This window comes from Vicugna pacos, chromosome 14, assembly GCF_048564905.1.
Source record: "Vicugna pacos chromosome 14, VicPac4, whole genome shotgun sequence".
NCBI lineage: Eukaryota > Metazoa > Chordata > Mammalia > Artiodactyla > Camelidae > Vicugna > Vicugna pacos.
In genome coordinates this window covers 39,145,919-39,218,007 of record NC_133000.1, presented here as the reverse complement: position 1 = coordinate 39,218,007, position 72,089 = coordinate 39,145,919, and the positions used below count along the sequence as shown (strand labels likewise).

The 72,089-nt window shown below is 33.0% G+C and overlaps 1 long non-coding RNA gene across 1 annotated transcript; it reads right to left on the bottom strand.

Moving 5' to 3' along the window:
- Positions 1–32,558: 32,558 nt before the first annotated feature.
- On the bottom strand, positions 32,559–66,837 carry LOC140685514 (uncharacterized). Its single transcript, XR_012058763.1, has 4 exons — positions 66,793–66,837; positions 66,580–66,640; positions 42,605–42,657; positions 32,559–32,827 (listed from the first exon to the last, which is right to left on the bottom strand). It is a non-coding gene; the product is annotated as an uncharacterized lncRNA (long non-coding RNA).
- Positions 66,838–72,089: the final 5,252 nt, after the last annotated feature.

Below are 72,089 nucleotides of genomic sequence, written 5' to 3'. Positions count from 1 at the left end.
ATAGTTTTCTGTGTATAATTCTTTCACCTCCTTGGTTAGATTTATTTCCAGATATTTTATTACTTTGGGTGCTATTTTAAAGGGGATTGTTTCTTTACTTTCTTTTTCTGTTGATTTATCATTAGTGTAAAGAAATGCAACTGATTTTTAACATTAATTTTGTAACCTGCTACCTTGCTGAATTCTTCAATCAACTCTAGTAGCTTTTGTGTGGACCTTTTAGGGTTTTCTATATATATTAACATGTCATCAGCATATAATGACACTTTTACCTCTTCTTTTCCAATTTGGATCCCTTTTATTTCTTTCTCTTGCCTGATTGCTGTGGCTAGGACTTCCAGGACTATGTTGAATAGGACTGTGATAGTGGGCATCCTTGTCTTGTCCCAGATTTTAGTGGGAAGCTTTTGAGTTTTTCACCATTGAGAACTATGTTGGCTGTAGGTTTGTCATATATAGCTTTTATTATGTTGAGATATGTTCCCTCTATAACCACTTTGGCGAGAGTTTTTTATCATAAATGAGTGTTGAATTTTATCAAACGCTTTTTCTGCATCAATTGAGATGATCATGTGGTTTTTGTCCTTTCTCTTGTTGATGTGATGTATTACATTGATTGATTTGCGTGTGTTGAACCAGCCTTGTGTCCCTGGGATGAACCCCACTTGGTCATGATGTATAATCTTTTTTATGTGTTGTTGGATTCTATTTGCTAATATTTTGGTGAGGATTTTGGCGTCTATGTTCATCAGTGATATTGGCCTATAATTCTCTTTTTTTAATAGTGTCTTTGTCTGGTTTCGGTATCAGGGTGATGGTGGTTTCATAGAATGAGTTTGGGAGTATTCCCTCCTTTTCAATCGTCTGGAAGAGTTTGAGAAGGACTGGTATGAGTTCTTCTTTGTATGTTTGGTAAAATTCCCCGGTGAAGCCGTCCGGTCCTGGACTTTTTTTGGAGGGAGGTTTTTAATTGCTATTTCTATTTCATTTCTAGTGATCGGATTGTTCAAGGGTTCAGTTTCTTCTTGATTCAGTTTTGGTGGACAGTATTTTTCCAGAAACTTGTCCATCTGCTCTAGGTTATCCAGTTTGGTTCCATATAGTTTTTCATAATACTCTTGTATGATATTCTGTATTTCTATTTTGCTTGTTGTAATTTCTCCATTTTCCTTTCTTATTTTGCTAATCTGTGCTCTCTCTTTTTTCTTCTTTGTGAGTTTGGCCACAGGTTTGTCGATTTTATTTACTTTTTCATAAAGCCAGCTTTTGGTTTGGTTGATTTTTTCTATGGTCTTGTTAATCTCTATTGTATTTAATTCCTCTCTGATCTTTATTATTTCCTTCCTTCTGCTGCTTTTTGGGGCTTTTTGTTCTTCTTTTTCTAATTGATTAAGGTGGTGGTTAACTTGTTTATGTGAGATTTTTCTTCTTTTTTGAGGAAGGCCTGTATTGCTATAAACTTCCCTCTTAGCACTGCCTTTGTTGTGTCCCATAGGTTTTGAGTGGTTGTGCTTTCATTATCATTTGTCTCAAGGTATTTTTTTAATTTCAGCTTTGATTTCCTCATTGATCCATTGTTTTTTCAATAACATATTGTTTAATCTCCATGCTTTTCTTTTTTTCTCCTTTGTTTCTCTGTTGTTGATTTCCAGTTTCATGGCATTGTGGTCAGTAAAGATGCTTGAGATAATTTCTATCTTCTTAAATTTGTTGAGGTTTCTTTTTTGTCCAAGTACATGATTGATCCTGGAAAATGTTCCATGTGCACTTGAAAAGAATGTATATTCTATTTTTTGGGGGTGTAATGCTCTGAAAATATCCACCAAATCTAGTTTTTCTATTGTAGTATTTAATTTCTCTGTTGCCTTGTTTATTTTCTGTCTGGAAGATCTGTCTAGTGATGTTAATGCAGTGTTAAAATCTCTAACTATGATTGTATTCCCATCAATATCGCCCATTATCTGTTAGTAATTCTTGTATGTACTTAGGTGCTCGTATATTGGGTGCATATATATTAACGAGTGTAATGTCTTCATCTTGTATCACTCCTTTAATCATTATAAAATGTCCCTCTTTATCTTTCTTTATGGCCTTTGTTTTAAAGTCTATTTTGTCTGAAATCAGTACTGCAACACCTGCTTTTTTCCATCCTTTCACTCTCAATCTATATGTGTCTTTCTCCCTAAAGTGGGTCTCTTATATGCAGCATATTGAAGGTTCTTGCTTTATTATCCAGTCTGCCACCCTATGTCTTTTGACTGGAGCATTTAGTCCATTAACATTTACAGTAATTAATGATAGATGTGTGTTTATTGCCATTTTGAACTTATCTTTGCAGATGAATTGGTATATCCTCTTTGTTCCTTTCTTCTTCCTTTTGTAGTTAGGTAATTTTCCTTTGTATTATCATGAATTTTATTTAATTTTTGTGACTCCCTTGTAAATTTTTGACTTGTGGTTACCCTTTTTTGTAAATCTATTTACCTATACCTGTTTTTATTAAGCTGATAATAACATGATCTCAAAACCATCCTACTGTTAAAAAAAATTAAAAAAGAAAGAAAAAAAATTCTATATTTCCCTGCCTCCCTCTCCCTCTCTCAGTGATTTGTATGTCTTCTTTTATAATTTCTTGTTTTCTTTATTTGTAATTCATGAGTTATCACCTTTCCAGTTGTGAGTTTCTCATTTCTGTAGCAGCCTGCTGCTTTTCTATTTAGAATAGCCCTTTCAATATTTCTTTTAACATGGGTTTAGTGTTGCCAACTCCTGCAGCTTTTTTTTTTGTATGTGAAACTCTTTATTTCTCCTTCTATCCTAAAGGATAGCCTTGCTGGATAAAGTATCCTAGGCTGCATCTTTTTTTCATTCAGGGCTTTGAATATATCTTGCCACTCCCTTCTGGCCTGTAGTGTTTGTGTAGAGAAATCAGCTGAGAGCCTTATGGGGGTTCCCTTGTAATTCACTCTTTGCTTTTCTCTTGCTGCCTTTAGAATCATTTCTTTATCCTTGACTCTGGCCATCTTGATTATGATATGTCTTGGTGTGGGTCTATTTGTGTTCTTCCTGTTTGGGACCCTCTGAGCTTCCTGTACTTGGATATCTGATTCCTTCTTTAAGTTTGGGAAGTTTTCAGTCATGATTTCTTCAAAAACCTTTTCAATCCCCTTTGATCCTTCTTCCCCTTCTGGGACCCCTATTATGTGAAGATTGGGATGCTTTATATTATCCCATAGGTCCCTTATGCTATTATCATTATTTTTTATTTGCTTCTCTTGTAGTTCTTCTGAATGGGTGCTTTCTATTGCCCTGTCTTCTAGATCACTAATTCGTTCCTCTGCATTAACTAGTTGGCTTTGCACAGCTATTAGATCATTCCTCATCTCTGTCAGTGAGTTTACCCATTCTGCTTGGCTCTTCTTTATAGCTTCAATTTCATTTTTGACATATTTTATCTCTCTAGGTACTATCTCTTTTAATTCCTTCAGCAATTTGATCACTCCTTTTTTGAAATCTTGATCTAGTAGGCTATCGATGTCTATTTCATTGATCTTTCTTTCAGGGGATTCCTCTTGTTCTTTTAATTGGGAAAGGTTTCTCTGCTTCTTCATCTTGCTCATACCTCTCTGGCACTGTGGTTTATGGAGTATCAGTTGTCTATTTTGGATCTTAAGGATTTTATCTATCTAATGCCTATTTATGAATAGAACTTAGGAAAAAAAAGAAAGAAATAATAAGAGAGAGAGAGAGAAAGATTTTTAAAAGAAGGGAGAAAGAGGGTTTGAAAACAGTGTATAATGAATAATAGAAGAGCGAGTTGAAGCAGAGTATTAATCGGGTTGAGATGTCCTTTTAAAACCTTAAAGAAAAAGAAAAAAAAAGTGGTGGGGAGATGAATAGATGTATTTGAAGCCTGTGTCTAATCAATAACAGGACATCAAAACCCAAGAGAAATAGAAATGAATTAAGAAGTAAAAATTAAGAGAATAATTGAAAATAGAACAGGTAAAAACAGATTTAAGAACAAAACAAAAAACAAACAAACAAACAAAAAACAAAAACAAAAAACAAAACAAAACAATAAAAAGGGGTTGTCGGTGTTCTCCTGGAGTCTGTGTGCTTTTAATGTGAAGTCCTTCTGTCTTCGTCCTGTTTTGGAAGCTCAGCTTGTTTTCATAGGCGCCCTCTTCTGTGCTGCTCCCAGCACCTGTAGACAAGCAGATCGCGCCTCCTCCTAACACGGGGTCAGATGCAGCTCTCCTCTGCTGTGGGCGGGCGGGTCACTGCCCCTCCGGTTGCCGCAGTCAGGTGTTACAGACTGGCCAGGCAGGAGGGCGGGTCGTGCCCCCTCCCAGCACCTCAGTCAGGGGCTGTGTTCCTGTCCGACAGACGGGGGGCTGCTCTCCCTCTGCCTGCACCGCCGGTAGCTCCGCTGCTCTGTGCGGGTGCGCGCTCCACCCTGGTCGCGCTCCGCCCTGGCCAGCGCTCCACCCTGGCCGCGCGCGGTGGGCTTGGGGAAGACCGAGGGGCAGCCTTGTCCCTGCTCCGAGCCAAGACCCAGCTCCTTGTTTGTCTTTGTGGAGCAAGTTCTCTGAGGGACCAGGGTGGAAGGATTCCACCTGCCCCGGCTGTAGGCCCATCTCAGTCTGGCCCTTGAGGCTGCTGAGCCCTTCGGTGCGGATGCAGGTTTCACCCCTGACCCCGCCTGGGTGCTCAGCGCTGGAGAATATGGCAGCTGTGCCTGGGCCCCGCCTCTCTTCCCCTGAAAAGTTTCCGCGGGTTTTCAGAGATGGGGGTATGCACCCTTCCCCCGAGAGCACATCAACCTTGCTGTTTTATGGAGGGCCCGGGTTGTTCTGTCCTGTACACCCACAGCCACGACGCCCAGCCCCTTGCAGTCCCCCGGAGCTGCCTCCGTGCAGCCGCCCCCATCCTCCGCCCGGCTTGTGCAGCCTGGTCCTGCCTGCCGCTGCCGGCCCGCGTCTCAGGCTGGGTGTCGGGGAGACGCTCTGTGCCCGTTTAACTTAGTTCTGTCCGACAAGGGCTGCTCTCTACAGATCCGAGCCTCGGAGGCTCCCCCTCCGTCCCGCTGGCCTCTCAGTTGGAGAGGGGAGACCCAGCGAGCAAGCGCCAGTCCTCCTTTGCCGCTCCCTCCCCATGGGACCCGTCCCACTCTGCTTTGCCTTTTGTTCTTTCTTTTTTCCTTTTCTCCTACCAGATTTTTGGTATCTTTATATTTTGAAGAGGGCGATGTTCTGTCGGAGTTCCACAGGTGCTCTGGTTGGCTGAGTGAGTCTGTAGATGTGGATCTTGGTGTATTTGTGGGAGAGGGTGACTTACAAGCGTCCTTCTACTCCGCCATCTTGCCTCTTCTGTATAATTTCTTTTTTGACCAGAAAACAATTAAGATCTTATATCTTAAAAACTTTCAAGTGTATAATACAGTTTTGTTAACTATAATCCCAATGCTTTGCATTCGATCTCCAGGATTATTCATCTTCTAACTAGAAATTTGTACCCTTTGACCACCACTCCACATGTTCTATCCTCCGGCCCCTGGGAATTATCATTCTACTCTGTGTTTCTACAAGTTCAGAGTTTTTAGATTCTACATGTAAGTGATATCATACAATATTTGTCTTCATCTGTCTGAATTGTCTCATTCAGCATAGTGCCCTCAACCATGTCACAAATGGCAGGATTTTTTTCTCCCTCATGGCTGAACAATATTCTGTTGTACATTTATACCACATCTTCTTTATCCATTCATCCACTGACAAACACTTAAGCTGTTCCCATATTTTGGCTATTGTGAATAATGCTGACATAATCATGAAAGTGCAGACATATCTTTGATATCTTGTTTTTATTTTCTTTGGATATTAACACACCCAGAAGTGGGATTGCTGGATCATATGGTAGTTTTATTTTTAATTTTTTGAGGAACTTCCAGATGGAATAATAATCTTCATCTTACATAAAAGGTGATCTGAAATTGTTGTTTTTTAATGCCATATGAATTCAGTGTTGAAACTTACAATCAAATTTAAGTTGTCTGATTTAAAAAAAACTTTTTTTTGTCATTCTATCTCACTTTATCTTGTGCATCTGTCTATTCCCCAGTGAAGTCTGCTCTACTCTAGTCCCCAGAGAGGTCTGCAGGAGAAAGATTTTAGTTGAAGTTGTTTTAACTGGAAGTTGAGGAGAGAAGCTCTCATACAGCCATGCTGCTCAAAATGTGGCATGTGAAACAGCAACATTGTCATCACCTGGGAGCTTGTTAGAAATGCAGCACAGGGCTCACCCCAGGTCTACTGAATCCAATTCTCCCTTTCAGCAAGGTCCCTGGTTATACATAAGCAGCTTGAAGTTTCAGAAACTTCAAACTTTCAAAGGAAACAAAAATCAGTTGTAGGAAAAATGCCTTTGGAGAAAGATAGAAAATAAATTCAGTAAGATAGAAGCAAATTTCAGCAAGATCGAAAAATGTGAACCAGCACTCAAGTGAGACTTTTTTCCCACACACACAATTTTTGAAGTTCCCTAATATTTATGATATCTCTTCCACCCATTCATTTTTAGCAGTACTTTTGCTCTAGGTGTCTGGAAAGGACATAAGTGATGTGTCTAAAGAAGTTTATGAATTGTGAGAAACCGACTAGAAAATGAAAATTTGAACAATAGAAATTGTGCTTATTATGAAATCTGTGTAGCAGAAGTCAGACTGCTTCAATAGTTTCAAGATTATGACAAGCAAACATATAATGATGCCAAATATTTCCTCCAATCTGTTTCCTGCCTATAAGGAAGTAAAATATAAGGAAGTGACTACTCCAATGTATAGTTATATCAAAATTGCTTAGCTGATTAAACTAAATGGAATTTATTTCATAATTGATGCTTAATCACTTTAAGGTAGCCCCTTTGTTGTTCTTATAAACACATCAACCAATAATTTTCCACTGTTGCTGAAGATAAGTACCAGGAATTTTATTGTCCTAATTGTTACTCTTAGTCTCTAATTTATGTGCATGGGATGCAGGTCCAATCAGTAGACCTTACAAAATTGTAACTAAGCAGGCAACTTGCAAAGATATGGCAAAAAGTATGTGATTAGACTGTGAACATGAAATGTATTATGTTTGTTGATATGATTAACTATGTTACTCTGCTAACAGAATCAGTGTTGAGGCCCATGGAACTTTTTAGTTGACCCTAAGGAAGAGCCATTTTATTTGCAATTAAACTGGTAAATATTAGACTGAGATGGATAGATAGATAGATTTTATCCTATGTGTGTTCTTACCTGTTACCTCATGTTACATGAATTGATATACCTTGAATTCTGGCCTACCTTATCCACTCTTTTTTTTTTCTTTTTTGTAATTGAATGTTAGTTTGATTTTGAATTGAAGTCTGAGCTTTGCATTTTTTTACTGACCTCTAGAATATTCACAAAACTGCTTAAACAAAATCATCAGCCTATTCTTACTCATATAATGCTGCCTGATTTAACTTGAACTATATATCTTGAAACCCTATTGTTCCATGGAACAATAGATAGTGTGTAACTATTAATAATAATTACAAATTATCACTCTGAAATATATTTTCAGAGGCCTACCCATTCTGTTTTGTGAAAATGTTATCCAAGCTTTTGTATTTCCTTAATTCAATAAACCAAAGGGGAAAAAAAATCACAGCTTTTAAAATTTCCCACTTTTCAAGGAAAATATTTTTAGTAATATTGTTAGCTGAAAAGTACATATTATTGTATGTTTGGGCAGGAAATTTTTTTTAGATACATTTGAAAACTTAGAGGCAAACTTGTTACATATGGAATCACAAAGCTTGAATATCTCAAGGAGAACCAGTTTAAATCCCCCTTTCACAGATGTCACTGTCAATACTGTTTGAATGATTTTTTATAACGCTAATAGAAAGTTTTCTAATTGAATAATAATATTAAAATGCCACATTTTGTCCAACACTGAGACTGCTCTTGAGTTTCTATTATAGTGAATATTTCTTGCTCTCACCTTCATTTGTCTGGAGAATAATGCATATGATTCGTTGACAATCAATCAGGAGGCAACTAGAATCCTGGAAATATACTAGATAGTTGACTAATTTCCACCTGAGCACTAGTAGCTAGTCTACCTTTTGTGTTACTTAAATTACTTACAGGATTTACATAAATTATGTATTGCTTATTACCCTTATCCATATGATGGAAGTAGTGATATTTGTTCTCTCTGACATGCACATCTCAAGCTCAAATGAAATCCACTTCTGAATGAAGGATACATTCTGTGAAGAAACTGACATGGCCACAAGAGTTGAAGAAGAGTAATAACTTCCATAGCAATTGTGACAGATGTTCAGATAGACTACCAAATGTTTAACAGAAAGGAAAACAGAAAAAAAGTAAAACTCATAATAACCTTAGCTTTTCCCCTTCTCTAGTATTTTTCTAGGGTTCTACTAAATCTAATCTGTATCCTTTGCTGCTACCCAAAAAATTGTTTATGTTCTCTTGACTTTGTCTCCTTCTTTTTTTTCTTCACTTCATAAATCATGAATACATATTCTTAAATTTTTCAAGTAAACACCCAATTTAACAAAGAGTAAATATTAAGAGTTAAGAAAAGTCCAGAATAAGATGAGAAACTTTGGATGATTTACCTCATCGCACCATTTATATTATCATCATCTGTTATTTTAGTTCTTCCTTGTTTTCTAAACCACATTAGTTAATATAATTATTTGAATAGTTGTTATACTAGCAACATTTATTTTGATTTGCTTATTTTTATTAGTCTCTGTTCACCATTCCTCCTTTCATCCATCCAAGTCAGTCTGTTAAATTTCCTATTCCATTTCTAAAAATAAACTTGAATCATACAACTGAGAATCAGCAGAGGCTATTCAGAGATTACTATTGCAAGTGATTCAACAACTGACATTTTCTTTGGCAGAGAATCAAAGTCTCAAAGATTTTAGGTGTGTTCTGATTGGACATTGTTGGCATGGGGAAACTGGAGGAAGACTAAGAAGCAAGGAATCTCATGGGACTGATTTAGGAATTATCTTTGGTTGTGTACGTCTTGTACTATGTTAGAGAAGTACACACAAATTGTAGGGAAGTCACTAGCTGGTGACCAGGTCTTGATCATTCTAGGCAAATTATTCTGGAGCTTTTTGTTTGGTTTCCAGAAATGGATGTTGCAGAGTTTTTCTGAGTCAGGGTTTCATTCTCATATATGATCTGGGCAATGTTCATTGCATATTCACTCCCACACCTTGTTCCTAAAGTTGCTGTAATTATTACTCCAAAATCTTTTGAGTGGTCAAATTTCCCAATCGTTGCATTTAAATATATTTTTAGTTTGTTCCTAGTCTTGAATAACAACTTTTTCCAGTCTAGAATTCCAGTCATCTAGTACAATGATTTTATTAGATCGCTTCTCCACAAAATTTTGAAGATATCTCAATGTCTGCTAATGGTAAACGTCCATTAATGAAGAAGAGATGTTTTTAAATTCTTATTTCTAAAATATGCATATTGCCTTTTTCATTAACTAGCTACTTCTCTAAATATTTACATAAATCTATATCTATATCGTATATCTTTGGATTTCAGCCAAATTGTTGCCTAACTAGAAAACTTCTCACCATCCTGTGAAAAGTAAGTCCTTCACTGACTGATTTTTTATTTTTGGTTACATTTCATATTTGTTATAGTATCTGTTACAACTTACAACAATTTCTAATTACCTATTTTTTCTTCCTCTAGAATGTAAGTTACTTGAGATACAGTACTCTGGGCATTGATATTGGGCTTTCTGGGCTTATTGCAAAGCCAGAATGTTTTTGTAAGTACAATTTTCTTACTTCTATACCCTTGTTATTCTCCAGAAGCTTTGTTTATATGAATTTTTATGTTTATGTAAACTTTTAAATAAAGATTAGGTAATCTAATACTTTGTAAATTAAGAGAACATGTGTGTTATTCTTTTTCTTTTCCAGCAAATATGTTTAAATCAGATTTGAATTAGTATAAAGATAGGAAATATGAAAAATATTGTGATCTACTCTTATGAATCATGAAGAATGTTATAGGGTATAGAAAACATGTAGAGTTTTAAAAATTTAATTTCACATATTAAATTTAGAGGAGGGAAAGTATTATTTCATAATGAGATGTTGTTTGGGACATTTCTTAGAAGTTTGCATGCATAATAGATATGTGCAATGTACCTTAATATTTTATAGACACAAACTGATTAAAAAGAGACACAGTGTGGCAGTAGAGATAAGATGTAGTCATTTCAAAAAAGACATTCTCCTTTTCCCAAGTAGGATTTGAGGTAAGAGAAATGACATGAGGCATAAGTCACCTTAGGAGAGGGTTGTAATAGATCACCACTTGTCAGTTTCACAGCAAGCAGGAACTTTAGGAAATAAGAATGTTTTATTCTTTGAGAAAGCCATCACCAAAATAGTCAAAGCCTTTTATACCCTTGGGGGATTTCTCTTAAAGGACTTGATTAGTTCTGGATACCTCATTTTAAGATGGACATCTACAAACAAATTGAATCCAGACATTGTAAGAATAGGGCATAAAGATGTCATGTGGAATGATACAAAGAACCGAAGAACTATAGCCTGGAAGAGACAACACTTAAAGCAGCATATCAAGTTGTAGACTTATGTAGATATAGGTATAGGTATAGATATACGTATAGATAGTTTTATATATTATATATATATATATGTTTTTATATATAAATATTGTTTTATAAAATAGAAATTTGCCTTAATCTGTATGTGCAGAATTCTTATGTAGAATCAGCAAAGGAATATGTTCAGGGAGACTGCTTTCAAATACAGAACAAATGTAAGGATGTATTTTCTGACAATGAGAAATGTTAAAAATAAAAGGGACTAATGTGGTGGAGTAATAGGCTGCACTTGAGGATTGCTATTCAAATAAAAGATGGCTGATGCCTTTCCAGAAATATTATACATAAATGTATAAATGCATACATTATTTCAATTAGTGTTTCAAGTACTAGACTGTAAATATATCTGCAAAATTTCCATGATAAGCAAAGACATCTTACTCACTAGCCATAGTAAGACATCACTTAAAGTCTTTTAATCAATAATTTTATCATTTTTAGAAAAGCAAAAATAATCATATTTTGATGTACAAATTCTGCTTATTCAGTTGTATAGAAATTCTTCAGTGCCCAAGTAGCTATTATCTACAATTTTGTTAGAAAACAAAAGTCATCCTAACATATTATTTACTAATAATACTAATTTAACTGGTTCCCACTTCATATTTCTTCCTGCTCTCCAGCAATATTTATCTCACTACACCGAGTAACATCTTTTTCAGGCATTTTACTTTTGGTTTTGGGATATTGTATACACCTGACAAAGCTATGCAGTGTAGCACAAAGTAGAATTGCAATCTTGCAGAAACAACATGATTTCATGAAGCCAATGAAGTTAGAATGACTTGAGTCACAAGTAAAGAAAGCCTTTGACAAATGAGGCTATAGCAGAGTTAGACTGGTTAAGAATTGAAGAAAAATATTGGAAAGAATGACGATAGAATATGTGCTTCAAAAAAGAGCAATTTGAATATCAAAGAATTTGAGAAAGGTCCTTGGGAAAATTGATGAAGTCCTAAAATAGTTTGGCAAAAATGGCCTTCTGTGTGATTGTTCTCTGAAGCAATCACAGTCTAACATGCTATTAAATTTTGGCAAAAATTACAAACTCATACAAATACACAAACAAAAGTTTAGCTTAATATATTTTTGAAGTTTTCAAAGAATTAATGGATTGTTAAAATAATCTAATTGTGTTGTACCTTATTAGGTAAATTGAATTATTTTAAATATTTATATTATTTCAGATGCATTTTCCAGATAAAATCATAATCACATCTTTTTTTAACCATTTTACTATGAAATTATGGTGAACATTTTAGCTATTTTAAAGTGGTTTTTCTTTAGAACTAATTATGTTTACATAATGGTCACCTCCCATGTGTTCTTTAGCAAGTCTCATAAGATATCTTTTTTGTGCCAATGATAATGAGTGTTATTACAATTTGTGACTGTGAAAAGTGATTTGTAAACATTAAACTGCTATACCACTGATTTTTAAAAATCTCTTCATCAGCAGTACACCAAAATTACAACTAATATCATGTCCCTAGCTACACAACACCTGTACCTTTCTTAGAAACTACAGAAGCAACCCCCATACATTATCTACATTATACATTACCCAACAAATACTGATTTTTCATAAAAAAGATGAATTTTTAGAAAATTGAAATAATACACTTGAAAGAATGATTTTGGAGTTGGCATCACACATAGGTGAAAAATAAATTGACATAATATCCTGTGGGTAAACTTTCAGCCATTTAAGAACCTGCAAAAAATTGTAAATATAACTTACAGGAGGAGAAAGTAATTAACAGTGAGTCTCAGTGTTTGGCAACATTATATCCTGCGTGTATTAGGATTTGTGCATCTGTGACGCAGCAGGTTGTTAAATTGCTCAGCTATCAGAGATAGCATCTGCCATTTGTTCAGATGAGGTAGCTTGCTAGAAACTACATGAATCTGCTTCAAAAAAAGCCTAGCAATATTTGTTTTTCAAACTTCTGCTGTATTGAAGGTGTAATCATCATGAATAGGTATTTATTTCAAAATCTAAAGGCCTCTGTTAACATTTGCTAGGCATTACTCAAAGTGTGTTATAAATTCATTGGCTTATGAGTCTATTTTATGTTTATTTTTACACATTATTTTTTGTGCTCCACATTCCTCACATAGTTGAAAAATTATTTACACTTGTGAAATTGATGGAAGGTTTATGAGATTATTGAAATAGTTTACTGTGGTGGTGCTGTTCTTTTTGCTCCGGTATGATTTACATTATCATTTAAATAAGAGAGCTGGAATTCTTCAGATAATTAATTAAATGTTCTATTTTTTAAACTTGCTATGGATAGGCATATTAATAGGAATTTCTTCACTTGAAAGCCAGAATAGATTTGTCATCCTAAACATTTTGACAATATTTTAAGAATACCCTCCAGTGTAAATTCAGGATATATTATAACTGCTAACAGTTTTTAGCTTTGTATGTGCTCTCTTAAGTGTTCTGCATATGTTTTGTCATGATATCTTCAAAAAATATTGTATGGAAAAATATTAAACTTTATTTTACAGATGAAGAAACTGAGAAAAAAACAATACAAGTAATCTGCCTAAGTATGTCCACCAAGTAAGGCATAGTTCCAAGATTTTAACATGGCATTAGCAGTCTGACCCTTGAGCTTACACATTTTAATGACAAGCTGTTCTTTCTCTACTATTGTACCTTATAGAAAATACCACATGAACACCTGCAAACATGCATTTCATAGAAATTTAACACCAGGTTCTATTGTAGCCCCCTATACAAATTTGGACATAATTTAAAAAAAATTAATGTGGCAAAATATATATTCAATGTAGGTTCCATTTCATCCACTTTTAAAGGTACAAATCAATAGCATTGATTACGTTGCAATATTGTGTAATCCATTACCGTTACTGATTTCCAAAAGTTTTTTATTACTTTAAACAGAAACTGTTATTACCATTAAGCAGTAACCTACCATTCTCTGCTACTCTCATCCCTTGGTAACCACTAATCTGTTTTTTGTCACTATTTGTCTATTCTAGGTATGTCATGTAAATGGAAACATACAATGTTTTTCTTTTGTTTTTAGCTTATTTCACTTAGCATAATGTTTCCAAGATTCATCTATGTTGTATCAGATATTAGAACTTCACTCCTCTTTATGGCTCAATAATATTCCCCTGTATGTATACATCACATTTTATTTATGAGTTCATCTGTTGATGGACATAAGTGGTTTTCATCTTTGGGTATTGTATTAATGAATACTGACATACGAGTATCTGGCTGAGTCCCCATTTTCAACCCTTGGAGGATATATCTACAGATGAAATTGCTGAGATACATGGTAATTTCATGATGAGCTTTTTGAGGAATACTAAAATGATTTCCACAGCAGGTACATGAAACATTTACATGTACATCAATGATGTACAAGTGTTCCAAATTATCCACATCCTTGTCAATACTTGTTATTTTCTATTACTCATTTTGTTGCTTTTTCAAAAATAGCCATACTAGTAGACATGATATGATATCTCATTGTGGTTTGGATTTGCATTTTCCTAATGGCTAATAATTATAAGCACCTTTTCATGTGCCTATTGGCCACTCCTATCTATTCTTTGTCTATTTAGGTCCATTGATGATTTTTTAACTAAGTTGTTTGCCTTTTTGTTGTTACGTTGTAGGTCTTTATATATTCTAAATACTAAACCATTATTAAATATAGTATTTGCAAATATTTTCTATAACTCTTTAGTATTTTCACTTTTTTGATGGTGTCCCTTAATACTCACAAGTTTTTAATTTTTATAAAGTCCAATTTGCCTATTTTTTTCTCTTGTTGTTCATGCTTTTGGTGATATATCTCAATTACATTCTATTTGAGCATATGTCTATTGTTATATCAGTAATCACTGTAGCTTTGTGTTAGGTTTTGAAGTTAAATGGTACTACTTTCTCATTTTCCTTCTCAGTGTTCTTTGCTGGTCCATAGAGACACGACTGATTTTGATATTTTGATCTTGTACCTGTGGGTTTGATGTATTTGTTTATTGCTCTAGTTGCTTTCTTGTGAATTCTTTGGGGAAGAAAAAAGAAAAACAAGATAAACAAACACCTCTTCCAATTTTTTCAGATAGACTATGTGCTGAAGTACTCATTTGACTCTTGCACTGAACCGAGGAATCAGCCCAAAGTGAAAGCTTAGGGTTTTCTCAGGTCTTTTGATGGGGATGTCTGTGGCCTTCTAATTTCTCTGATATGTGGATGCATTTGGATGTCCTAATTGCCCAAAGAAACTCTCACCAGATTTGTGTCCCAGGTGGTCTCTTGTTGTTTCCATTGTAAACTTCCTTTTTTTAATGCCAGTGACCTGTGTGTCCTAAGCTCTGTTTGCAGTGTTTTAAACCAATGCACCCTTTCCAGTTTGAGATCCACCTTAGGCAAAACAGAGCCAAACACTAAGTCTTTCCGACAGATAGAACAGACATGCACAAAATTTTGCAACTAAAATCCACTCTGTGCTCTCTGAAACCATGGACCAGAGTCCCACACTGGGAACTCACACTTCCCACTTTAAGTACACTGCAACAATAGGAAAGTGATGAGGTAAGGACAAATAAAAATGCTGCCAAGCTTTCCTATCATTGAGTTGCCTTTTCCTTGACCTAGCCTTTGCCTGATTGCTGTAAGTCTTTGACTCTTTCAGAGTTCTAACAAAGTTGATTCTGATAATTTCTGCTTGTTTTTGATGTTTGTGCAGAGGGACAAGATCTTGGGGCCATCTACTGGGCCACTTAGTTGATGTCCTCAACTGGCATTTTTCTGAAAATAAGTTATTGTTATTTATGTTTAAGCGTCTAAAAAGAAATGTAATTGTCTATAAAACTAAGGTTAAAGTATAGGAGAAAAAGTTGATAATATGAATACTTATAAACTGAAGAACTTGTGACTGGAAAAATGTCATAGGACCCACATTTTTTTTTAATCTATAAAAAGATTTTTAAAATCTATAATGAAGCATGAGAAACAAACTAATTATTCAACAAAAGGAAATGGCTAAATAAATTATAAACTATTTCTGTATTAAGGAATACCAGGACAGCATTAAAATCAAGATTCCCTACAAGAATTAGAGCTCTGGAGAAACTCTGACAATGTAATGTACATCAAAAAAGCATATCACCCAATTAAGAAGGAATTTGATTACATTTGTTTACTCCTGTTATATCCTGAAAACCCATTATAGTAATAGTAAAGAAAGGCAAAGATTTACTTATAGATTTATTTTTTTATGATACAATAAGCACCCAGAAAGAAGGAGAATAGTAAATGGCACATTATCAACAACTATTGATGTTGGAAATCTAATGGATCTGTTCTAAAACTAGAAAATCTACCCAAATTGAATCCTTTGTGAGGAAAGCTGAGAAATGACTGAGTTTATACCTCAAAATTTTACCAAAGTACTCACCTTCCACTGGAAATGGGGAGTAGAGCAAAAACTGGGTTAATATAAAGGGATTTAATTGATAGACTGTATAGGATATTTTAAGTTCCTTGATGCCTCACAGTATCAAAGAAAGCAGATATCTGCCATCTTTTATTGTTGAGAATTATTTCCTAAAAAGGGTCTTTTTGCAGTCATTTTTAAAGTCATTTTTGTCATATTTCATTTTCTTTGTTCCCTTCAAGCTTGCTTTTTTCCTTCTTTTTTGATCTCTTCAATCCTTAACAAAGTTTTATTCTTTGAATATCTTATCCTCTGTTCATATTTTAAAGTGTATGACTATTTGATTAGCCGTTCTGAGTAAAGTGCCCTGTTAGTAAGCAATTCTCTGAGCTATAGAGGAAATAACATTTTAAAACAAACTTTTAATCTAACAAATGAACTCTATTTAATAAAAGGGAATGGTACAATAAAGTCAACTCCAGGAAAAAAAAACAGAACGTTAAAAAAAAGGAAGATATTGCATTCATGAAGCAAACAGGATGATTATATACATGTGTGTATACCCATATATGTATTTGTGTACCTACATATGTATATTTATGCATGAACAAAGGGATGTTGTTTTGCAATCAGAAATTTACCATGGTTGAAAGTTAAAGTTGATAAAATTACACAGAAAGAAGAAACAAACAACAAAGAAAAAGACAAAAATGAAGAGGATAAGAAGTGTAAGAAAATGAGAGACATACTCTACTAATTCAAATTTCCAAATAGCAGGAACTTGGAAAGGAAGCTACATGAGAAATTAAAAAGAAGAAAATATTAAATAAACAATTTGAGAAGTTTTCATAGTTTTAAGGACATACTTTTTATATTTCAATGCTCCATTAAATGTCTATAACTAGTTGAATAAATTAGACCAATGCCAAGTCATATCATTGTGAAATTTCAGAATATTAGGTTAAATAAAAAGATCCTATGATAATCCAGATGAGGAAAAAGAATTCTACATACTGAGACTCAGTCATTAGTATGGCCTCAGGCTTTTTATGAGAAACAATTGAAGCTAAAATGAAATGGAAAATGCCTTATAAATTCTGAAGAAAAGTGAAAACTAACCTAAATCCATAATCAGCTGATTGCTCAACTATCGGTCTAATATGGACATTCTTTACTTATTGCAAGGACTCAAAAAATTAAAGTTTATTACTTAGATCTGAATCATATACATACAGTAATCATGAAATAAATGCAAATATTGGTTTAACCAAAATTATTATAAACCATAATGAGAAGATGAAGTGGTATGTGGAAAGTGATGAGTGTATACTGTAGTTACAGAAAAACAAAAGCAAATTAATTTCTTATTCTTCATTGAAGGAAGAGAATAAACATGTTTAAGAAATAAATTTAGCAATACTAGCTTATTTAGATAAATAACAAGTTTATACTCTATAGCACAGGGAACTATATTCAGTATCTTATAGTAACTTATAATGAAAAAGAATATGAAAACAAATATATGTATGTTCATGTATGACTGAAACATCATGCTGTTCACCAGAAACTGATACATTGTAAACTGACTATATGTCAAAAATTTTTTAAAAAATCAAACAATTCCTAAATTAATGCCTCAAATATGTGAATGTAGCTGTTTCAGCTTCATAGCAAATACAAGGAGATAAAATGTAAGATGACACAGAAATATTTTTTAAAGAAATTCTGTAAAAAGTTGATTTTTTAAATTTTTTTTATTTACACACATACCACTGGGATACAAAATGTAAGCATATACAAAACTATGGTAAGAGATTTTGGGGGACTATATGTGATCATAATTGTCTCCTTTATGTTTCTCTTCAATTTTGAAAAATGTCTACAGTTTCAATGTATTTTATAATAAGCTTAATTGAAGGAAATGACATGGAAGTATAAAGTTCTTTTGAGGTCTTTTGTGTTGGACATTATGTGTACCTGAGTGAGCTAGGCCAAGTTACAAAGGCTCATTATCCAAGTCCAATGTGTGTTGACAAAAAGTAACTCCCATTACACTAATAAGGACAAGCTAGGTTATTTCACTGTAACAGATAAGCTTTACACCACAGTCACCTAAAGGTAAAGACTTACTCCTACTCACTGAAACATCCTCTGCAGGTCAGCAGCCATCCCTGTTCATGCATCATTGTTCATGAATCTGACTTAGGGATCCATACAAGATTCTGCGACAAGAGTAGGAGTCAACAGACAATTTGTTCTGGATCATGAATAATTTGAGTGAAAGGGACACGTGTCAATTTTGCTTACTTTTAATTGGCCAAACTAAGTCATGTGATCATAATTAAACTGAGGGAATGAAGCAGTGCATTCTTCCTAAGAGCTCAGAATGGGAGGTGAATTGGCACAAATCCACAAGGTCCAAGCCAACGTTAATTTTTTTCTTAATTATTTTCCTCACTGAGCTCACAGTGAAAATCTGATTTCCCTACACCCTTACAGGTGTGGGAAATAGAAAATAAAAGTTACTCCTGTTACCAGACAGTTTTGTGACTTAAAATTGAATCCCTCTTTTATTAAAAAGCAAAACAACAAAAACAATGAAAAACTCACCCTGTTATCTGTACCCCAAACACATTTATAGTATTTATATTTACAATACTTTTCTCTACTTCTATCTGTCTGATTTTTAACACTTCAACTTTGTTATCTATAAAATGAGGATAATAATAGCACCTACTGTATAGAATTTTTGTAAGGATTAAGTAAGTGAATATATGCAAAGTTTTCAAAATTGTGCTTGGAAGATTGTAAGCTTATTAACTGCTTTGTACTATTACTACTAGTAATAGTTTTTGTGTGTGTGTGTCTCAGAGTGATAATAGAGGCATAAAATGGGGGTAATGGGGTAATGTAGACAACAACAAAATATCTCCTTTGATGCCTTGTGTTTAAGTTCTAAGTATGCCCTAGAAGGACTAAAGCTACAACCAAGTCTCTAAGCAGCAATGTGACATATAATCAAGAAAAATATCAGACAAAAGAAAGAGATACACTAATGATCCAGATGTTGCAGTTGGTGTTAAAGACAGGAATCAAAAAAGAAAAATTTGGGGAGTTTCCTATGTTTAATGCAAGATGTTTTAACCAAAAAAATGGGAAAGGTATTCATAATAGAATAATAGTAAATTGAATTGTTCTGAATTATCAAATTAAATATTGTAATATTAACTATTAACATTTACTAATTAAAATGACATGAAACATGGAATGATATTAAATACAGGAATATGTTAAAAATGAAAGATCAAATGATATATCCATTATGATTTCTAGAGAAAAACAAGAAACATAAGTTGAAAGAAAATGTAAAAAAAAATAATAGTATTTAATTTGTATTATGGCATTATGAATAATTTTTCTCTTTTCTATTTTTTAATGAATTTATACAAAGTTTATAATAAACATATTTAAGTTGCTAAAATGTTATATTTTTCTTTGTTAGAATACTGATGAGTGAGAAATGAAAAAATAATATGACTGAGGCTAATAGAGGAAATTCTGGAAAATTTAGAGTTTCAGATGTTCATTTTGGAGTATGTATAAAATGGTTGTAAAATTTTTTATGCTAGTCATGAGTTGGATTAAGCATTAGAATTTGTCCTTCTTCCACAAAACATCCTAAATGAGATATATGTGTGTGTGTTTATAAGTATATACATGAAACAATGAAAAGTATAAAATATAAAATGTGAAAGTGGAAACTCACTTTTTTATTTCTAATTTTCTTTTGGGTCTTAGATGCCTGATGATAACATTAAAGTTTCAAATATTTCTGAAAACTCATCTTTGTTCTGAACAGGTCACATGGAATGGACACCTGAAACACCAAAATGCAAAGCTTCTATGAAATTTTGGAAAATTTGGTGGTCAGTAGAAATTCTTAACAGAATTTTCCTCAGCAATGATTGTTTGATTCTCTCATAGTAACATCAAAAATCAACACCCTTAAATAAGAAATAGCTATCATGTTAATACTGATACTATCATAAAATCTAAGATCCATCGGTGATACAATGCAGTTCAAAATCAGAGATTTTGAAATTTGAAAAAATGTGCATTTTCATTAAATATAGTACTACAAATTGCAAAGATTTATTGAATATCCACTACATATCAGAAATTATATACATAAAAATTTCTTATATGTATTCTATAACAATTGTATATAATTTCTATATATAGTATCCATAATTATATTTGTAATAATTACATTGTATATAATTTCTAATATTCACCATACTTTTGTCAAGGAGATTATGATATTTCTGTTTCACATATTAGAAAATTGATTCTCAACTGTATTAAGAATTTTCACTTCTGAAGCCATGATTAAATTCCAATTCAATATGACATTTTTTCATCAGTCTATATTTTCAAAAGTTTTGTAAAATCTCTCCCTATAAAATAATGCAATGAGTTATTCTAGTGCAATATTTGTAGGGTCCTTATAAAAATCAGATCTCAAGGAAATAGTTTTAGGTCATGGTACTGAAAGAATCAGCTTATATATCCTTAAACATTTTCAAAATTTATTAGATCTAAGAAATACCCATCAACAGTTCTTAATACAACCAAAAGGGAGGCAATTGGGCATCATTTGCTTCCTAAGGTATACACTCCACATATGAAGTATACAAAACAAAATCAATTAAAACAAATCTCAATCCTCAAAATTAGGAGTCAGAAAATATTTTTCTGTAAGGCGCCAGATAGTAAATATTTTAGGTTTTATGGGCAATAAGGTCTCTTTTCGTGATGACTACTCAATTCTGACTTTTTAAGTAAATAAAACCATACACAGTACATAACATAAATGAATGATTGTGGCTGTGTTTCAACAAATTTTTATTTACAAATATAAGCTGCAGGCTGGATTTGGCCACAGTCTGTAATTTGCCAATCCCTATGCCTAATCTAATTAACAACTTCAGGAAATACACAGGGCAGAAAAATCATGTCTAAAATTGCCTTGAGGAAAAAATCAACAAAATCCAGACTTCAGGGGATAATACAGGACAAATGTCACAACGTTTTGCAAAAAATCAATTGCAAGAAAGAAATAAGAAAGATGAAGTTGTAAGCTACATCATAAAAGAGAGTAATGAGACATAAGACTCAATTTATTTGAATATAAATTCATATAAGGAAACTAAAAACATTATAAGACAAACAAAAAGAAAGTTGTCTGTTTTTAAATGTGATAGTGGTATTCTTGTTAAGGTATATGATTTTTTTTTTTAATGGAGCTACTGAGATTGAACCCAGGACCTTGTGCTTGCTAAGCATAGCACTCAAAGACTGAGCTGTACCCTCCCCAACTGTTTGTATTATGAAGGTACAGAGTACAATAATTTTAGATGAAATAATCCTGATGCCTGTGATTTGATTCAAAATAATCCAGGATAGGATAAATGAGTATGGGAGGTAGGTAGGTTGGGGTACAGATGAGACAATTTAGGCCAACAGGTGACAATTGACAAAGATGAGTGACAGGACATGGGGTTCATTATAGCATTCTACTTTGCATATATTTAGAATTGTCTAATAATAAAAAGTTTTTTTCAATTTAGAGATGCACTCATCAACACCGTAACAGGGATGCCACTAGCTTAGCTATATGGATACAGCAAAAAATATTGTTAAGTAGAGTTGTGTAGAATTATGATGGGGTGAATTGGCCAAATAACAAAACTGACAGTATTTTTGATGCTGTATTTTTCTTTTTTTTTAATTTATAGCTAGTTTACAATGTTGTATCAATTTCTGTCATTTTTTTCAGTCATACATGAATATACATATATTCATGTTCACATTCTTTTTCACCATGAGCTACCACAAGATCTTGTATATATTTCCCTGTGCTATACAGTGTAAACTTGTTCATCTTTTGATGCTTTATTTTTCTCTTCTTTCATCTACTCCCTACCTATTTCCCCTACCTTAACTTACTTATTTTTTCCTCTTCTTTCCTTCCCAACCAGGTTCACCTTACCCAAACAATATATTATCCTACAGAACAGACCCTCAAGATTTCTATTGTTAAATTAATCTGATTTTTGGTTAACTGACGTGTTGGAAAGGATTCTAACCTGATGTTAACTGGCTATGGCAATTTTGACCAAGAAGATTGTGATACAACTTCTATGCATATTTTTACTTAAACCTAGGAGAAATTTTTACCTTGAATAAATGGATTTTAGAAATTTGGGCACCAGTGGTATTTGCAGGAGAGAAAAGGGAGATTTTTGGTGTGATGACTTTTTGTGTGCATGTGAAGGCATGTAGTTCATCATTTATAACAAGGGATCAAGTACACCCATGCTAAGAAAGTGTATTTAATGAAGTTTCATGTGAGTTTCTGATGCTCTCACCCTCTTGTGAGGATGAGAAAATCATCAGGCTGCTGGTTTGGGTAAGTAGTCTTGCTCACTATGAGGATGAAAAATCCAAGAACTGTAGTATTACACTGTAAACCTAAATAAAAAAAAAAGAAGAAAAGAAAAGAAAGGACAGAGGAAGTACTCACAAAAATGAAAACAAGATCAGAAGCTAGAAGAGGACAATTTGTTTTGATAGAAAAAAAGCCATTTTCTTTCATTTCTGTGATTCAGACCTGCATCTTTCTTTTTACTGGTCTTTTTTGTTTTTTCCTCCACTTAAAATAAATAATATGTGGAAACCTAAGCTGTTAGTTAAGTTTAAACTCAGAACATTCCTGTCACATAAAGTTCTGCAAGTTTAATTTAAGATGGACTAGAAATAGTTATAACTAGGTTTCCTTTAACTACAGAGTTGCTGATTTACCTAATTTTTTTTTAAATTTCTGTACATTTATTTGTAGTATTTGATTTTGAACAACTTTCTAACTAGAATAAATAATTACATAAGAGAAAAATTAGATCGTTCCACACTTCAAAAACCTACTACAAATTTAATTGCTGCAAGATACCACAAACAATCAATGCATTCCAGAATAGTACAGCATCTACTAATAAATGAGGTGCGGATGCTGAATTTATTGTAAATCTACAGATACATTGTGACTTGGCAGGTGGTGTTTTTAACAGCCCTGAGAAATATAGTGAAAAATTAGATGAAACAAATTGTCAATGGCAGGGGCATTATTACTACTACAATATGGATAGGGGATAAAAGTTCTCCCCAACTCCAAATAGTTAATGAGCAAATATATGTACAAGGCACTGTGAAAAGGGTAGATCATTTTATTCCCTTGGAACTTAGTTTGGTGCCAGAAAAGGAATTTTATTTGCTGAGTTGACTGGTACAATCTTTCAGGTTAGGTACTTTCTGCATACTACAGAAAAACATCAGACAGTTTATTTTCAGGAAGACTTCCAAATGCTGCAGCATTAGCAAAGATTGAACAAGGGGCTGTGTGATCTTCAGTAAACCTCCCATCTCTCTAAAGATGTTTGTGTTGGGAAAAATGATCTTTAAAATTGTTTGCTTGGAAATGTCATGAGCACCAGGCATGGTGGCACTACACATTGGAAAAGGCATCAAAAAATGCAACTGAGCAAACTCTGAAGACAGGGTGGTGAGAGGGCTGCTTAAGTGTTAACAGAAAACTGATGAGTTAAGTTTCAGATATGATATAATTTGAATTGAAATGATTTGTTATGACATCATGTGTCATGGTAGAAATATAATTGGCGTTTGCTGTTATGGAATAAAATTTAAGATAAACCCCTTATATAGGGGCTCTAGTTCTTTTAGATATTAATTTTAAAGTATTTAATTTGAGGTAATCAGAAGAGTATATTAGTGTCTTTATTTTCTGTTTCAAATTGTAAAAGGTATATTTTTCCCACTGTATACTTTAGCAAGTAGTTAGAGATCTCTGTGCTCTGTTATTAAAAATTCTGACTTAAATTTGGAACTTTGAAACTCATGACATTTTAATTAGATAGTTTCTTAAAAGAGGAAAATATCTAAAGAAAAAATGACCTAAGGTTATTTTTTATTGAGTGTAAGTGCCTTGATTGCATGACATTCTTTTCGCAGTGCTTGGTGCTGTTGGATCTAATTAACATTAAATATGGAAAACATACAAAATTTAAGTTAGAACCTCTTAATTAGAGGATATCTTTCATTTTGTCACTTTATCAAGTGGATTTATTTATTTGTTTTTAATGGTAATCCCCAGATGATACTTTGAGGAAAGAATTAAGACAAAAATAGTATACTTACTAAAGTTCAATCGGTAAAATTGTGAGTGACAGAACTTAGAATAAGCACCAGCAGTTCTGACTAGTAGGAAGCAATTCATTTTTAAATATCCAGAACAAAGCCATTAATCATTACTACATGTATTATTTGCCAGTTTCTATATAAAAGTTTCAGTTAGCAAAAGCATTTCTTGAGTTCACCTGGCACAGTTACTATTTTGGAAAATTGCAACTCTGTTTTTCTTCTTCTAATTAGTGTTCCTGTATGAGTCATTCAGCAAAAATTTTAATAATCTGTTCTCTGAATATTTAAACACTGTTATCCACTAAATGGAAAACTATCATTAAAGCACAATTAGCAAAGGAGAATCAGGCTTAGTGAAACTACTGTCTGAAATGCTTTAGCAGCCTTTCTTTAGACAGGTAGATGTATGTGATTACTAAAACAATATTAAAGAAACAATACTGGCTTTATAAAAGTTCTGTGCAAAGAGGAGGGTTTGGTTGGCTACTTACTTTAACAGATGGGTGCATTAATGTAAGCCTTTGTATGAAAATGCTAGGAAAGCAACTTGCATAAGAAATGGAAAGATTATGTGTGTTCAGATATAAAGGAAATATTTTAAAATAACCTATAAGTTTATGATCAAAGCCTTTTCAGAATACATACAATCTCAAGCAACCAGTTGAAAGTATGTCATTATATTCTTTCCAGTGATTTCTTTCTACCATCATTTTCTGTGGTACCCTTCGCTTGGCCACACAGGATGGCTTGGATGTTAGCAAAAGTCAGATTGAAAAAAGGCTCTGTGTTAACCTCAGCTGAACAGGCATACTAAAGTTTAATTACTTTCTTCTCTTAACAAAGAATTGAATTTCAGAAATGACTGGTGATTTAATGGAAAAGTACTAATTCTTGACCCTTTTCATCCATAAAATGTTAGTTTTAATGCAAGCTTTAAACTATATCTAAAACTTAAATCCTTTCTCAAGAGAAACGATTCATTTAAAAAAAAACAATTTGAAATGGCAGTGCAATGATATTCATATATTATGTAAATTTTAAATGGTAATAATAGTTATTTCTATTCCATTTAGAATGTTAAGAATGAGTATGTTTTCCAATTTATTCAAGAAATTGTGGTCTTGACTATTTCCTTCAATGATTAGCAGTGGGGGGACGAGAGAAAGAGAGAAGATTATCCATCACATTGTAGAGATGGAGCAGCTACACCTCAACTCACACTATGATATCAAGAGACATTTGAATAAACATAGTTAAATGTGTTTAGTTTGCATTGCCCTAATCGAGAAAGTGGTTAAGGCATCTTGCAGTCAGATGGAGAGATAACTTGGAGAAAGAACTAAGTTAGGCAATGAAGCAAGGAGAAACAGGAATGAATGAGAATTTTAAATGAAGCCAAGACTGAAATAGGCATATTTAATGAATACCCCATAATCTTGCAATGCTTGCAAAAAATTTCAGAGGTGGTGGAAGTTTATTTATTTATTTATTTATTTTAAAGCTTCAGTTTTATTCAGGTTCTTGTCTCTGCCTAGATCGTGAGGGTTTTAAATCTTTCTTGTGTGTGTGTGAGTGTATTTATTTTATTTTTTAACATTTTTTATTGATTTATAATCATTTTACAATGTTGTGTCAAATTCCAGTGTAGAGCACAATTTTTCAATTATACATGAACATATATATATTCATTGTCACATTTCTTTCTCTGTGAGCTACCATAAGATCTTGTATATATTTCCCTGTGCTATACAGTATAATCTTGTTTATCTATTCTACACTTTTGCAATCCCAGTCTATCTCTTCCCACCTCCCACCCTCTTGGCAACCACAAGTCTGTATTCTATGTCTATGAGTCTATTTCTGTTCTGTATTTATGCTTTGGTTTTTTTTTTTTTTTTTTGTTCCACATATGAGCGATCTCATATGGTATTTTTCTTTCTCTTTCTGGCTTACTTCACTTAGAATGACATTCTCCAGGAGCATCCATGTTGCTGCAAATGGCATTATGTTGTCGGGTTTTATGGCTGAGTAGTATTTGATTGTATAAATATACCACCTCTTCTTTATCCAGTCATCTGTTGATGGACATTTAGGCTGTTTCCATGTCTTGGTTATTGTAAATAATGCTGCTATGAACATTTGGGTGCAGGTGTCATCCTGAAGTAGGGTTCCTTTTGGATATAAGCCCAGGAGCAGGATTCCTGGGTCATATGGTAAGTCTATTCCTAGTCTTTTGAGGAATCTCCATACTGTTTTCCACAGTGGCTGTGCCAAACTGCATTCCCACCAGCAGTGTAGGAGGGTTCCCTTTTCTCCACAGCCTCTCCAGTATTTGTTATTTGTGGACTTTTGAATGATGGCCATTCTGACTGGTGTGAGGTGATACCTCATTGTAGTTTTGATTTGCATTTCTCTGATAATTAGTGATATTGAGCATTTTTTCATATGCCTATTGACAATTTGTATGTCTTCCTTGGAGAACTGCCTGTTTAGGTCTTCTGCCCATTTTTGGATTGGGTTGTTTATTTTTTTTTATTGAGTCATATGAGCTGCTTATATATTCTGGAGATCAAGCCTTTGTCGGTTTCATTTGCAAAATATTTTTCCCATTCAGTAGGTTGTCTTTTTGTTTTACTTATGGTTTCCTTTGCTGTGCAGAAACTTATAAGTTTCATTAGGTCCCATTTGTTTATTCTGGCTTTTATTTCTTCTAGGAGAAAATTTTTGAGTTGTATGCCAGATAATGTTTTGCCTATATTTTCCTCTAGGTGGTTTATTGTATCTTGTCTTATGTTTAAGTCTTTGATCCATTTTGAGTTGGTATAAGAGAGTGTTCTAGCTTCATTGTTTTACATGCTGCTGTCCAGTTTTCCCAACACCATTTGCTGAAGAGACTGTCTGTATTCCATTGTATATTCTTGCCTCCTTTGTCAAAGATTGGTTGACCCAAAGTTTGTGGGTTCATTTCTGGGCTCTCTACTCTGTTCCATTGGTCTATATGTCTGTTTTGGTACCAATACCATGCTGTCTTGATGACTGTAGCTCTGTAGTATTGTCTGAAGTCTGGGAGAGTTATTCCTTCAGACTCTTTCTTTCTCTTCAGTAATACTTTGGCAATTCTAGGTCTTTGATGGTTTCATGTAAATTTTGTTATGATTTATTTCAGTTCTGTGAAATATGTCCTGGGTAATTTGATAGAGATTGCATTCAATCTATAGATTGCCTTGGGCAGTGTGACCACTTTAACAATATTGATTCTTCCAATCCAAGAGCATGGGATATCTTTCCACTTTTTAAATTCTTCTTTAATTTCCTTCATCAATGGTTTATAGTTTTCTGTGTATAATTCTTTCACCTCCTTGGTTAGATTTATTCCCAGATATTTTATTACTTTGGGTGCTATTTTAAAGGGGATTGTTTCTTTACTTTCTTTTTCTGTTGATTTATCATTAGTGTAAAGAAATGCAACTGATTTTTGAACATTAATCTTGTAACCTGCTACCTTGCTGAATTCTTCAATCAGCTCTAGTAGTTTTTGTGTGGACCTTTTAGGGTTTTCTATATATAGCAACATGTTGTTGGCATATGGTTACACTGTTACCTGTTCTTTTCCAATTTGTATTCCCTTGATTTCTCTCTGTTGTCTGATTGCTGTGGCTAGGACTTCCAGGACTATGTTGAATAGGAGTGGTGATAGTGGGCATCCTTGTCTTGTCCCAGATTTTAGTGGGAAGCTTTTGAGTTTTTCACCTTTGAGTATTATGTTGGCTGTAGGTTTGTCATATATAGCTTTTATTTTGTTGAGATATGTTCCCTCTAAACCCACTTTGGCGAGAGTTTTTATCATAAATGGATGTTGAATTTTATCAAATGCCTTTTCTGCATCTATTGAGATGATCATGTGGTTTTTGCCCTTTCTCCTTTTGGTGTGATGTATTACATTGATTGATTTGTGAATGTTGAACCACTCTTGTGTCCCTGGGATGAACCCCACTTGGTCATGATGTATAATCTTTTTTATGTGTTGTTGGATTCTATTTGCTAATATTTTGGTGAGGATTTTGGCGTCTATGTTCATCAATGATATTGGCCTATAATTCTCTTTTTTGGTAATGTCCTTGCCTGATTTTGGTATCAGGGTGATTGTGGCTTCATAGGATGAGTTTGGGAGTATTCCTTCCTTTTCAATCTTCTGGAAGAGTTTGAGGACTAGTATGAGTTCTTCTTTGTTTGGTAGAATCCCCCAGTGAAGCTGTCTGGTTCTGGAATTTTATTTGTAGTGAGGTATTTATTTGCTATTTCTATTTCCTTTCTAGTGATCGGTTTGTTCAAGTGGTCAGTTTCTTCTTGATTCAGTCTTGGTGGCCAGTATGTTTCCAGAATCTTGTCCATCTCCCCTAGGTTATCCACTTTGATTCCATATAGTTTTTCATAATATTCTCGTATGATATTCTGTAGTTCTATTTTATTTGTTGTAATTTCTCCATTATCTTTTCTTATTTTGCTAATTTGTGCTCTCTCTTTTTTCTTCTTTGTGAGTTTTGCCAGAGGTTTCTCAAAAAACCAACTTTTGTTATGGTTGATTTTTTCTATGGTCTTGTTAATCTCTGTTGTATTTATTTCCTCCCTAATCTTTATAATATCCTTTATCTGCTGCCTTTTGGGGATTTTTGTTCTTCTTTTTCTTATTCATTCAGCTGGTGGGTTAAATTGTTTATTTGAGATTGTTCTTCTTTCTTGAGGAAGGCCTGTATCACTATAAACTTCCCTCTTAACACTGCCTTTGTTGTGTCCCATAAATTTTGTGTGTTTGTGCTTTCATTTTCATTTGTCTCAAGATATTTTTTAATTTCAGCTTTGATTTCCTCATTGTCCGATTGGTTTTTTAATAACATATTGTTAAATCTACATGCCTTCCTTTTGTTCTCCTTTGTTTCTCTGTTGTTGATTTGTAGTTTCATGGCATTGTGGTTCATAAAGATGCTTGAGATCATTTCTACCTTCTTTTTTTTAACCATTTTTTATTGATTTATAATCATTTTACAATGTTGTGTCAAATTCCAGTGTTCAGCACAATTTTTCAGTCATTCATGGACATATACACACTCATTGTCACATTTTTTGTATATATTTCCTTGTGCTATACAGTCTAATCTTGTTTATCTATTCTACAATTTTGAAATCCCAGTCTATCCCTTCCCACCCTCCACCCCCTTGGCAACCACAAGTCTGTATTCTCTGTCTGTGAGTCTATTTCTGTCCTGTATTTACACTTTGTTTTGTTTGTTTGTTTTTGTTTTTATTTTTTAGATTCCACATATGAGCGATCTCATATGGTATTTTTCTTTCTCTTTCTGGCTTACTTCACTTAGAATGGCATTTTCCTGGAGCATCCATGTGGCTGCAAATGGCATTATGTTGTCGGGTTTTATGGCTGAGTAGTATTTGATTGTATAAATATACCACCTCTTCTTTATCCAGTCACCTGTGGATGGACATTTAGGCTGTTTCCATGTTTTGGCTGTTGTAAATAGTGCTGCTATGAACATTGGAGTGAAGGTGTCATTTCCTTCTGGATACAAGCCCAGAAGCGGGATTCCTGGGTCATATGGTAAGTCTATTCCTAGTCTTTTGAGGAATCTCCACACTCTTCCATAGTGGCTGCACCAAACTGCATTCCCACCAGCAGTGTAGGAGGGTTCCCCTTTCTCCACAGCCTCTCCAGCATTTGTCATTTGTGGATTTTTGAATGATGGCCATTCTGACTGGTGTGAGGTGATACCTCATTGTAGTTTTGACTTGCATTTCTCTGATAATTGATGATATTGAGCATTTTTTCATGTGCTTTTTGATCATTTGTATTTCTATCTTCTTAAAATTGCTGAGATTTCTTTTGTGCCCAAGTACATGATCAATCCTGGAAAATGTTCCATATGCACTTGAAAAGAATGTATATCCTATTTTTTGGGGTTGTAATGCTCTGAAAATATCCACCAAATCTAATTTTTGTTTTGTATTGTTTAATTTCTCTGTTGCCTTGTCTATTTTCTGTCTGGAAGATCTGTATCTTGTATCACTCCTTTAATCATTATAAAATGTCCTTGTTTATCTTTCTTTATGGCCTTTGTTTTAAAGTCTATTTTGTCTGAAATCAGTACTGCAACACTTGCTTTTTTGGCTTTTCCATGTGCATGGAATATCCTTTCCATCCTTTCACTCTCAATCTATATGTGTCTGTCTCCCTAAAGTGGGTCTCTTGTATGTAGCATATTGAAGTTTCTTGCTTTATTATCCAATCTGCCACTCTATGTCTTTTGACTGGAGCATTTAGTCCATTAACATTTACAGTAATTAATGATAGTTGTGTGTTTATTGCCATTTTGAACTTATCTTTGCAGTTGAATTGATATATCTTCTTTCTTCCTTTCTTCTTCCTTTTGTAGTTTGGTAATTTTCCTTTGTGTTATCATGGATTTTATTTAATTTTTGTGACTCCCTTGTAAGTTTTTGGCTTGTGGTTACCCTCTTTTGTAAATTTATTAACCCATTACTATAACTGTTTTTATTAAACTGATAGTAACATGATCTCAAACCCATCCTACCGAGAACAAAAAATTTAAAAAAGGAAGAAAAAATATTTTATATTTCCTTGCCTCCCTCTCCCACTCTCAATGATTTGTATGTCTTCTTTCATAATTTTGTGTTTATTTTATTTATAATTCATGAGTTATCACCTTTCCAGTTATGAGTTTCTCATTTCTGTAGCATCCTGCTGCTTTTCTAATTAGATTAGCCCTTTCAATATTTCTTTTAGCATGGGTTTAATGTTGCTAAACTCCTGCAGCTTTTTTTTGTCTGTGAAATTCTTTATCTCTCCTTATATCCTAAAGATAGCTTTGCTGGATAAAGTATCCTCGGCTGCATCTTTTTTTCATTCAGGGCTTTGAATATATCTTGCCACTCCCTTCTGGCCTGTAGTGTTTGTGTAGAGAAATCAGCTGAGAGCCTTATGGGGGTTCCCTTGTAACTCACTCTTTGCTTTTCTCTCCCTGCCTTTAGGATCATTTCTTTATCCTTGACTTTGGCCATCTTGATTATGATATATCTTGGTGTGGGTCTATTTGTGTTCTTCCTGTTTGGGACCCTCTGAGCTTCCTGTACTTGGATATCTGATTCTTTCTTTGAGTTTCGGAAGTTTTCAGTCATGATTTCTTCAAAAACCTTTTCAATCCCCTTTGATATTTCTTCCCTTCTGGGACCCCTATTATGCAAAGATTGTCACGCTTTTTATTATCTTATAGGTCCCTTATGCTATTATCATTATTTTTTATTTGCTTCTCTTGTAATTCTTCTGATTGGGTGCTTTCTGTTGTCCTGCCTTCTAGGTGACTAATTCCTTCCTCTGCATTATCTAGCTGGCTTTGCACAGCTATTAGATCATTCCTCATCTCAGTCAATGAGTTTACCCTTTCTACTTGGCTCTTCTTTATAGCCTCAATTTCATTTTTGACATATTTTACATCTCTAAACACTATCTCTTTTAATTCCTTCAGCACTTTGTTCACTCTTTTTTTGAAATCTTGATCTAGTAGGCTATCAATGTCTATTTCATTGATCATTCTTTCAGGGGATTTCTTTCGTTCTTTTAATTGGGAATGGTTTCTCTCCTTCTTCATCTTGCTCATACCTCTCTGGCACTGTGGTTTATGGAGTATCAGTTATCTATTGTGGTCCCTAAGGAGTTTATCTAATGCCTATATAGGAATAAGACTTAGGAAAAAAAAGCAAAAAATAAAAAAAAAGAGAGAGAGAAAGAATTTTAAAAGAAGGGAGAAAAAAGAGGTTTGAAAACAGTGTATAATGAATACTAGAAGAGCAAGTTGAAGCAGAATAGCAATTGGGTTGAGATGTGCTTTTAAAACCTTTAAAAAAAAAGGAGAAACGATGTATTTGAAACCTGTGTATAATCAATAACAGGACATCAAAACCCAAGAGAAATAAAAATAAATTAAGAAGTAAAAATTAAGAGGGTAATAGAAAATAGAACAGGTAAGAACAGATTAAAAAAAATGGAGGGGAATGGGCGTCGGTGTTCTCCCAGAGACTGCGTGCTTTCAGTGTGAAGTTTTTCTGTCTTCATCCTGTTTTGGAAGCTCCGCTTGCTGTTTCCAGAGGCCTTCTATTGGTGCCCTCATCTGTGCTGCTCCCAGTGCCTGTCGGCAAGCAGATCACGCCTCCTCCCAGCACTGGGTCATGTGTAGCTCTCCTTTGCTGTTGGGGGGCGGGTCACTGCCCCTCCTGATGCCGCAGTCAGATGTTGCAGACTGTCCAGGTAGGAAGGCGTGTGGAAGTTTAATCTCATCACCACCACAGGACCTGAAACAAGTTATTTGTAGGATAAGCCTCCATTTTGCCAACTTTTTATTTTACTAGAAGTAATATATACACAGTGTAAGCGCTAACAGATAGAAGGACTTTCAATAAGAATCAGTTAAAGAAAATAATCAATAGTTATTTTTTCATAACTTTCTCTACCTTGTTCAATTACTCATAATCAATTTTAAACACTTATTTTTGGTGAGGAGGGATTCTTTTTGTGATCTATTATCATTTTAGATAACACAATTGTTTATATCTTTTGATTTATCAGCCAGAGTGTCCTCCAATACGTATATACCATGCAAGATGAGTATTCAGCTCAATTCACTACTTCAATTTTCCTCAACATTTACTGTTTTTAAAAATAGTTTAAAATTCTTCTGTAAGTGATCTTTTTTTAATTCGAATAATATACTTAACACTTTATTACTTATTCTGTCAGATTTCTATAGGATATCTTGCCTCCACACAGTAAGAGTTGAAACCAAATTCACTTTGCTCCCATTGACAATTTGTTACTAGTATTACATTTATTTTTGCACAGCCAAAAGAAAAATATAATACTAATGTAATACATTGTAATAAAGTAATAATAATCATGAAATAGTAGCATAATAATGAATAGCATTAACAATAGTGCGATACTATAATATATAATAATAATAAGAGTTCTTAATCTTCTTCTTAATCTCATTTAAGTCTTCAGATTTTGTCTTTGCTGCACTCTGAATGTCTTCAGAACTCAACATATAACATGTACATTGGTTGAATACAGTTTCTGGCAAAGACAATGAAGATGTAAAGATCATATGTAGGCATACCTTGGTGATATTGTGGGTTCAATTTAAGACCATCACAATAAAGCAAATATCTCAATTAAGCAAGTCATGCAATTTTTTTCCCCCAGTGCATGTAAAAGTTGAAGGGTTGCTTTAGACCTTCAATTTGTAAATAAAACAGCATCTGCAAAGCCCAGTAAAGCAAAGTTTAATAAAATGAGATATGCCTGAATCTATTCCTCAATGATATAATGAAAAAATTTCCTTGTCAATTAAAGAAGGTATTTTTTTCCCTTAATGTTATCAGTTGTTTAAAATCATTTACACTATATTTATATCATATTTGACTACAACTTCTTGTATAAAACTTTGGGATTGCATTTTTTTCTGTTATTTTTCCTTATTTGTTATTGTATACTTTCTTCCATTTGAAAAATAAAAATATACCTTAACAGTATCTAGAAGACCTTTCAGGTTTTTATTCACTTATATTATTGACTTACATCCAAACCCCACTTCATTTAGAAAACAATTCTTTGAAATTTGTACCAATTGCAAATAAAGTTCTCCTCTCATATCCCCAGTTGGCTAACAGTTCTTAGCTGAATCTTTCTCCAGAAATCATCTTCTGCTGAAAAGAGTCACCTCACCCAGAAGAGTTATGCACCCTGCCTCTGGGCAGCCCACATCTAATATCTATTTGATTGAAAAGATATAAAAGTTTGGTCTTCCTGCCTCAATTTGGGATATCTCTGAAGGTCCTTCATCGAATACCTATGGGATTAGCTAGACCTTTGTTTCACCTCTGTTGTAGTTCAGTTTCTTCTTCTGTCCAATCCTGCTACATTCTTATGTGAGTACATATGTTGACCCTGGCAGCACTTTCCCACAAACTTCTATATAAGACTCTGTGTTTGTTTCCTATGGAACAAAATCTGAGAGTCAAAAACAGGAGAGGTCTGAAGAAGCAACTGTCTAATTTGAATTGGAGCTGTATCATCTACTGTCTAGCTGGTAATAAAGACCAAGTACTAATAATAGGTGGAGAAGTAGTAACCCTCGACTTGTGGTAGTAATCCAAGTCTTGAAAAGTTCATCTGTGGTGCACTAGAACAGGGTATCAGAGGGAATTCACTGATGAATGTAAGGAATCTGGAGTATAATGACTAGCATGAAAAACTCTAATTATGAAGATTATGGGATTAAATGGTATTTGGCAGAGAAATTTGATTCACTGGTAAAAGATAATAAAAGGTTGAGGATGATTAATCACCAATTAAAGGCTAAGAATAAAAGTGAGAAAGCTTTATTGGTATCATAAAGAGATTATTATTTCCTATAGCTCTATGGGAAAACAAAAACAAAAGCAAAAACTAAAACAAAATGACATTCAAGTCCAGGATTTATATAACTGAATATATAAAGAAGTTTGAGTTTTCAGTTTTGGTAAGTCCCCTGAGGTCTGATTTGGAAGGACCAAGATTCTGAATTTGCGTTTGTGTGCAGTTGGATTTGTGCACATGAAATTATTGAATGCTCAGAATTCTTGTACCTGTGGTACGTAATGCAGGTGGCCAGCTCACCCATCCCCTCTCTGAAGTCTTACATTATGTCCAAGTTTGAAGATGATACAGAGGGCTCTGCTTGCAAGACAACATGTGTTTTCTTCAAGGTAAAAGACACCTCTTTTCCTGGCCACCAAAGTAAAATTGTTGTGAAGTCACATAACTACTCAGGTCAGAAGACATGACATAATCTAATCCACTCTACGTCTAGTAAAAGAGAAAAGTAACTGTATCATGGAGGAAGTTCAGGATCTAACCAACATATAACAGCATGAACCTAGGAATTATATTTAACACTGGATATGAAAATGCTAGATCAACCAGGCTAAACATAAGCTTAGGTAATATTTTATCAGTATTAAAGAAGTTTTTCATGATATAGGATTAATTATTTTTTATTTTATTTATTATTGATTGATTGCATTATTTAATTATTTTATTTGTGGGCGAGGTAATTAGATTTATTTATTTTTAGAAGAGGTACAGGGGATTGAACTCAAAGCCTCATGCATGCTAAGCATGCACTCTACCACTTGAGCTATACCCTCCTGCTAGGATTAATTCTACCAGAGTACATGCTAACACATCCTAAGAATGGGGAAACTTGGAGAAAGCAAAACTCTATATTAAAAAGAGATAGAGAATCATGAAATATCAGAGGCCCAACTATCAAAGTTTAACTGTCAAAAGCATGGTGGGACAAATTACAATAATGAATGATGACATTAAAATTGTAGCCGAAGATGTTGACCTGCAGCATGCTGTGGAAATGATTATTGCAACATGGTGAGCAATACAGATTATCCAACAATGGTGTAGCTAATAAATGAATGAATGGATGACAGGCTGAGGGGAAGTTGCTCAAGCCAAATTACTGGACTTTAACTAGTTTTCTTCAAAGGACAGAATGACCAAAAGAGAGGTTGGATCCTCAGTAGTAATGGTCCTGCAATATCATGGCAAATGTATATGGTAATAATACATCCAGTCCTTCTATGCAAAGACATTTTTTCATTTACTCAGAAAGCTACACTGGAGAAAGGAAAAATCAAAATCTGTTGAAGATTGTTGGACACATGTTCCAACTTGACACTGATCTCTAGAAATCTGAAGCATCACCATGTCCCCTTTACTGGATTCTTTCTTACCTGCTACAGTGTTCCTTGCCCAAGCCTTGACTGCCCACCTTGGATTCAGACAAATGATCCCAGGGGAGGGATCTCCTGTTAGTAGCTCTCTTGTAAATATTCTTTCTCTGTATATCACTCCATATTTTCCCTTATTACTTTCACAGAAAAGATATCTAAAATTATGATATTTTAAAAATGTATGCACCTTTATAGTTCCTATTAATGCAAATTTTATTCTGTTATGACTCCTTACTTAAAGGTTGAATTTTTTTTAACTTAACCCTGAGCCAGATCCACTCTTTCTTGAAGTTTAAATTCCATCCAGGTTTTCACTTTCATTTTATTGGGATACATTCCCATGTAACTTTTCCAGAAAAGGTAGATATAGATGTGGATATGGATATAAATATATATATATTTATATATATAAAATATGAGGGAATATATATATATATAATCACTTGTGTTTTAATTTTATAATTCATAAGTAATCCATATGTCCATATATATGTTAACTTGTGTTTTCATAAGTGTCTAAGAATATATTTATTTTTCCTTACTTTTAGTTGATAATTTGGCCTGTAAAGGTATAAAAATATTTTCCCTCAGAACTTCTAATGTATTTTTTTTTCTTTTTCATTTATTGTCTAGAGATTTGAAACCTGTTTCTCACTTATACTGCAGTGTTTATTTTGTATTGTTAACCACTCACTCTCACCCTGAATTTTCAAGATTAATCTTAATTCTCTCTTTATTTACTCTGTTTTATTTTCAGTGAATCCTTTCATTCTTAAGATTCAGGAACATCATCTTTGGAGACTACTTTGTCAAATTTTGCCTTCATAGTTTTGTCATTCCATTTTCTTTTTTTTTATTGCACTCATTATTAATTGGCTGTTATACATTCTGAATAGTTCTTATATTTTTCATCTTATTTCACATTTTCAACTCTGTGTTTTTGCTCTGTGTTCTATGAAATACTGTCAAGTCAAATCTCTAACAAAATGATTGACATATTATTTCTAAAATTAAAAATTCTATAGGGCACTGTCTTTTTTTCTGTTAATTCCTATCAATTTGACAGATAGCAATGTGCTCTTGATTTTCTGAATTATTCCAGGTTTTTGTCCTTTGGAATTCATTTTACTATTTATTTCAATTTTTTAAAATTTATTTTTTATTTCATGACTCTTCTTCATATGCCCATTAATCTTAAGTGGTCTTTCTTTCTTTCTTTTTTTTTTTTTTGATGAAGGTTCAGTTTGATTTCTCTGTTGTATAAGTGAATCTTTTTTCCAGCTATCATTTTTACAGAATAAGAAAGATGACTGAACCCTAAATATGCCTGGGTCACGTTGATTACCTGAAGGGCTTCTAACTTACTGTGATAAAAGAAGATTTTCCTGTAAGGTAAACTAAGAGGACTTCCAAATTTTAGAATCAGGAAGGTTTTTCTTTAGGGAAGCTTTCTACCAATATTTGTCCACCAACCACCAAGGATATTCATTCAATTTATTTTTTGATCATTATTTTAATTTGATTTAGCGTAAATGTTAACCTTAGATGTTTTATAATTGCATGTTTTCTCATGCCCCTCTTTCATACCTCCTGTCACTAAGCTCAAAAACTTTGTAAACATTCCTTCCAGAGACCATGTTAAATGCTTTTTAGATACTATCTTAAGCTTCAAATTAATTATTATTCTGATACATGGATAAAGTAACTGAGGCTTACTAAAAGTAAGTAAATTTCCCATGAGTACATAAGTTTCAATTTAGACATAGGCAGTGGGAATCCAAAGTGATTTTTTTTTTAACCACTGGTATATAACATCATCCATTCCCCATTGTAGGTCTTTCCTGCTTCCACTTTTCATGACAGTTATTTCTATAATTATTCACCCATCATCCTTCAAAACTAGCTATGCTAATATTGAATTGAGATTTGACTTTGCTAGAGAATTGGTCATTTTTATCACTATTGCCTAAAACAAAATTATGCCAAAATAGTTTTGTTCATATTACCTACAGTTAAATAATAAGGAATTTTAATAGTTTCATCAATGTGTCTGTGGGTAAAGATTAATTTTTAAAGAAAATCCTTTATCTATATTCAGACACTCTCTACCTCAATTCAGAATGGAGATAGTGAAATGATAATATACATGCTATTTTGTTCTATGCTCTTGCTAGCTCCCTCAGTTTTCATAAAAAGGTGCTTAAGTTTTCAGAATCAGGAAAACTGGTCAGGCACATGAGACAGATTTCAACCCACAAACAGTAGAGAAGAGTTTCTTATACTCCAGGCATTAGCCAGGGGGGATAATTTCAGGCTTACAAACATTCAGTGTTTATCAAAAGCTTAGTTCAAAGAAATGATATGTATGAAGGGTTGCCTGAAAGATATAAAAATTTATGTGTTTCTCTGAATTTTTTTGCTATGAAATATAACTCTAGGTTTCCCCAGTCCTTCAAAGTGGTTTATCATATTGTTCTTATAAGAAATATCCATGAATTAATCATCCTTTTATTAGATGTCATAAACTCATGTTGAGAAACCATCTAAGAAATGAATCTTAAGAAATAATCATGTTCTCAAAAAAGATAATGTTGTCTACAATATTGTTCTCTTTTTTAATATTTTAAGTCACATTTTAAGTTGTTTAAAGACCAAGAAAGTTAGCACTATGACTGAGAAATTATCTGATTTTAAATTGATGTCTATAGTGAGTTGTGCAACATTGGAAGTTGGCTGCCCTAGAATTATCTTTCGAGAACCATTTGCCACCATGGCTTCATATTCAACTTTATGTTCATACTACTAACAAACTTTGGTTTTTTTCCTCTTTTTCCTTCTGTTAATTATACTACTTGATCTAATTTTTGAGTCCTGATATGACATCTGAGAAAAAGAAATAAAAGAAAATAATTAAATTAATCAATTGAGGAAATCAGAGAACAATTTTGGTAAAAATTTAACTTTGTTTTCTGGAAGTCAATAGCAAAGCTAAGACATAGTTTTGAGTTCACCATGACCTTAAGAAAAAAGAAAATACACCCTTTAAGAATATAACTATTTCTAATAAAAAGAAAAAATTCTACTGGACATCTCTTAATAAGAAAATTGTGTAATATAATAAAATCCTCCCCAATACAGTATGAATTTGAAAGGACTTTTAAACTAATTTTCTAAATATTGCTGATAGAATGTCACCTAAGCCTAATTCAGTAAAAATCAACATTTTTGCAGGAGCTGCAATGTGGTTAGTGAGAACATAAAAACATTCAGTTAATAATTCTTTTGAAGCCCACTTATATCTGTCCATACTACAATACAGCATTTTACTTATATTATTTAACTTGTAACCCAATGAAGATTATGGCAACAGAGTTGTTTTGCATACAGATAGTTTTGTAAACAATCTTATGAAGTCTGGTGGGTAAATTCAAACTAACAAGTAAGAAACTGCATGTTCCAAGCATAGATTAACATCATGCTGGATATATAGCAAGTACATTTAGTTCTTATTGATTATTTATGATTTCAATAACCTGTAGAGTAAATAGATTTAATAATATTGAATATAGCTTGAGTTGCTTTAAATACTTTTTCTCAGAAAGTACCCCATGGCTAATTAAGAAGATATAAATATAATACTATACATGGCTAACTAAGAGGATATACATATCATGAAGCTACACAGGGCCATCACTAGTATACTGATATGCATACACTTATCTATCTAAAATATGCACATCTATAATAGATGTATGCACATATATTTGTAAAGTTTTCCAATTCATAGTCTTAATGGATTCTTTTTTGCTTCTCACTTTCTTTGAATTAATAAAGCACTGCACAGAATCTCCCTACTTGCTGTTCAATTAGCCAATTGCTGGGCAAGAGAAAGGGATAATGAAGGTATGGGCCAAAACTGTTGCCTTAATGTATCTTATTCAAATTTAGAAAACTAGCCCTCTGTGAATAATTTAGTTTTAATATAATTTTATGCATATTTGCTAAACATGCTTAATATTAAAACCCGTTTATTGAATGTTGTTCGCAGTCACTAATGTAGTACAATTTAATTGAACATTACACACATTTTTCTAGTAGTGCTTAGATGTAGAAAACCTGCAAATTTAATCTCAGAGGAAGGCAAAGAAAGGAAAAAGAACCAAGAATTTTATTCTCATATATTTAGACTATGTGCTTTAAAGAACTGCAGGAAAAAAATTGACTATTTTTAGCTCCACTTTTAGTGTATAACTTTATTAATATTTATAAGTTGGATTAGTTCTCTTTTTCTAATAAAAAAGTGAAACAGTTCTGAAAACCCACATTGAACCGAGTCTTCCGCAATATATCTTTCTAGGACTAGGCAAACTTTGTAATGGCTTGGGATGTAAGTATTTAAATGAACTGCATATATTTTCTCTTAATATTTTTCTTGACAATTTAATTATTTGACAAAATTAAAATACAAAAAAATATAGAAGTATGAATAATTCTATATTTTATTGTTCTATGAAACTGTATTATATTTTTAACGTGATACATTTTAAAGCATTTTAATCTAATTCTTGGGAAAGTAAACATGACAGAATTATTCAGTTTCATGTATAGAATCAAATTCAAGTCTGTGAACTAAACTAATCTCTACCTAGGATCAATAATTACATTCTGTACTGGAGATGGATGAGAGATTATAATAATTTAAATTTTATGTAAACATAAAATATAACTTAATGATAAATTGTCTCACCAGTTATATTCAGTTACATTACATATTAAATTACAATTCTTGGATCTTCAGTATCTGTTTTTCAATAAACATATGAACTGTATAATACAAGTAGTGTTATTGCGACCAGACAACAGTATCAGTGGATCTACCTGTATTTTTAGTTAACAGTATATACTTTTTGATGTTAGAATTTTGGTTGTTTTGTTCCCATTGACCAAAACTTCAACTTTTTAATCTGGAATGCCATATGACAAAGTAACTAAAAGAAGTCTATATAACATAACTGATAAAAGCTTAAAATTGAAAAAGAAAAAAATATTCAAAATGATCAGGCAAAATAGTATGCTGGAAGGAGTAGAAACACTTTATGATGGATTATAACAATTTAGAGAAAATACAAAAAAGAGTTACAAAAATGGCCTAATTCGCACTTTAAAATTATTTATTTGTTAGAATAATATATATTAAGAACACCTATTATACAATTGCTGGAAATCTCCTTTATAACTCTATCATTTGAGAATGTTGGTGCCACCATACTGAATAATAAGTAAGGTTGTACATATAAGTGTACAAAATGTACATTTAGAAGGTATGCTTAATAGGATGCTTGTGGTAAGCCATTAACTTGCCATTAGACAAAATTCTAGCCCAATAAAAATAATTTCAAGTTTGAGCATTAAATGTAAAAATATCTATTTCCATAAATTCTGGATGTATGAAACTACCTTGGTGTTTATTTGACATGAAGATGTCAATGGTAATTATATGATTATAATTTATTAACAGGGCTAACTAAAAAGATACTAAAGCATATTTAAATTGTTTAGTAAATTTACTGACTAGAAAATTAAATGTAAGAGTGGATTAACAAGGAAGACATAGCATCTTGTACCCGACCTTGGAAAGTCTTAATGTAGAGATGGTCTACTTTTTCTGTTTTTGGAAAAGGTATTAACAATGTTCCAGTCATACTTTCTTATCTACTTATGCATTTGTGAATTTCATAAGCCTTGAAATTTGTCACAGGCAACATTTTCCAATTCATGTAACCCTTCTTCATTAAACACATAATGTAAAATTATCATTTTATAAACAGCAAGTAAACTCTTGGATTATCTGTACTAAAAATAATTTTACTACATTACTCAGATCTACCAATGTTGATTTTCATATCATTTACAAAAAAAGCTGTTTAGTCATCTGGAACTTTTTTCCCTTCTATACAGTTCATATTAGTTCTTTTTGAAAGAGGATCCTACAAATACCTCCAAAATGGAATCATTTTATATCAGCAAAGTAAAATAAAGTCGAAGTTCTTCCTCTTTTCCAACTGAAAATAAATTCAAAAAGTTGATGCTTTATTTAAATAAGACATGCTGAAATTTAACAAGGATCTGATTAATTTTCATTTTTATGCTGATTAGAAAAGATAATAGATGCTATTCTGCCAAAAATGAATGTTTTGTATACAAACAATCATTAAATTATAGCATTCTGATACAGATAATATGATATATAGGACATTAATCAACTCTGTATAATTATCTTACCTTTTTATTGAGTTTTTAAGTTCATAAGAAAGCTTCAAATAACTCTTTCTTTACTGGGAAAATAAAATTTAAAAAAGAGAAAATGAAATTGATTTGCTATTTTATGCTGTCACATTTAATACTTTGGATAATTTTGAAACTGCTTAGTAACCATTCATTTCTGACAAAATTACTGGCTCAGTTGCCACTATGCTTCATAAAGTAATAAAATATAGATGGAGTAATATTTAAGTATCTGTATCTATTATGGGGAATTGCCTTCTGGAGTCATGCATTATTAAAAGTTTCTAACAAGTTATAATGGATGTAAGATAATAGAATATCATGTATAATGAGTGATTTAAAAGATCATCTTACTGTGCTTGTCAATGGTTTAAAATGTAGATAATAGAGAAGTATAAAAATATTACAGATAAAGTTTCTCATGCACCTAAGACATTAGTTTTTTTCTCATGTGTCTTTTAAATAAATTAATGACTTTTAAAAATAATTTCAAGCATGTTCATATTTTAATATACAGATGATCCACTTGTTATCCCAAAGACTTTATTCAATTCAACTTAATTTATATATAAATAAATGCAATAAACCAGTGTTTGGTTATGCAATGCAAGTTATAGTGATCACATTACTTTGAAATAGTTTAAAATAAATTTTATGAAATAATGCAATCTGATTAAGATTTCCTTTGATGATACAATTACAGAAAATACTTGAAAATATTCATGGCAAATGATCAACTAACCAATGTTACCATTTAGCATAATGCAAAATACAGTATAACATAACATATAATGTAATAGACATCTAAATTCAAAAATATAAAAGAAATTTTGATGTATACCCTGCTCTACCTAATAGATGTCACACATATCTCCAGTAAGGATATATTTTTGACATCTTAAATTATACACTATGTTATTGAATGTTCAGTTGTCTGAATTAAGTGCTTGATTTAGATAAGAATAAATTTTGTATTATTTAAAACAGAGATTTATAAACTCTCTTTTATTATTGTTGAATACTTTTAAGAGTTACATTATACAGTTTACTTGAGTTTAGGTTATTTCTCCTTGAAAAGCTCAGGATATGATCTGATGTTTGACAGAAGCTCCTTTGGGAACTGGTTAAAAATGTGAATCACATTTCACCCCAGACTTAGTGAATTAGAATCTGCATTTTTACAAGATTCTCAGGTAATTCCTAGGCACATTAAAATCTGAGAAGTCATTTGGTTCAAGACAGTGAAGTGGGAGATTCTGAACTTACCTACTGCTACAAACTGAATCTAAAGTTAAATGAAACAATTTCCTCTCAAAAAAAGCTAGAAATTGGCAGAACAACTCCTTCACATTGGGCAAATGAGGGAAACCACTTCAAAGTGGAGAGGAAAAACTGAGACACAATCTTGCTATAAATCCCACCAAGGCATGGTGACCCACAGTCAGGATGGAACTCAAAATCTGGAGCATCTTCCTGTGGAGAGAAGTGTTTGTACTCCACATTGGGCACTCCAACTTTTAAGACCAGAAACTGAGAGATGAGTCTCCCAAATACTGGCATTGAAGACCAACAAGTCTTCTGCTCTCCAGACATGCAGGGCTGTGATGAAATGAGTCTAGACACTAGCACCAGGGCAGAGCATAGAACCAGCATAGAATCAGCCCTTTGAAAGGTACTCACATTTGATGTGAAAGGGACTCATTTACTAATTTTAAAGCATTGATCTGAGGGGCAGGGACCTGCTGGAATACTCTCCAAGGTTGCAGGCTGCTGAGTAGCATCTTCCTGTTCTCCTTCTGTCTTTCTAATGCTGGTAGGTGACTTCTATTTTTTTCCCTTTCTCAAGGGTGGCATCTTTATCCTCCAGCCAGTGGGCACCTTCTGTGCTCTCTCTCTGCCTTGCTGAAGCTGATAGACACCATTTAAAAAAATCCCTTTTTAATTTTTACTCATTTATTTCTTTTTAATTTTTTTTTTTAATTTGCCTTCCCCTCACCTTTGTTTTAAGAACCATCTTTGAACAGCCGTAGCCACACTCCAAGGCCAGCATCTCCCAGAGGGGAGTTTCTACCCATGTCTGGTGTCCTGGATTTTATATCTGATGCCCTGATTTTTGTGGCTATCACTCAGGGATGCTCCTTGACTGCGTGGTTCTGGAGACCAGGGGACTTGCATTCCTGGGTTCCTTGTGACTGTAGCTATCAGAGAAGCAGTCCTTAGCAGATTGTCATTCCCAAGGCACTGCACAAAAAGCAGACTCAACCACATCCCCAGTCTTTCTGAGAATGAAACCTAAGATCTGACCACCCATGTAAAGAAATTTAAGAGTAAAAGACTGATTATAGTGGATATTTTCTCCCTTACATAGTTTAGCAACTTTCTTGCTTATACTTTAGTGCCCCAAAGACATTGTATTTATTTACTCCCAATTAGTATGAGGAATTCTAAATGAGAGCAGGAATGATTCCCTAATCTGTAAATCAATGTTCTTAACACTTTTTGTCCATTAAAATCATTGATTTTTCTTTTTTACAAAAAGAATATACAGGTCCTATGCAGGATTAATGGTTAAATATAATTTTGGGATAAATAAAAAAGTCAGTATTTTCAAAAGACTGTAAGGGTTGTTGGAGTCAAGTTATGTTTTAGGTCATGGAAAACATGGAGCATTTTTGCTAATAATTTGGATCCCCCAGTTTTCTTGAGTAAAGATGGCCTCATGAATATTGTGAGCAGTATAGAACAAATCTGTCTGGTGAATTCAAGAGACCACTAAAAACCTAACTACTCCAAAACATATTTTCAACTGTTTATCAGGACATGAGTACCAAAAATACATAGCTTAAGGTTTATTTTATAATGCATTTGTTATATAGATAGAAATGCCAATTTACTAGATAGGTAGATAGATACATATATATCTGTGTGTGTGTGTGTGTATGTGTGTGTGTGTGTGTATTAAGGAGTCCTTAACGAGAATGTGTAATATATAGTTGATAGATATTTAAAACATGGCAGTCTATTTGTTTCCACAGTCACTTCAAAAAATGAGACATATAAGTCCTGACAAATTTTGATGTTGTATGGATAAAGAAATTAAAGTTTATTTATGGAAACATTATAAAATGAGAGGCTTCAGCTGGTCAGAAGAAACTTCTGAATGGGAAAATAAAGAATATCAATGATGGAAAGGAAGTACCTACTAAAAAATTTGGAGGAAATAGAAGTAGATAAAGAAAATGATTCCAAAAAATTATTGTGACTTATGTCAGGATGTTCTGCCTACATTTTCCTCTAGGAGTATCCACTCTTACATTTATTTATTTATTTATTTTTGTATATGATATTAAAGACTGTTCTATTTCATTCTTTTACATGTAGCTGTCCAGTTTTCCCAGTACCAATTTTCTAAGAGATTGTCTTTTCTGCACTGTATATTTTTGCTTCCTTTGTTGCAGATTAATTCACCATAAGTGTGTGCATTTATTTCTGGACTTTCTATCCTGTTCCATAGATCTATGTGTCTGTTTTTTTGCCAGTACCATACTCTTTTGATTACTGTAGCTTTGTACTATAGTCTGAAGTGATACCTTCAGTTCTGTTCTTCTTTCCCAGGATAGCTTTGGTTATTCAGGGTCTTTTATGTTTCCATACAAATCTATTTGTTCATCCACAGATGAATGGATAAAGAAGATGTAGTATATATATGTGCAATGGAATACTACTCAACCAAAAAAAAGAATGAAACTTTGTCATTTGCAGCAACATGCCTGGACTTGGAGGACATTATGCGAAGTGAAATAAGTCAAACAGAGAAAGATAAATATGGTATGATATCACTTATATGTCTAATTTCATAAATACAGCAAACTAGTTCACACAACATAAAAGAATCAGACTCACAGATATAGAGAACAAGCTAGTGATTACCAGTGGGAAGGGGGAAGGGGGGCAGGCAATACAGGGGTAGAGGAGTAAGAAGTATAAACTATAAAATAAGTTACAAGGGTATATTGTACAACACATAGAGCCATTGTTGTATAATAACTATAAATAGAGTATAACCTTTAAGAATTGCAAATCACTATATTGTAAACTTGTAACTTATATAATATTGCATTGCAACTATATTTCTTAAATAAATAAATTGATAAGGAAAAATTTTGTCCATCTCAAATTTTATTTAAAACTAATTCTTTCTCCTGAATAAGAAATGTAGATTTTTTTCAGTTAAAAATGATAATATTTGGCCTCCAAAATCATAATGGTCTATTGCTTCCTTCAACTTAGGCTTCTTTTCTAGTGGCCTGTCATGTAATTTTGTAATCAAATCTAGTTTGTAATTTTCATGAATAGTGACAGTAATAATAACAATGCATTAGCATTTATTGAGTGCTAGTATTATTTTCCAGAAAGTGTGCAGTCATTTAATACATATAAATCTCTGAACACTGGTTCTTACACATGGTAAACAGTCAATATACGTTAGCTACTGCTACTACTAGTACTGTTACCATTATTACTGCTAGAACTATTTAACCCTCAAAACAACAGTATGAAATATGTATTAATCTTATAATATTTTGCATAAAATTTGAGATTCAGAGATATTAAATAACTTGCACAATACCATCAGTTCTGTAGTGAAGTAGGAATATTTTCACTCACAATTGTCTGATTCCAGAGCCTAAATTTACACTATGTATTAAATTATATGCTTCAACTCTTATCTTAATATTGCTTCTAATCAAAGCTCCAACAGGGCCAAAGAAAAATATACTCAAATTATAAATGTCACATTATCAACACTCTGTAAATGTTCATCCTTTGCTATCACTATTAACTATAATTTGTCCAGATTGACTAGGTTCCTTTTGCATTACAAAATCAATAGAAATGTATTAATAGTTAAAAATATTTTATAATTAATGACCATAGTCAAAAATTAAAGGTTGAAATTGTAGTATTTATTTTACACCACATGATATTGTTTCTACTAAAAATATTACTCATATTCTTTTATTTCCTATTGTTCAGAATAAAATTTCCCTCATTAATAAAACTTTATTAGTTTTGGGATGGATAGCAAACGAAAATGTTATTGGATTTATATTAGTGCACATAAATCTACCTTTAATGCATTGAATTAAAAAGATATACTCCAAGGAGGAGTGTTGTCAGCAAGATAGCAAAAGAGAAACTTATCACCTGAATTGTAAAAAAAAAAAATAAAAATCTGAATAAACCTATAAAGAGTAAAGAGATTAAAACAGCAATCAAAAATCTTTCAACAAAGGAAAGCCAGATGGTTTCACTATAGTGTTCTACCAAACAGTTAAAGAATTAACACTAATCCTACTCAGACTCTTCCAAAGAATTTAAGATTAAGGAGCACTCTCAAACTCATTCTATGAGACAATCATCACCCTAAAACTAAAACCAGACAAAAAAACCCACAAAAAACTGAAGACCAATATCCCTGAAAAATATTGATGTAAAAATTCTCAAAAAATGCTAGCAAACCAAATTAACAACACATTAACATCATTATACATCATAACCAGATAAGGTTTATACCTGGATTGGATTTATATCAGGAAAGCATGGTTCAATATAGGAAAATCAATTAATGTAACATGGCACATTAACAGAATCAAGGGCAAAACCACATGATAATCTCAACTGATTCAGAAAAAAAATTGACAAAACTCAATCTACTTTGTGATAAAAACATTTAACAAATTAGGACTCATTTTCAGTCAAGATGGCAGAGTGGTAGGACCACGAGCTTGCCTCTGCTCATGACTACAATAAAACCACAACTGAATGCTAAACAATCATTGAAAAAAGAATGCAACCTAACAAAAAAAGGATTTTCTTCAACTGGAAACATAGAGAGGGAATGACAGCAGGACAGTAGGAGGGGCATGCTCTTGATATAATTGGGCCCCATACCCCTCAGGTGGACAACCCACAAGCTGAAGATCTGTTAAATAGCAAAGGCCCTCCCAGAAGAGTGAGAGGTCTAAGCCCCATATCAGTCTTCCCAGCTTGGGTTCTGACATTGGGATGAGAAGGAGACCCCAGGACATCTGGTTTTGAAGGCCAGGGAGGCTTGGCTCTGGAAGCCTTATGGGACTGGGGGAAACAGAGAATCCATTCACTTGGGAAGCATACAAGGAAACTCATGTGCACCAGGTCCAAAGGCAGAAGTACTGATTTCATAGGAACTTGGACCAGACATGTCTGCAGGATTTGGAGGGCATCCTGGGGATGAGGGGGAAGACTGTGGCTCACTCAGGGGACATAAAAGGTGGTGGCAGCCATTCTGGAAGCGTTAATCTACACTAGCTTTTCTGGAGGCTGACATCTTAATTGGATCATTAGCACCAAGATCTAGCCCTGCCCAGCAGCCCGTAGGGAAGCCTCAGGCCAAACAACATACAGGGTGGGAACACAGCCACACCCATCATCAGACTTTCTGAGCCACAAAGGCCTCTAGACACAGCTCTACCCACCAGAGGTCCAGGACAAAACTTCACCCAGCAGTGGGTAGGCACCGGCTCCTTCTGCTAGGAAACCTGCATAAGCCTCTAGTCCAGCCTCATCCACCAGGAGCAGGTACTAGAAATAAGAAAACAATAATCCCAAAGCCTGTGGAAGGAATCCAAAAACACATAGAAAGTTAGATGATATGAGGAGGCAAAGGAATTTCCCAGAACAAAGCACAAGATAAAATTCCAGAAGAAGAAATAAGTGATGAGGAGATAGGCAAGTTATCTGAGGATGAATTTAAAGTAATGATGGCCAAGATGTTCAGAGAATTCAAGCTGAGTATAGATGCACAGAGTGAAGTTTTTAGCAAAGAGTTGGAAAATATAAAGAGTACCCAAACAGAGTTGAAGAATAAAGTCACTGAAATGAACAATATACTAGAAGGAACCAAGAATAGACTAAATGAGACAGAAGAACAGAACAGTGAACTAGAAGGTAGATTAGTAAAAATCTCTACTTCAGAACAGAAAAAAGAAAAAAGAATGAAAAGAAATGAGGATAGTTTAAGAGAACTCTGGGACAACACTAGCACTCTAATATTTGAATTATAGGGGTTCCAGAAAGAGAAGAGAGAGAAATGATATGATAAAAATTTTGGATAGATGATCACTGAAAACTTCCCCAACTTGGGAAAGGAAACAGTCACCCAAGTCCAGGAAGCCCAGAGGGTACCACACAGGATCAACCCAAAGATGATCATATCAAGGCACATAGTCATCAAATTGACAAAAATTAAGAATAAGGAGACAATATTGAAATTAGCAAGAAAAAAGCAACAAATAACATACAAGGGAACTCCCATAAGGTTATCAGCTGATTTTTCAACAGAAATTCTACAGGCCAGAAGGGAGTAGCATGATATATTTAAAGTTATGAAAGGGAGAAGCTTACAACCAAAATACTCTATCCAGCAAGTCTCTCTTTCAGACTTGATGGAAAAATCAAAAGCTTAAGAGATAAAGAAAAGCTAAAGATTTCAGCGCCATCAAACCAGCTTTACAACAAATGTTGACAGACCTTTTCTAGTCATTAAACCATAAGAAAGAGAACAAAAAGAAGAAAGAGGGGGAAAAAAGAGATCTACAAAATATTGCTTTGGCTGTTCAGGGTTCTTTGTGGTTCCTTATAAATTTGGAATTGTTTTTTCTAGTTCTGTGAAGAATGTTGTGAATATTTTGATAAGGGTTGCATTGGATCTGTGGATTGCTTTGGATAGTGTGGCCATTTTGATAGTGTTGATACTTCCAATCCAAGAGCACAAGAAATCTTTCCATTTCTTTGGGTCATTTTGGTTTTCATAGTATAGGTAACCTCCTTGGTTAAATTTCTAGGTATTTTGTTGATTTTCATGTAATGGAAGTGTATCTGCCAGTTATAAAATTCTGGTTTTTGAAGTGAAAAAAAAGTGAATGAAGGGCCACAAATGGCAAAATATCCTTTTTTATGGGTGAGTTGTGTTTATATATATATATATATATATATATATATATATAGCATCTTCTTTATATATTCAATTATTGATGTGCACTTAGGATGTTTCCATATCTTGGCAATTATAAATAATGTTGCTATTAATAGCAGGGTGTATGTATCTTTTTGAATTCTTATTTTGTCGTTGGCTTTAATCCCTTGATATTATGTACATTTTAAAAACTAAAGTTCTGAACATTCTTAGAAACAACAAACAGTACATATATGTAAATTAAAATATATATATATACAGTAAAAAAATGATCTATCAAGCCATGAAAGATATGGAAGAAACTTAAAAGACATATTTCTAAATGAAAGAAGATAGTCTGAGAAGTCTACAAACTATGATTCCAACCAAATGCCATTCTGGAAAAGACACGGCTACAGAAACAATAAAAAGATCATGGTTTCCAGGGGTTTCAGGAGAGGGAGGGTGGGAGGAATGACTAGATGAAGCACAAGGGATTTTTAGGGCAATGAAATTATTCTGTACGATACTGCAGTGGTGGCTACATGTCATTATGCACTTGTCAAAACCCATAGAATGTATAATATCAAGAGTGAACCCTACTGTAAACTATGGACTTTTGTGATAATAGTGTGTCCATGTTGGTTCATCAATTGTACCAATTACGCCACACAATAATTGACATGTTGAGGGTAGGGGAGTATATATATGAGTGGGTAGGGAGAGCTATGTGCGAACTCTCTGTATTTTCTCCTCAGTTATGTTCTGAACTTGAAACTGCTTTAAGAAATAAAATCTATTAAAAAATCTAACAAATTGTACTAGAAGGAAACTACCTCAACATAATAAATGCCATGTCTGTGAAGCCTTCAGCTAGCATCATATTCAGTGATGAAAGACTAAAGATCAGGGAAAATGCACAGATTCCAAATCTTGCCTCTACTATTCAATATAGTATTAGAAATCCTAGCGAGAAAAAATTGACAAGGAAAAAAAGATAAAGTTCACCTAAATCAAAAAGAAAAAAAGTAAAATTATCTTTGCAGATAGCATGATCTGCAAATCATAGAAAACCCTAAACATCCACACAACTACACACAATCTCTCAACCCTTATAAATGATTTTGGCAGTTTCAGGATACAAAATCAACATGCAAAAATTGGTTGTACTTCTATACACTAATAGTGATTAACCAGAAAAATAAATTTAAAAATAATCTCATTATCATTAAAAATAATAAAAGACTTAGACATAACTTAATGAAAGAGGAAAAAGACTTGTACACTGAAAATAGAAAACATTGCTAAAAGAAATAAAAGAGGATGTAATAAATGGAAAAAAATCTCATGTTCATGGATTGGAAGAATTAATATTCTTAAAATGCCCATACTTCCCAAAGTGATTTATAGATTTAATGCAATCTCTATGAAAACCCCAATAGCACTTTTTTTTTGCAGAAATAGAAAAATCCATCTTAAAATTCATATTAATATCAAGGGACCCAAGTAGGTAAAATGATCTGCCAACAAACTTGGAAGCCTCATGCTTCCTGATTTCAAAATATACAACAAAGCAACTGTAATCACAATAGCTTGGTACTAGAATAAAGACAGACCAATGAAACAGAATAGAGACCTCAGAAATAAATCCCTGTGTATATAGTCAAATTATCTTCAATAAGGGTGACAATACTACCCAATGGGAAATGGGTAGTTGTATCCAAAAATGATGGGATAACTGGATATCTGCATACAAAGGAATGAATTTTGACCATTACCTTACTCTACATAGGAAAACTAATTCAAAATATGTTAATGGCCTAAAGATAAGACCTAAAAATTTTAAAACTCTGAAAAAAATATAGCAGAAAATTTTCAGGACATTGGATTTGGCAATGATTTCTTGAATGTGACATCAAAAGCACAGGCAACAAAACCAAAAATAGACAAATGAGACTACAACAAACTTAAAAAATCAGTACTACAAAGAAAACAACCAATACAGTGAGAAGACAACATACAGAATAGGGAAAATATTTGTAAATAATAAACCTAGTGAGGTATTAATAATTAATCAGAATATATAAGAAACTTATACAACTCAACAATAAAAAAATAGCTAATTAAAAATTGTGCAAAGAATTTGAATAGATAATTTTTCAATGAAGATATGCAAATAGCCAGCTGGCATATGAAAAGATGGTTTCCATCACTAAACATAAAAAATGTAAATCAAAACTACATTGAAATATTATCTCACATTCATTAGGATGGTCACTATCAAAATAATAGAAAATAACAAGTGTCAGTAAAGATATGAAGAAATTGGAACATTCTTCATGGGAACATAAAATGGTAAAGCCATTATGATAAATATCATGGTGTTTCCTCAGAAAATTAAAAGTAAAGTTGTTTTATGGTCTAGCAATCTTCTTTCTAAGTATAGATTCTAAAGAATTAGAAGAAGGACCTTGAAGAGATATTTGCACAACCATATTTATTGCAGCATTATATTTACAATAGCCAAGAATAGGAAGTAACCAAAGTGTCTATGAATGGATGAAAGAATGAAGAAAATGTGATATATAAATACAATGCTGTACTATGCAGCCTTAAAAAAGAAAATTCTGTTGCATGCTACAGTGTGTATGAACCTCAGGGATATTATGCTAAATAATAGCTAGTCAAAGCAGGAAAAATACTATAGGGTGTACTTATATGAAGTATCAAAAATATTCAAAATCTTAGAAACAGAAGGTAAAACTTGTTGCCAAAGTCTAGGGTGATAAGGAAGGAGGAATTAGTGTCTAATGGATACAGACTTTCAGTTTTGTAAAGTAAAAAGGTTTTGGAGATCGCTTGTAAAAAATATTAAAATATTCAACACTATTTGTCTGTACACTTAAAAATATTTAAGATGGTAAATTTAATATTATGTATTTTTATCACAATAAAAATTTAAGTTGAAAAAGTTATTTCCATTTTTTAAACTAGTTCTAGGCTATGAATTAAGGAGAATACCACCCATTACTATTTCGCTTGTAGTTTAGCATGCAGATATTTATTCTACTTCATACTGATGGTCAATGAGTGTTTATAATTGTTGTTGCATTAAAGAGGCTTGAGGAATTTTTTTTGTATTTTAATAAGCAGTAATAAATATCAGATCATAATGTCTTCCTTCTCTTGGAATTTATTTATAATGCTTTACTGAAGAGATTTAAAGAGACAAAATAAATGAATGGTGCTCTTTGGCTTCCTTGTACATGGCAAGACAGATCTTGAAACTCCCTGATATACTAAACTTTTGTTTTATTTTCATTTTGCACCTTCATTTTCAGGAGTTTAGGTATTGCTTGGGAAAATATACCACAATAAAAAAAATACATTAAATTATATGTACTAAATCATATAAATAAATGTGCATTTGTGTGTATTATACATACAAATGTCAAATATGTATATAGATTTTTTAAAATTTTATTGAAGTTACATTCAGTTACAATATGTCAATTTCTGGTGTACAGCACAATGTCCCAGTCACGCATACACTTATATATATTTGTTTTCATATTCTTTCACATTAAAGGTTATTACAAAATATTGGATATACTTTTCTGTGATTTATAGGAAAAACTTGTGTTTTTTAATTAATTTTTATATATAATGGCTACCATTTGCAAATCTCAAACTCCCAAATTTATCCCTTCCCATGCCCTTCCCCCTGGTAACTATACAACTGTTTACTATGTCTGCGATCTTGTTTTTGTTTTGTACATGAGTTCATTAGTGTCCTCTTTTTTCTGTCTTAGATTCCACATATGAATGATATTATATGATAGTTTTCTTTCTCTTTCTGGCTTAGTTCACTCAGAATTATGATCTTTAGTTCCATCCATGTTACTGTAAATGGCATTATTTCATTTTTTATGGCTGAGTAGTATTCTATTGTATAAATATATCACATCTTCTCTATTCAGTCATATGTCAGTGGATATTTAGCTTATTTCCATGTCTTGGCTATTGTATATAGTACTTCTATGAACATTGGGGTTCAATCTTTTCAAATTGAATTTTCCTCCAGATATATGCACAGGAATGGGATTGCTGGATGATATGGTAAGTCTGCTTTTAATTTTTTTTAGGAATCTCTATCCTGTTTTCCATAAAGGCTGCACCAAAAAACATTCCCAACAGCAGTGTAAGAGGGTTCCCCTTTTTCCATACCCTCTCAAGCATTTGTTGTTCATGGATTTTTTTAATGACAGCCATTCTGACTGGTGTGAGGTGATACCTCATTGTACTTTTGATTTGCATTTCTCTGATGATCTGTGGTACTGGGCAATTTTACATATGCCTTTTGGCCATTTTTATGTCTTCATTGGAGAGCTGCTTGTTTAGGTCTTCTTGCCATTTTTGGGTGGAGCTGTTTGTTTTTTGTTATTAAGGTGTATGAGCTGTTTATATAATCTGGATTAAGTTTTTTGTCAGTCACATCATTTTCATATATATTTCTCCCTGTCTGTAGATTTTCTTTTTTATTTTGCTTATGGATTCCTTTGCTGTGTAAAAGCTTATAAATTTAATAGGTCCCAGTTGTTAATTTTTGCTTTTATTTCTATTGCCTGGGTAGACTGCCCTAGAAGAACATTGCTAAGATTTATGTCAGAGCACGTTTTGCCTATGTTTTCTTCTAGGAGATTTATCATGTCTTGTCTTTTATTTAAGACTTTAAGACATTATGAGTTTATTTTTGTTTATGGTGTGAGGGTGTATTCTACCTTCATTGATTTATTGTGGCTGTTCAGCTTTCCCAACAGCACTTGCTGAAGAGACTATCTTTTCTCCGTGGTATATCCTTGCCTCCTTTGTCAAAGATTAATTGACCATAGGTCTGTAGGCTTATTTATGGGCTCTCTATTATGTTCTAATGATCCATTTGTCTGTTTTTATGTCAATACCATGCTGTTTTGATCAGTGTAGCTCTGTAGCATTTTCTGAAGTCTAGGTGGGTTATTCCTCCAGCTTCATTCTTTTTCTTCAATATTGTTTTGCTAATTCTGGGTCTTTTGTTATTCCATATAAATTTTAGGATTATATGGTGTCTTTCTGTGAAAAATGTCCTAGATAACTTGATAGGAATCACATTCAATCTGTAGATTGTCTTGGGAAGTATGGTCATTTTAAGGATATTGACTCACCCAATTCAAGCCTCATCCAATCCAGGAGCATAGGATGACCTTCCATTTCTTTAAATCACATTTACTTTCCTTAATCAATGGTTTGTAGTTCTCCATGTATAAGACTTTCACCTCTTTGGTCATATTTATTCCTAAGTATTTTATTGTTTTGGATGCTATTTTAAAAGGGATTATTTGTTTACTTTATTTTCCTTCTAATTCAATGTTAGAGTAAAGAAATGCCATTGATTTCTGTATGTTAAGCTTGTATTCTACTACAATGCTGAATTATTTTATTAGCTTTAGTATTTTCTGTGTGGAGATTTTAGGGTTTTATATATATATATAGTATCATGTCATCTGTATAATGACAATTTTACTTCTTCTCTTCCAATTTGGATTCCTTTCATTTTCTTGCCTGATTGCTGTGGCTAGGATGTCCAAGACTATGTTGAATAGAAGTGGTGAGTGTGGGCATCCTTGTCTTGTTCCAGATTTTAATGAGAAGGCTTTCAGCTTTTCACCATTGAATATTAATGCTGTCTGTGGGTTTGTCATAAATAGCTTTTATTATGTTGAGATTTGTTCCCTTATACCCTTTTTGATAAGAATTATCATAAATTGGTGCTGAATTTTATCAAATGCTTTTCCTGCAAGTATTGAGATGATCATTTTGCTCTTTCTCTTGTTGATGTGGTGTATCACATTGATTTGCCTATGTTGAATCTTAATAGATGAATCCAATTTGATCATGGTGTATGATGTTTTTTATGTGCTGTTGCATTCTATTTGCTAATATTTTGTTGAGGATTTTTGCATCTATGTTCAATGGCATTGCTTGCAATTTTCTCTTTGGGTAGTTTCTTTGATTTTGGTATCAGGGTGATGGTGGTTTCATAGAATGAGTGTGAGTACTCCCTCATTTTCAGTCTTTTGAAAGATTTGAGAAGGATTGGTACAAGTTCTTTGTATGTTTTATAGTATTCCCCAGTGTAGCCATCTGGTCCTGGGCTTTTGTTTATAGGCAGTTTTGTTGTTGATTTTGTTTATTTTATTTCATTTGTAGTGATCGGACCTTTCAAGTAGTCAGTTTCTTCTTGATTCAGTCTTGGTGGGTTGTATGTTTCAAGAAACTTGTCCTTTTCTTCTAGGTTGTCCAATTTGTTTCCATATAGTTCATAGTATTACCTTATGGCTTTTTTTTTTTTAAATTTCTGTGGTGTTGGTTGAAATTTCTCCTTTTTCCTTTCTTACTTTGTTTATTTGTATTCACTCATTTCTCCTTTGTGAGCCTGACTATAGGTTTGTTAATTTTGTTTATTCTTTCAAAAAAAGAAAGCTCTTGCTTTGATTTTTTTCTACTTTTTTAATCTCTATTTTATTTATTCCATCACTAACCTTTATTATTTCCTTCCTTCTGCTGATTTTAGGTTTTGTTTGTTCTACTTCTCCTAATTCTTTTAGGTGGTTGGTTGTTTATTTGAGATTGTTCTTGTTTTTTGAGGAAGGGCTGTATTGCTATGAACTTCCCTTTTAGGACTGCTTTTGCTGTATCCCATAGATTTTGTGTGTTTGTGTTTTCAATTTCATTTGTCTCAAAGTATTTTTTAATGTTTTCTTTGATTGCATCTTTGATTCATTGGTCTTTTAGTAGCATGTTGTTTAATCTCCATGCTGTCCTTTTTTCCCTCCTTTTTCTGTGGTTGATTTCTAGTTTCATGTCATTGTGATCAAAAAAGATGCTTGAAATAATTTTTATCCTCTTACATTTGTTGAGGCTTCTTTTGTGCCTGTTTATATGATCTATCCTAGAGAATATCCGATGTGCACTTGAAAAGAATGTATATTCTGTGTTTGGGGATGTAATGAAACCAAAACTATCAACCAAGTCCAACTCTTCTATTGTGTAATTTAGTATCTCCCTTGCTTTATTGATTTTCTACCTGGACGACCTGTCCAATGATGTTAATGGGGTGTTGAAACCTCCTACTATGATTGTGTTTACATCCCTTTATGTCTGTTAGTATTTGCTTTATGTATTTAAGTGCTCCTACATTGGATGCATATATGTTAATGAGTGTAATGTCCTCATCTTTTATTGCTCCTTTAATCATTATATAGTGTCTTTTTTTATCTTTCCTTGTGGTCTTTGTTTTATAGTCTATTTTGTCTGAAAAAAGTATTGCTTTCCTGCTTTTTTATAGTTTTCATTTGCATAATTTTTTCATCCTTTTGACTAGAGCATTTAGTCCATTACCATTTACAGTACTTATTGATAGACATGTGCTTATTGTCATTTTGAACTTAGTTTTCCAGTTGATTTGGTATTACCTGTTTGTTTCTTTATTTTTCTTTTGTGGTTTGATAATTTTCTTGGTTTCTTGGTTTTTGTGACTCTGTTGTATGCTTATGATATATGGTTGTCCTGTTTTTCAAGTATATTAACCCAATATTATATATGTTTCCTTTAAACTGATAATCAAATAGGCTCAAACACATCCTAAAAAGAACCAAAAAAAAAAAAAGAAAAAGAAAAAAATCTGTATTTTCTTGCTCTCTTCTCCCACCTTTTATGATTTTGATGTATTCTATTACAGTTTCATGTTTATTCTATCGTAACTCATTGTGGTTATCACATTTCCAATTATGACTTTTTTTCCTTTGTATAGCATCCTGCTTTGCTATTTATGGTAGACCTTTCAATATTTACTTTAGGATAGATTTAGTACTGCTGAATTCCTTTAGTTTTTGCTTGTTTGTGAAATTCTTTCCCTCTCCCTCTATTCTAAAGGATAGCCTTGCTGGATAGCGTATCCTAGGTTGCAGCCTTTTCTCATTCAGGGCTTTGAATATATCTTTCCACTCTTTTCTGGCCTGGAATTTTTTTTTGAGAAATAAATTGAAAGTCTTATGGGGGTTCCCTTGTAACTCACTCTTTGCTTTTCTCTTGCTGCCTTTAAAATCATTTATTTATCTTTACCTTGGCTATCTTAAGTATAATATGTCTTGGTATAAGTCTATTTGTTTTGTGCTTCCTGTACTTAGATATCCAATTCCTTCATAAGTTTGTGAAGTTTTCAGTCACGACTTTTTTCAAATACTTTTTCAATTTCTTTTACTCTTTCTTCTCCTTCTGAGACCCCTATTAGGCATAGATTGGGACACTATATTATCTCAAAGTTCCCTTATATTGCTTTCATTAATTTTCACTTGGTTTTCTGTCTGTTTTTCTGATTGGGTGATTTCTGTTATCTTGTCTTCTAAGTTACTTATTTGTCCCTCTGCATTATTTAGTCTGCTTTTGACTGCCTTTTGCTTGGCTCTTATCTCAGCCATTGAGTTTTCTGTTTTTAATAGTTTCTATTTCATTTTTATAGTATTCTGTATGCTTACTTATAGTCACTCTTACTTCCTTCAGTGCTTTTATCACTCCCCTTTTGAAGTCATGATCTATTAGACTATTGAGGTCTATTTCATTGATTTCTCTTTTAATGGACTTCATTTGTTCTTTCAATTAGTAGTAGTTCCTCTGCTTCTTCATTTTACTTATATCTCTCTAGTAATATGGATTATGCAGTATCAGTTATCTCCTGTGGTCTTGAAGGGTTTCTTTTTTTTTTTTAAGAGGATGCATTTTCCTGTAGTTTGTGCACCTCTAATAATTTTACCACAAGGTCTGTTTTTAATATGGATGATTGCCATGTCTTTCTTCAGTGTGTGTGGCTGTTATCCCTTTGACTGAGGGTTTGGCCAGTGGTTGTGCTGATTAGAGCATGTTCTGGTTGTTGAGTGGGACCTCCTTTTTGTTCTGTGGCTGTCACAGCCCTTGATCTGTTCCCCTTTTATTGGAATGGAGTCTGCCAGACCTGTTTTTGAACTGTGGTGTGTGGTAGGAGGGGTTGGAGTGCTTCAAATACTCTTTGTTCATGCTGCCCTTGTCCCCACTATAGCCACAGGAATGTCAGTTCTCTGCTCTGATATCCCTCAGGTTCTCTGCCCTCAGAGCTACCAGTGCTGATTCACCAAATTCTGTATCACACACCTGGATTATGGCACACTCTCAGGTCAGCGCTGTCCCCAGTTCCAAACACTGCTCCTGCACTCATCCCTCTGTGTCAATTTTACTCCTTCATCTTTGAGGCCTGAGCTTGCAGAGCCCCCCGATTTGTAGCAATTGTGCATTCATGCTACTGGATCAGCTCTGTCTCCAGCTCCTTGTCCCCATGAGGGAGGCAAGCCCACTGAAAATGCTGCACCAGCCCTCGACCCTGCTGTGTGCCAGAACTCCATTCCTTGCTCATTTGTCCTAGAGGCACAGAGCCACAAATGCACCCATGGAGCAAACAGGTTCCCTCTGCCTGGGGTTGTAAACAAATCTCAGTCCCACCTGAGAAGCTGCAGAGCCCCTGGGTACGGATTCAGGTTTCAACCCCACCTCCAAGTGGGAGCTGCACACCAGTGAATATGGTGGCTATGGCTAAGTCCTGCCTATCTTTCTCCTGTGCCAGGGATGATGACAATGGTCTGTAGAAACAGGAGCTGAGGCCCAGCTGAGTTGCACCCTTCCCCACAATGCACACCAGTAGTTTTTTTTTTTTTTTTGAGGGGGGAATCCAGACTATTCTGTTCTGTATAAACTCCCAGCCATGGCACATAGCACACACCAGTCCCCTGAAGCTGCCTTTGTGCAGTAGAACCCAGCCCTCCACCTGGCTCAGGTAGCCAGTCCTGGCCTACCCCTGCCAGCTCATGTCTAAGGCTGGGAGTCACAGGGACCCACTGTGCTAGTTTCTCTCAGTTCTGTCAGCCAAAGCACAGCTATGCACTCCTACAAGCCTAAGAGGATCCCCTTCCAACCCTGCTGAGCTATTACTCCTTTGCTACACCCTCCCTGTGGGACAAGTCCCACACTAATTTCCTTTTTCTTCTTTGTTTCCTCCTGCCAGATTTCTGAGGAATTTGGCTGTTGAAAAAGGTGATATTCTATCAAAGTTCAGCAGGTTTTCTGAGTGAAAGGTGGGGGTCCATGAATGTTTCTCTTGATGTATTAATGCAAGAGGGTGAGCTAAGAGCATCCTTCTACTCTTCCATCTTGGCCACTCTTCAAATATATATTTTGTAAAACTCTTCATTTATGTCTGGATGATAGATGGGAAACATCTGTAATAAAGACATATATCTCATCACTTACAGATCTGTAGTGTAGTGTTCACAAATAGTAGCAGAAAAATGAATGTGTATTAGTACGTCTGTGTGTGTTTGAGTATTCCCAGATGCTATCACAATCCAGAGAGCCTTACACATAATTGTGCCCATGCTGCCATGTTGACTGGTCCTAATATAGAAATATACAACATTTTCTACAATGTGCCCTTTCAAGAAACATTTAAGTGGTAGTGTATAATCTCGTTCACTTAAGTTTTTATTTGAGCTCTTCATTTCAACCCCTTGAATATAAAATAAAACATTTTGTCTTTTCTTAAATAAATATCAGAAATTGTAATAGGTGAAGGTGATGTTTCCTAATAATGAGGAGATAATCTTCTACCTACTGTAATGATCACAACTTTTTCAGTTCAGAAAACAAGCTAGCCTGAATAAATTTGCTGTCTAATTAAAAGAATACATAAGTTTCACACAGGACCCAGTTAGGAGTTTAGCTTCACCTTAAGAATAGAACAAACCAATGTCACAGCTCAGTAGAAAAATCAGGAAGGCATGTATATCAATTGCCCATTGAAGTATCAATGCATTTTGGATTAATTTTCCTTCTTCATTGGCAAACTATTTTCATACTTTCCAGACAATATTTGAAAATAGCCATCCTTTACAAATGCTGACTTAAGTTCTTTATGGAAGTGAATTCTAAAGCCAAATTTCCAAAATAAGTGGCTTCTCTTGGTCATTCTCCAGTAAGCTGTCTTTCTAACAGACTAATTGTGTCATATTAATTAACCATGTAGCTCTGGCCTAGGGCAGAGTCAAGCTTGCTTCTACTGTAGTCATATAAATTGGGGACAGGGAAGGAAAATTCACAAGTATGTGGTTTGTTGACCTTCTAAGGAGATACAAAAGTTGAAATCATTCCATAATATGGTATAGTAAATCAGTTCTCATACTTTAACCTTTATAAAAGCTCTGGAAAGCTTTTTTAAATAAACAGATTGCTGGGCCTCACTCCCAGTTTCTGATTCAGTGTATCTGGGAAAAGGTCCAAAATGTGCATTTCTAACAAGTTGCTTAATAATTTTCATGGGGCTACTTGGGTCCCACACTTTGGAGAGCAAACAGTATAATGCAATGAGAACATATTTAAAGGCTAGATGAATGTCTCAACCCTGTTTCTTACTATATAACTGTAGGCCTTTCAATTAAGGATGATTCAGTAGCTTGAGCTACTTGAGCAGCAAAATAGTTAAAGTACCATTGACTTTTTTTATTAATAAACTTTACTTTTAAAAACAGTTTTGGGTTCTCAGTAAAACTTAGCATAAAGTGCAAAGAGTCCCTGCTCTCCACATGTACAACATCCCCCATTATTGACCTTTCCCACCACAATGGTACATTTGTTACAATAAATAAACCTACTTTGTCACACCATATCACCCAAAGTCCATGATTTACAATAGAGTTCACTCTTGCTGTTGTACATTGTATGGACTATACATTTAGACAAATGTATGGTGACATGTACTTGCCATTATAGTATCACACAGAGCAGTTTTACTTCTAGAATGTCATATAGTTGATACCATACAGTATGCAGATTGTCATGATATGCACTTCTTCCTGTATTTTCATGGCTTGGTAGCTCATTTCTTTTTAGCACTGAATAGTATTCCGCTGTCTATATATACCACAGTGTTTTATCCATGTACATACTGATGAGCATCTTAGTTGCTTCCAAGTTTTGGCAGTTACAAATAAACCCGCTATATATCAGTGTGCAAGCTTTGTGTGGACACAAATTTTAAAGTCATTTGTGTAAACATCAAGGAGCTCGATTGCTGGATCACTTGGTAAGAATATACGTAGTGTTGTGACAAACTGCCCAGCTGCCTTCCAAAGTAGCTGTGCTCTTTTGTATTCCCATCAGCAGCGAATACAAGTTCCTGTTGCTCTGCACCCTCATAAGCATTTAGTGTTGCCCGTGTTCTGGATTTTAGCCATTCTAGTAAGTGTTTTAGCATTTTATTATTGTTTTAATTTTCAATTTCATATTGACATATGATGTTGAATATATTTACATATACTTAATTGCCATTTATATATATTCCTTGATGAGGTTTCTATTAAGGTCTTTTTGTCTATTTGTTAATAGAATTACTGATTTTCTTATACTTGAACTTAAAATTTATTCATATATTTTAGATAAAAATCTTTTATCAGATGTGTCTTTTGCAAATATTTTCTCTGAGTCTATGATTTGCCTTTTAATTTTCTTTATATTTCCTTTTGCAGAGCAGAAGTTTTAACTTTCATGAAGTTAAATTTGTCAATTATTTATTTCATGGATGTAAAAAATCATCATCATACACCTAGTTACACATTTTACATTTAGGGTTATGTTTATTTTGATTTAAGTTTTGTGAAGGGTGTAAGATCTCTATCTATGTTTTGTTTTTTTACATGTGCATGTCCAGTTGTTTCAGCACCATTTGTTGAAGAGACTACCTTTGCTCCATTATATTGCCTTTAATTATTTGTCAAAGATCAGTTGATTATATTTTTGTGGAACTATTTATGTACTCTCTATTCTGTTCTATTGATTTATGTGCAATTTTTAAATCAGTAACACACTGTCTTTACTACTGTAGCTTTGTAGTAAACACTGTATCATTAATAGACTGGACATGGCTGAGGAAAGATATCTGAGAGAGAGAATATGAAAATAGGAATTTTCAAACCTGAAAGGTGAAGCTAAAAAAAAAAGGCGGGGGGCAGAATTTCCAAGAATTGCAAAACAACTATAAAAGGAGTAATACAAGCATAATGAGAATACTAAATGGAGAAAAAAAAAAAAAGAAAAGAAAGAAGAAAAAAATTTGAAGTAACAGTGACTGAAAATTTTCCCCAAATGAATGTAAGACAACAAATCACAGATTCAAGAACCTCAGAGAAGATCAAGCTCAATAAATACTAAAAAAGAAAAAAAAAAACTACACTTAAGCATATATTTAAACTATGGAAAATCAAAAACAAATAAAAATTTTGAAAGAAGTCAAGGGAAAAAGAATACCTTTTCTATAGAGGAGTAAAGATAAAAATTATTTCCAACGTTTCTTCATCATGCAAACAAATTGAGAATGGAGTGAAAGTGTAAAATGTTGGAAGACAAAAAAAAAAAAAAGAAGCCCATCAACCTATAAATCTTCACTCTGTAAAATTAACCTTAAAAAATGGAGAATTAAATTCTCTTGGGCAAGAAAAAAATTGAGATAATTTGTTGCCATAAGATCTGCCTTGTAATAAAGGTTAAAAGTAGCTCTTCAGTAAAAATGAAAATGGTATAGATCAGAAAATATTATCTACATAACTGAAGGAAGAACATATGAAAATGAATAAGTGAAGACAAAATTATAACTTTTATTTTTCTTACTCTTAACTGATCAAATAGATAAGTATTTGTTTAAAATGATGTATTTTGCTAATGCATAAGTGAAATGAATGACAACAATCATACAAGGGACAAGTGGGAGGAATTAGGAATATTTTGTTATTATAAGGTACTTGCATTACCCATAAATTACTTAGTGTCACTTTAAAGTGGACTTGTATTAACTAGAAATTTATATTGCAAACCCAGCAAATCCCAGGATGACCCTTAGAGAAATTTGTTTTTATAAAAAATATAATTGATAGGTGGAAAAAAAGAGAAAATGTACTTATATCAAATTCTTAAACAACAAAAGACAGAAAAGAAATGGTAGACAAAAAAAAATAGAAAAGGAAACCTAAGAGAAAACAGTACAAATATAGTAGATATTAACTCAGCAATATTAATAATCATTTTAAATGCCAATGTTCTAAGTGCACTAATTAAAAAACAAAGGTTGAGTAGACCAAAAAAAAAAAAAGCTTCAACTGAGGTTTTCAGTAAGAAATCATTTTAAATATAATGACAAATATAGATTAAAAGTAAAGGGATGGAGAAAGATATATCATTGTACACTCTAATAAAAAAAGTGAGTAAATGTATTAATTTCAAACAGAATAGACTTTAGAGTGATGAAAATTATTAGAGATGAAGAGATGCATCACAGAATAATGATGGAGTCAACTCTTCTAGAAAACATAGCAATCCTTATTGTGTATATACCTAAGAAGAGAACATCAAAATATATGAGGCAAGAACTGAAGTTAGAAATTGACAAATCTACTATTGCAGATGGAGATTTTCATGCTCCTCTAGTACAAATGGGCAGATGAAGGCAGAAAAATCAGTAAGAACATAGTTGAACTCAACAATGCTATCAATTAACTGTATATAATTGACATCTACATACTACTTTATTCAATAAAAGAACATTACACATTTTTCTCAGGCTCACGTAGAACATTTACAAGATAGACACATTATGAGTCATAAAACACCTAAAAGTAAAAGAAACAAATTATACAGTGTTTGCTCTTAGATCACAATAGAATTACACCAGAAGTCAATAACATAAAAATAGTTAAGAAACCCCAAAACACTTGGAGATTAAAAAATATACTTTTAAATAATATATAGGTTAAAAAAGAAATCTTGGGATAAATTTAAAAACATTTTGAACCAAATGAAAATAAAATACAACATAAAATTTATGTGATTCAGTGAAAGCAGTGCTTAAAGGAAAGTCTATAGCATTGAAAAGCATATACGAGAAAAGAAGAAAGGCCTAAAATCAATAATCTAAGATTCTACCTTTGAAACTAGAAGAAAAGCCAATTAAATCTGAAGTAAGCAAAGGAAAAATGTAGTAAAAATTAGAACATAAATCACTGATATTGAACTTTATAGAAAATCAATAGAGAAAATTCAACAAAATTAAATGCTAACTCTGAAAAGATCAATAAAATTGATAAACTAATCAGACTAACAAAGAAAAAAAGGAGGAAGACACAAATTAGTAATATCAGAAATGAAAAAGAAGATATCACTACAAATCTTGTAGACTTAAAAATAATAACATTAATTACTCTATGAACACAAATTTGATCATCCATGAAAGACACAATTTGCCAAAATTTATATGAGAAGAATTTAAATAGATCTTTATCTATTAAAAAGATTAAGTCAATAATTAATTGAGTCAATAATAATCTTCCAAAACATAAAGAGCTAGGTCCAGCTGGGTTCACTGGTGAATTCTACTGAATATTTAAGGAAGAAGTTATACTACCAATTCTCTATCTTCCAGAAGATAAAAGAAGAGGGAATACTTCATAATTATTTTATGAATCCAGCATTACCCTAATATCAAAATTAGACAAATATATGATAAGAAAATATAGACTAATGTACTTTGTGACCATACATGCCAAAATCATTAACAGGTTATTAAAAAATTGAATTTAATGCTGTACAAAAATTACACAGCATGAGCAAGTGAGATGTATCCCAGATATGTAAGGTTGGTTCAAAATTTGAAAATCAATTGCATAATTTAATCTATTATGTCAACAGACTACAGAAGCAAAATCATATGATCATATCAATAACATTAAATTTTAAATAAATATCCATGAGACTATATTGAGAGAAATAAATCTTTCATGCAAAAGTACTCTGAATAATTTATGCAGATACTCACACTCCAGAAGGCGATACACAACTCCTCATCTGTTGAGTGCATGCTGCATATAGTGACATATCTGCGAATAATATACTATGTTTAAAAAAGTAACTTTACTGTAGAGAAACCCTGCAAATACTACTACTGTTAGGTGATCAAATTTAATATAAACAGTGTGAAGTTATGATGATAGTATGTATGTTTGGGATAATTAGATTAAAATAGCTTTACCTCTTGTAGTCTTCCTCCTAAGAAAATATAAGCTCAGTCTAATCTGAGAAAAAAAATCATAAAATCCCAGTTAAGATATATTAAAAACATAACAGATTAGTACTCCTCAAAACAAACAGTCAAGGTCATAAAAAATAAGGAAGATCTGAGAAATTGTTACAGTGAAAAAAAGTCTAAGGTGATGCAATAACTAAATCAAATATGATATCCTAGATGAGATCTTGGTGCAGAAAAAGGACATTAAATAAAAACCTAAGCAAATATGAATAAATATGGACTTTAGTTAATAACCATGCACCAATACTGGTTTATTAATAGTGACAAATGATCCATACTAATCTAGATGTTAATTATAGGAGAAATTGGGTATGCAGTATATGAGAATACTAAATCTTTATAACTTTTAGGTCATTTATTCTGAAAACAATTTTGGAAAAGTCTATTAAAAGAGCTTCCTTTTTGCTATACTTCTATTTGTTTTAGCTACGCATCCATCATAAACATTTTCTCATTAGTCAGCATGATACTCAAGCACTCAGAGCTTCCATTAAAAAAAATAATAATAACATTTCACAAGGTGAAGGTAGTATCTCAAGGCCCTTAACTCTGTAGTGTACAGGGAACATCTTTGCTATACCTTAATCATCACCTACATGCTATTGACTCCCAGTTTAATATCTCTAGCCCATAACTCTTCAGAGATTCAAAACTACTTTTATATCCTCAGATGCATATCTCAAAGGTTCGTAACATTCAACTTGTTCAAAAGTGATCTCATGATCCACACTTTCTCCATCTCTTCCCTGGAACTGCATTTAGGGTGGATAGTCATCTCCATGAATGACCCATCATCCTTTTAATTGCATAAGCTGGACACTTAGGTCATTCTCTGCACTTCCCTCTCTGATTCCTTCATAAGCATAAAAAGTACTTTCAATTACACCTTTTACGTGTCTTTCTAATTCATTCATTGTTTCCTCACTTATACATCTTTCACTTAAATCCAATCATTGCCTTTTGGGTTGTTAACAAAATCCTTCATCAGTTTCCTGATATGACTAATCCATTTCTCAAAATGTAGGGAGCGTTACTGCTTAAACGTACATATCCCTGCTGTGCTTTAAAATCTTTAGTGACTACACATTCTCAACATAAGATGAAGACTAATCTTATCATGAAGAACCTTTAATTTTTCTTTAATTTATGCTATATGTGTACTAGCTGTAGACTCTTTCTGAAGAGTGCCCTTTAGTGAATAAGTTGAAACAGATTAAAACTGTTTTCAGAGATGTTTTCTGGGAGAAAAAGACAGGACTTTGCTATATAAAATCATGAATTTTACATGAAAACATTTTTAATTACACAGTTATTACAGGGAGTCAAATTTCCAATTGGCTATTTGAATAAATGTGACAGACTTTTCATTGTTGTTAATGATAAGAAACTATTACTGAAAGAAATGTGTAATGGAAGAGGTTGGATGGGAAAGTTAATCTTATTCCTGGGGATGGGACAGGATGTTGTGGTAATATCTGTTGAGAAGATTTGAAGAAGACATTAGAATGACAATGTTGGGGCAACAAGGACTGCTAGTCATTCAGTATATCATTTAGTGCTGACTCCCTTCTGTTGTCTTTTTTTTTTTTTAAGAAAAGCTTTGTATTACGAGAAAGAAACACTTCAGGGAAATAACCAAAATTTGCAGAGAAAGTGAACATTTTTTTTACTCTTCTGTACTCATATGCCAGCAATATAGTCAGCAATTACAGCACCTCGGAATATACATAAATCACATGTCCTTGTAAAGTAGGAAGGAAGGCTATTAATACATGGATTTTTACTATTCTAATGAAGGAATGGAAAGAAATTATGAGGCAGTTTTCTCTTGTCATCACTAGCACTTGGAATCAGTAGTTTGAACACCATGTAGAAATTTTCTTTGATTTGGAGGGGTGATGGTCACTTAAAATCCCAATAGCACGGTTAGTTCCTGCTGACTGAAATTTTGTCAATACCTACAATTTTCTCTATTGTTAATTTCATTTCTAAACTCTACCAGCAATCAGCTTCTTCAGGGTGCTTAGCTGCTTAGTGGCCCCTCTGCCTGCATCTCACCTTGCCATATATCTCCAATGATGAATCACATGATTCTGAACTACACTCCTCTCCAAAAAACATTTTTTTTCCTAAAACATGAGAGTACGAAAGGAGCAAGAACAATGTCAGTCAAACATTCACATATTCAAATATCAGTTCATTAATTTGTTTGGCTTTGGAATCAATGTCATATTCAAAGAATGTTTATCAAATGTTAACCATTACAGTTAACCACTCATCAGTTGAAACACTTGTATTATCCTTCTCCGTAAAGTGGTCATACATTCTCTTTTAATTAACAGGTGACTGAGGAAATTTACACCATTAGAGAAATAAAATGGTTTAGTTTAAAAATCACAGAATAGTAGATAAATCCGCTATAAATTTCACTTTCTAAATGTCCCTTGCTGTTCTCCTCTTTCTCCCTCTATCCTTCCCTCCCCCACACACCCCTCATTAAGACATAATTCATGAGCCGTACAAGCCACACATTTAAAATGTAAAATATAGCAGTTTTTTATATTTTAAAAGTTGTGCAACTGTCAACACAGTATAAGTTTAGAACATTCTCATCAATCCGAAAAGAAACCTATGACTATTGGTGGTAATTTTCCATTTCACCCAACTCCTGAGCCCTGAGCCCCAGGGAGCCACTAATCCATTTTCTCTCTCCATAGATTGGTTTAACCAGGATATTTTATATAAATGGAATAAAAGTGATCTTTTGTAAGTGGCTTTTTTACTTAGCATGTTTTCAAGTTTTATTCATACTTAATCATGTGTCAGTACTTCATTCTTTTTATTGCTGAATATATATATACCACATTTTATTTATTTATTCATCAATTGATGGACATTGGGTTGTTTCTACTTCTTTGCTCTTTGTTAATGGTGCTATGAAGGCTTGTGAAAAAGTTTTTGTATAGACATTTGTTTTTGTACACTCCTGTGCTACATTGGGGAGACTTCTTAATGAATTAATAGTAATTCTATAAATTTTTGTCAGAATTCACAAGTGAAGCTATTTAAGTCTGCCTTTTCCTTCTATGAGGTTTTTCTAATGACAGATTTAACTTTTCTTCATATTTTCAGTATCTTCTTTAGAAAGTTTCTGCAGTCAGTTTCTGTTTTGTCATTACATAGGTTTTCAGTGTTCTCTTAAAATGACTTTCAGTTCTACAATGTCAGTACTGATTATTCCTCTTTTATTTCTGATTTTAGTCATTTGAGTCTCCTTTCTTTTTCTTTCATGTTTAGTCTAGCTACAGCTTTTTCAAATTTTGTTGCTCGTATCATAGAAACAACTTTCATTTTCATTGATCCCTCTATTATTTTTCTACTCTCTTTTGCTAGTTTCTGCTTTATTATTTATTCTGCTTGCTTTAGACTTAGTTTGCTCTTTTATCACTGTCTTTAAGTGAACTGTTAGTATGTTGATTTCAGATTTTCTTATTTTTGAATAAATACATGAATATACATAAATTTGACTGTAATCACTGCCCTATATTGATTTCTAATCTCATTATATTGTAGTAACAGAACATATTTTGCATGATTTCAGTTCTTTCAAATTTATTCAAAAACTTTTGTGGTCTATCTAGTTTATGGTCTATCCTGGAGAATTTCTCTGTTTAATATTCACTTGAGAAGAATATATACTTTGCTGTTTTGAGGTATAATGTTTTATATATGTCTGTTAGGTCTATTTGATTCATAGTTTTGTTTGAGGCACATTTATCCGTATTAATCTGCTGTCTAGTTTTCTCTCCAATAATGAAGTCTATAACCATTATTGAATTATCAACTTTCTTTTATTTCTGTTAGATTTTACTTAATATAGTTTGCTACTCTGTTGTCAAGTGCATGTATGTACATGACCTTTATAGCTTCCTGATTTACTGACACTTTTATCACCATCAAATATCCCTCTTTGCTGTAGAAACTTCTCTTTAAAGGACATTTTAAAACAATTTTGTCTTATAATTACAGCCATACTTATGGGTGCTGTTTATATGACATTTTACATTTTTAAAAAATTTATTATGTTTGTATCTTTGAGTATAAAATGTATCTCCTGTAGAGAGCATACAAATGGATATCGTGTGATTTTGTAGTCTAAGGGGAGAAGAAAGAGCAAGTTTATATTTATATATTTATATTATCTGTTATGTTAACATTCTTATTTACCCTTTCTTATTCTCTTAATTTTTTCCTGAAAAATCAAGTTACCACTTGGTTTCATTTCCTTATTTTGGTAGAGTTTTTCTACTACTGCCCTCTTTTGGGTTATCATAAAAAAATTTTTCTGTGTGTATTATGCCTACATATGTGTGTGTGTGTGTATATATATATATATATATATATATATATATGTATTTACATATATATGTATGTATCTTTAATAAATATGGATCTAAAAGACAATAGAATAGATTATATGCATATATATTATTAAATACATATTATATGTGATATCTATTGCTTTACACATTTTTATGTCACTTAAACAAAGAAAGGAAAAATGTACATTTGTACTGTCTTTTAAAATTACATGATTACTTTTGTTAATGCTCTTTATTTTCTTATGTAGATTTGAATTACTCTCTGTGTCACTTGTTCTTAGCCTGAAGAAATTCATTTAGTATTTATTGTAAAGTGAGCTTCTCATTTTTGTTTATCTAGAAATGTGTTCATTTCACATTCATTATTAAAATATATTTGATATGGTGTCCATATTTCTGAGGTTCTGTTTATTTTTCTTTATTCCTCTTCTCTCTATTCTTATGATTGCATAACCTTTATTAACCTATCTTCAAGTTTCCTTTTCCTTCTTATGCCAATCTAAACACACTGTTTTGCCCTACTAATAACTTATTAAAAATGTTTCAGTTATACTTTTCAATTCCAGAATTTCCATTTGATTACTTACTATTTATATCTCTTTACTAATATTCTCTATTTGATAAGACATTGTCAAGATATTTCTTCACTTACTAAGCATTGTTTCCCTCAATGAAAATATTTGTAAATATTTATAATAGCTGTTTTGAAATTTTTGTTTACTAAATAAATTTCTGATCATTCTCAAAGGAAATTTCTTTTGCCTGTGGTGTTTGGTGGGGGTGTGTGTATGCATCACACTTTCTTGGTATTTTGTTTGTTTTGTTGGGGTTTTTCTGGCATATTCTGTAATCTTTTTT